Source organism: Phycodurus eques, chromosome 19, assembly GCF_024500275.1.
Source record: "Phycodurus eques isolate BA_2022a chromosome 19, UOR_Pequ_1.1, whole genome shotgun sequence".
In the NCBI taxonomy this organism is placed as follows: Eukaryota; Metazoa; Chordata; class Actinopteri; order Syngnathiformes; family Syngnathidae; genus Phycodurus; species Phycodurus eques.
This window is the reverse complement of record NC_084543.1, coordinates 12,619,856-12,691,436: the sequence shown is the minus strand read 5'-3', so window position 1 is coordinate 12,691,436 and position 71,581 is coordinate 12,619,856. Positions and strand designations below refer to the sequence as shown.

At 40.6% G+C, this 71,581-nt stretch overlaps 4 protein-coding genes across 6 annotated transcripts; 2 read left to right on the top strand and 2 right to left on the bottom strand.

Annotated features, from left to right (window-relative positions):
- Positions 1-15,228: 15,228 nt before the first annotated feature.
- On the bottom strand, positions 15,229-21,125 carry LOC133417837 (5'(3')-deoxyribonucleotidase, mitochondrial-like). Its single transcript, XM_061705983.1, has 5 exons — positions 20,120-21,125; positions 19,413-19,513; positions 17,644-17,704; positions 17,436-17,550; positions 15,229-16,637 (listed from the first exon to the last, which is right to left on the bottom strand). Exons 1-5 carry the CDS (start codon positions 20,387-20,389, stop codon positions 16,498-16,500), a joined length of 687 nt encoding a protein of 228 aa, XP_061561967.1. The 5' UTR covers positions 20,390-21,125; the 3' UTR covers positions 15,229-16,497.
- A 503-nt stretch (positions 21,126-21,628) lies between these two features.
- Positions 21,629-40,074, top strand: cops3 (COP9 signalosome subunit 3). Of its 2 annotated transcripts, none has more exons than XM_061705470.1 (12): positions 21,629-21,790; positions 23,694-23,823; positions 28,042-28,154; positions 28,360-28,409; positions 29,857-29,949; positions 33,401-33,580; positions 35,698-35,820; positions 36,472-36,645; positions 37,942-38,028; positions 38,162-38,275; positions 38,353-38,433; positions 39,221-40,074. In XM_061705470.1, the coding sequence occupies exons 1-12, from the start codon at positions 21,736-21,738 to the stop codon at positions 39,272-39,274; spliced, it is 1,254 nt and encodes a 417-aa protein (XP_061561454.1). In that variant the 5' UTR covers positions 21,629-21,735; the 3' UTR covers positions 39,275-40,074. The 2 variants fall into 2 exon arrangements, with proteins under 2 accessions (XP_061561454.1, XP_061561453.1); XM_061705469.1 differs by having other exon boundaries at positions 35,698-35,838.
- Positions 40,075-40,322: 248 nt separating this feature from the next.
- On the top strand, positions 40,323-63,385 carry usp22 (ubiquitin specific peptidase 22). Its single transcript, XM_061705468.1, has 13 exons — positions 40,323-40,805; positions 43,552-43,684; positions 48,116-48,229; positions 49,049-49,150; positions 51,790-51,956; positions 52,069-52,216; positions 53,716-53,818; positions 55,271-55,429; positions 57,419-57,545; positions 57,619-57,710; positions 57,862-57,924; positions 60,151-60,300; positions 61,422-63,385. Exons 1-13 carry the CDS (start codon positions 40,686-40,688, stop codon positions 61,462-61,464), a joined length of 1,521 nt encoding a protein of 506 aa, XP_061561452.1. The 5' UTR covers positions 40,323-40,685; the 3' UTR covers positions 61,465-63,385.
- Positions 62,923-70,203, bottom strand: LOC133417615 (tumor necrosis factor receptor superfamily member 13B). Of its 2 annotated transcripts, XM_061705472.1 has the most exons (6): positions 70,146-70,203; positions 66,807-66,934; positions 66,354-66,470; positions 65,039-65,284; positions 64,724-64,970; positions 62,923-64,210 (listed from the first exon to the last, which is right to left on the bottom strand). In XM_061705472.1, exons 2-5 carry the CDS (start codon positions 66,919-66,921, stop codon positions 64,735-64,737), a joined length of 714 nt encoding a protein of 237 aa, XP_061561456.1. In that variant the 5' UTR covers positions 66,922-66,934; positions 70,146-70,203; the 3' UTR covers positions 62,923-64,210; positions 64,724-64,734. The 2 variants fall into 2 exon arrangements, with proteins under 2 accessions (XP_061561456.1, XP_061561455.1); XM_061705471.1 differs by having other exon boundaries at positions 62,923-64,970.
- Between the last annotated feature and the right edge of the window lie 1,378 nt (positions 70,204-71,581).

Genomic DNA, 71,581 nt, shown 5'->3' with positions numbered 1-71,581 from the left:
TTGAATTTATTTTATTTTAAATTGTTGTTAAAAACGTTTCCCACCTTTAATGCGAACTATAATGTGAACAATTCAATTGAAAAACAAACTGGCATCCCCCAAAACATGTAATGTGTCATGATCCATGCCCTGCGCCTTGTCTCTCCCTCTCCCCATCTTTCTCCTCAACAATCACCTGTCTGCAGCACTGAGCACCGCCTGCATTTAAGCCTGTCAAGTCCAGCAAGCCTTCGCCCGAGTATTGGCACTTGTCTGTGACCCACTGGCCCAACGCTCGTACTTCCAGTGTGGCTTCCCCGCCTCGCTGTCTGCCCCCAGCCACGCCGCCGAGCCACACCACCTGCTCATGTTCCCGCTCCACGCTCCACCATCACGCCTTGGATATCCTTACCCCCTATTTGTCAACCCGCAATAAACCACTCTAAATCTACTCCCTCTGCCTCAGTCTGCTCTTGGGTCCAATCCAACTCACATCTGACTTTGCGTCGTGACATAATGCACGTAGTGCATAAGAATAAACATCGTTTATTTTTTACATGCATTTAATATGACCCTTTGAAAACTTCATAAAAAGTCAAATGAGTTGATAGCGAAAAGGGTCACCACCCTTGGCCATGATAAGTTGCATTGGAATTGATTACTTCCAGCCCACTTAAAGCATTTCATGCATCTTTTCTGTCACTTCTGAATGCATAGCGCACATATACGACACAAAATGTTCTCTGATGTTCTCAGGCCTTGTGTACGAGATTCGAAGCCGTCTTGAGTCTTTATTTCCTTTTCCATTGTCGATGTCATGGTCTGTGGTTTGGTTTGGGTTGTGTTCAGTTTTGTTCCATGTTTGTCGTGTGCTCATTAGGTTGTCGCGTCCACCTGTTCTCGTCTACTTTGTGTCGACCAATCAGCTCTCTCCAGCCACTCGTGTCTTGTCCAGGTGTTCCTCGTTGTCTCGTCAATTTGTTTGTATTTAGTTCCCTGGTTTCTTTCACTTCATGTCAGTTGTCTTTATCATTGTGGTATGTCATTGTCAGATGTCATTTTCCCTATCTATTCCACGTCTTACTCACAGGTCATAGTTTGTTTCCAGTTTTAGATATTCAAGTGTTTCTTTGTTACTTTGGTTTGATTATCTGTTGTGGGACTTTGTTCAGTTTTGCTTTAGCCAATATCCTTGTTTTCCCTTTTTGAAGATTAAATATCATCATTTTGAGACTCCCGCACTCCTGCCTTGCCTCCCTGCTTCCCTGCAATTGGGTCCACCATGTTCTTGCCTTGCGTTACTCGCCTTCGCCCTAACCACGTACGTGACAGTCTATATGACTTCCATGTCGACACAGGCCAGCAGCTCCTTTTTTACCTCCTCAAAGTTCAAAACGTCCGTCACTGAAAGAACACGAGTCGGAACAGTTTTACGATTTAGGGCTCGCCACTTGGAAATATAACCAAAACATTGTTGTACCTAAACAGTTCAATTTGGATAAATTGCTGGCGTGTGAAGGAATATAACAGACAGACTATTGAGCCCGGTTATTTGTGGTTATGTTTCAGCTCAAATACAATTAGCGTGTTCTTTTCATAAATTATTGGATGGGCAGCGCAGACGTACACGTACGTGTGCAAGACGTCACCGACACTAATGGGAAAATGTTCCAGCTTAGTTTCACCGCACACGTCGACAGCGGTCCCTGCACATTTAGTCAAGATAGATGGCAGAGAGATAGGGTGGCCTTTGGAAATTTACCAACTTTGGCCAAATACACACACACACACACACACGCACACCTAGTAGGTGAATGAAGCGCAGACAAACAAACAGCTTGTGCTCTTCTTTCCTTTTACTGAATAGATTGTAAATGAATCATGATAAAGCAATACAAACAGCTTGCACTGGCTTACAGTGTGTTTCCTCTTTGTTCTTTTTCCATTGCGTCTGAAAATAAAAAATTCCAATAACTATGAAATCATCTTCTCAAGTTCTCCCTCGCATCCCTCATCTATCTGCCTTTCCTTAAAAAAAGATCAAGCCGTAACGGGAGTTGAATGACGTTTCCTGGGATCCTCAACGGAACGCTTCCTGATCATCAAATTTAGTGTTTTAAATTCAGTGTTTCTTGTGGTCTGGCATAAATTTCCAGTTTCACTGTCTTTTGCAAGCTAAATGTGTGAGTCATAGTTATCACATTTAACCATTGTGCAATTTGTTTAATATGCAAGTACAGTAAATTTGAAGGTAGAAAAATGCAAGCGGAAAGACAAAAATCTGGTTAAATGTCACCTAAACAATAACAATACAATAACAAAATAATAAACAATACAAAAACAATAATTTTGTACGTACTTGGCGTTTTAGGTCACAAAAAAAACCTACAAAACAATAATTTTGTACTGTACGGTAATATGGGTGCACATGGCCTCAAAAAAAAAAAAGTGCTGCAATATAATGGACCACCCCCCCGCCTCCCACCCCAGAAAAATGATATTTTTATTAATTATTTATTAATTCAGCTTTTGTCTCCATGTTCAATGTGGCAGCAATCTGCCACAATCTTTTCTCATGAAAAGTACAAAAAAAGGTTAACAAACCCAGGTTGACCCAAAAAGCCCAGATCAGATTGCCTCAGGCTTGAAAAAAAAAAAGGAAATAAAACTGATAAACTGATATACTGATAAAAGAAAACAATTCCCATAAATCCGATGCGGCGGACAGCGCAAATATGTGCCAGGGGCGGGTTGATAATTTTGTGGAAAAGTGGAGACCGGTGGATCTGCAGGTGTGCAGGCTTCGCCACCGTGGGAGTGTCTACAGCCTTCAGTTGCCGCCAATTAAAGCGGCTACTCTCATTCCCTTTAAATGCGGCGCACTCACAGTCTCACATGGAGACGGACTGAAGAGAACGATGCGAAATTGCAGCGATCTGATTGTGAGTGGAGCATTGTCGCTGTTCTAGCCATGGTGCAGCAACAGACAATTGTCTGCATGTGTCCTAATCAAATTCACCAAAATTGCGGTCGACCAGCCAGCCAGTATTTACACGTGGTGTGAGCAGGTGTAAATTTAGCTCGACTTTTTGTCCCGGAATTGTTACTAAGTCAGGCGCATCTCCAAGGACACACCCCGCTGCACAAATGGAATAAATTGCCAACAGAAGTGTTTTTTTTCTCATGCTTTTTAGAGCATTTCCACTTTTAAATAACATTTCTTGCACTGTACGCTGTTTTAATCATAATTATAATTTTATTTTATTTGATTTCTCTTTGTTTTAAATGTTTCTAAGCTGTTTTTCCTTTGTTTTTAATTGCTTTTAATCGTGTAAAGCACATTGAGTTACCTTGTGTATGAAATGCGCTATATAAATAAAATGTGCTTTGCTTTGCTTTGCTTTTCTTAACCAATTGTAATAATAATAGAGAGCTTGCCAGCTTTAAAGGGGCAGTAGCTACTCCTTGTGGAAAAATGACTGCGTAAGGTTAAACTGAAAATAACAACCATCATCATCATCATCGATTTCTACGCATCTTTGGAGGCCCCTCAAGGACACTGTACAGTCTCAATTGTAAGGGAATGTTGCAGTTCACTTTTGCTTAGGGAGCTGTATGTGCATGCTAGCATCGTAGGCTTGTTTGTTTTGTGTTATTTTCTTGTATCATTGTGGTATCCATCCATCCATCCATTATCTGAGCCGCTTATCCTCACAAGGGTCGCGGGAGCGCTGGAGCCTATCCCAGCTATCATCGGGCAGGAGGCGTGGTAGACCCTGAACTGCCAATCGCAGGGCACATACAAACAAACACGAGCACTCACATTCACACCTACGGGCAATTTAGAGTCTTCAATTAATGCATGTTTTTGGGATGTGGGGAAACCGGAGTACCTGGAGAAAACCTACGCAGGCACGGGGAGAACATGCAAACTCCACACAGGCAGGGGCGGGGATTGAACCCTGGCCCTCAGAACTGTGAGGCAGATGCTTTAACCAGACGTCCACCGAGCCACCCTCATTGTGGTATTGTGGATTCAAAAGTTGAATGCAAACACCACCATCCATGCCCAAGTTGCATCATCCCCATGTTCCAGCATCCCTCTACAGCAGTTGTTAGCAAACAGACCAACAGTAATGTTATGTGCTTGAATTATACAAACACCAAAAACATGATCTAATTCATAACATATAAATGGAAACAGAAACATGCAGGTGGATGACTTGTAGGTGATTGTGTTCTGTAATCACTCGGAGCTGATCGGTGTATTATATACTGTCGACGAGCTTCGGCGTGTTTGTTCAGTAATTACTTACTTTGTTTGACTAACACCCACAGCGCTAGAGCTCAGCAAAAACACAGAGTCCTGTTCCTGCATGCACACACATTTATGGGGAGAGATGACAGATGCGCAGACAAACAGACAGTAGTGGCGGCATAAAGCCAGGCCAGCAGACTGTCAGAAATGTGCTAATGTATGACTCATCTGCTGCAACAATGGAACACAAACAAGCTGCAAAACTGGCTCAGATCTAACAAGTCAGCATGCACGTGCACTCATAAAAGAAGTATAACTCTAATCAACTAGCTAGTATAGTAATTAGAGGCTTGGTAATTAATTCCATAATATGCATATTTTTGGATAAATAATATTTTTGTATATTATATTTTTGAATTTATGAAAAAAGCAGCTGTGAAGAATAAAGTTTTCAAGACAGATTGAAATCTTGACTTTGTGCAGAACTCAGGTGTTCAGGAATTTTTAATGGGGTGGGGTGGGGGGGGGGGGTTGGAGGGGGCAGTCGTTCATTACAGCCGATTGTCCATTATATTGAAGGCTTTTTTGTCGCAGTACAATACAGTACAATATTATTGTCTTGTACTTTTTTTCGTGTTATTTCAGGACATAATACAGTACAAAGTTATTGTAAATAAATATAAAAAAGCTTGAAACTATTTGAAGTTTGAAATTTTATCCGAATTTACCATGCTGGTGTGGTTGTTGTCATAGTGACTTGTGGCAAGTAGAGGTGGGGACTAGGAGGAGGTGGGAATTAGTGTGCTTCCTATTTCCAAAATCAGTTACGATTAGATGCCATAGATGAACGGCTTGACAAAAAAAAAAGTTACTGTACCAAAAATAGCATGTTCCAGACTCCAGAGACTTGTGTGTCGTATTCCTCTTAAACACTGTGGCCATGCATGCTCTCTCTACGCAGAGCTCGATACGCCAATGGATAGCACTCCTGCCATCATGGCCGCACCGTCAATGCCTTGTTGAATCTCGCCACATTCAACATGGCCACCATATGTCAATGCGTTGCCTTTGATGGAATGTTGCCACATTCAACGTGGCCGCAACAAATGGAAACTATTTTTATATATATTTATATCAAGGTTCCACTGTATAAGCTATTTCTTGTCATGCTGTAATTAGCTTGTTCTCGGGGAAGTTCTGTCTCATACAAGTGATCCAGGCCTCACCCTGCCCCATATACTGCTGGGTGTGTCTGGCTATCATTACCATGACAACCGGGGGCAGAACCTGAGGTTCGCAAGCTGCCTCTTGTCATCTTACCGAGAAGTGTATGCTTTACAGTGGGCTGGATCTCACCTGTCTACCAACTGGCGTTTGGAGAGCCCGTAAAGACAATTAAAGCATTTTAACTCATGGAGGCAGCAGTTCATACACTCTGGCTCTTGCCTGAAAGTGGCTCTAGATCTTCACCCAGCCTAGCTGGTGATGTCGTGGGCGGCTAAACTCGGTGTGGAGGCCATTATTATTATTATTATTACTATTATTATTGTTATTATTATGTACATTAGCCTACGTAACACTAGAGTGGAAATGTCGAAATGATAGGCAGATAAAAGATTTACGTGGTTGTTTAATCAATAAATTAAGAATATTATTCAATGAAAATATTTGACAAGCTCTGTTTTTCAATATAAATACATTTTTGTTGATCAATAGACATGTACAATTTTTGAACTTTTAACAGTAATTACTGTGCCATGTACAATAAGTCCTGTAGGTGTCTGTAGCATCCATCCATCCATCCATTTTCTGAGCCGCTTCTCCTCACTAGGGTCGCGGGCGTGCTGGAGCCTATCCCAGCTATCATCGGGGAGGAGGCGGGGTACACCCTGAACTGGTTGCCAGCCAATCGCAGGGCACATACAAACAAACAACCATTCGCACTCACAGTCATGCCTACGGGCAATTTAGTGTCTCCAATTAATGCATGTTTTTGGAATGTGGGAGGAAACCGGAGTGCCCGGAGAAAACCCACGCAGGCACGGGGAGAACATGCAAACTCCACACAGGCGGGGCCGGGGATTGAACCCCTATCCTCACAACTGTGACGCTGACGCTCTAACCAGTCGTTTTCTGATACGTCGCAGCTCGAGTGAAGTGGAAAATACGAGAGTCACTTTCATCGACGTACTTTCAGCTGTTCATTGAAAGGCCCCAACAGTCAGACACACAAATACAAAATGAGAACACTGCTAAGCAACGGAGACTTAGCGGCCATGTTCCTGACGTCACCCACTATGCCATGCCCCTTAAAGGCACACAGCTCAGGCACACTATTGTTGTGATTTCCGGCATACAATAAAGTGCTATTTTTCTTTGTTTAAAACAAACAAAAACAAAAACAAATTGGTGGTTTTTGAGGGCTGGAACAGATTTATGAAATTTCACTTCATCTCAATGGGGAATATTGATTTGTCGTACAAGTACATTGAGTTACGAGCCTGGTCACACAACAAATTGAAGTCAAAGGTACCAGTGTAGTGTTTCAACACCAAAGCGATGTGCCTCTCTCAACTGTGTGCCTTCATCTGAGCCGTAAACTCAAAGAAAGAGACACACGACTCCCTTTGTAACATGTGCAGTGAGTGTAAAATGGCTTGTACAGTATCACGGACGACTATGTTTCTCGTCTTTCAGCTAGTTGCTGAGACAAACCAACATTGTTCATACTAGAGCAGTTATTTTTGGCTACGGTGTCCGTGCTCATTGCGACATGCTCTGCATTAAAGTTCTCCACGTTTCCATCTGGCTGTTCTTCAGTTTATAAAAATGATATGTCACTCACTACACTGCATGTGTTATCTGTTTGCCAAGAAATAGGGCAACGAGAAAAGTTCAGTAACAAGATGCTGAAGTGTGATTAAATGCATTATTTTTTATGTATTATTTTAATATAATTGGGTTGCACGATGAACAACTGGTTAGCACATCTGCCAGTTTTGAGTACCCGGGTTCAAATCCGGCCTCACCTGTGTGGCGTTTGCATGTTCTCTCCGTTTTCCTCCCACATCCCAAAAACATGCATGGATGATTGAAGAATCTAAATTGCCTATAGGTGTGAATGTGAGTGTGAATGTTTGTTTTTATATGCCCTGTGATTGGCTGGCGACCAGTTCAGGGTGTACCCCGCCTCTCATCCAAAGCCAGCTGGGATAGGCGCCAGCACACCCGCGACCCTAGTGAGGATAAGCGGTTAAGAGAATGGATGAATGGGTTTTAATATACTGTAATTAATACATTAATCTAAAAGAACTCATTGGCAAAGAATAAGCTTAGCATGGGTCCAAAACACTATTTTTCTTCGGGGCAGGGAGAAGATGCATGAAACTTCAGTCAGTTTACAACCTTCCCACTACCTTTATTCTACTTTACTATTGTACTTACTGTGTTTTCATTCATTCCTTGTTTTGTTTCTTTCATTGTTTGTTTGTTTGCTTGTCTTTTTTAATTCTTTCTCTTGGTTTCTTACTTTTTTGCTTTCTTCCTTTCTTTCTTTTATTTTTAAGGGCCAGTTGAGAACTTGAGCGCAAGCTCTCTTTTCCAATGATGCCCTGATTCCAAACAATTCATTGCAAGGTGTGGGCATAAATCATACATACAAAAACAAAAATGTCAATAGGTACATTTACAATACATGCTGTCCACGATAAAATACTTATAGGAGATCAAGTGTCCACCTGGAGCTTTGATAAAAGATTGTTCAAATTGAATGGTGCAAAATACTCACAATTTTCCAACCTCAGTCCTAATGTTAATAATAATAAAGTTGGATATTAAGAACCGAGGGATTCTGAGCAGGCATGGAGTAACTGAATAAGTTAAAGCTAATGATACTTGCTAAACAGGCTTTTAGATTGTGAAGAAAGGCCTTATAAATAAACAATAAACAGTGTTGCTCTCTTCTCAGAGCAAGTAGGTCCAGCTGACCTTCTGGCACAGTTGACAGTGGTAGGTCATAAACACATCACCAGTAATAAATCTAATTGCAGAATGATAAACTGTATCAAGAAGTTTTATGTAGAGGAGGAACCATGCATATACAGCTATTTGCTTTCTACAATACTGTGGAAGACAGGATTTATTAAAAGACAGCTAATCAATGTTTCAAGTTGTTTAAAAGTTCTGCTAGATGTGTTTCACAGTAAAATACAACAACAACAACAACAATTTGTTATCAATCCAGATGCCCAAATACTTATAACAGGAAGCCCTTTCCAAAGTATAGTCCCGCCAACAATAGTAGTCGTAGTAGATTTTTGTGAAGATGGTATATTTCAATTTGCTTGGCTTTAACACCAATTTGAAATTAGCAAAAGTGCTTTTGATTACACCTAAATACGACTGCATGTTTTGCTAAGCTAAGTAAGATCTAGAAATTGAGTGTATAACTGAGTCATCCTTATACAGATGAGTTAAACTGTTTTTGATGCCAATTTTGAAGTCATTCATACATAGAGAAAATTACAGGGGTCCTAAAACAGGCCCTTGCGGCATTTACTATCCAATTGCGTCTTGATATGCATGAGAAAGTCCAAAAGATGCTAACTGAGACTCTGAGAACTGAGAGGTCTCCTGCAGCCATGTACAAGTATATCTAGTTTTATGTTCATTTGAAAGTGTTTATAATCTGTTAGTCCCGCTGCTTGGTCAAAAGCATAATATACACCCGTAACAGGACTTCCTGGCAAGCTGGAAAAACAGAAAAATACCACCTCTGTTATGATGTGGTAATGACCATATGTGAAAATGATATTACAACATGCTCTGTGTGTGTCTTTCCATTGCTGCCGTAAAACAATTGGACGGAGAAGAGTGTGAGAGATGAGGGGGAGTGCGGACAAAGGAAAGGAACACAACAAATGTCAATGGGAAAGAGTATCAGTAGCATGTGGTTAACCATAATGTTTGGTCTTCTCTTATATGCTGAGTGTAACCACCAGTGCTGACATCTGCTTTGTGTTTTGGTCTGGTTTTGGCTTTGTTTTGTGTTCCTGCATTTCCTGTTTTTGCCCGTCTGCCTCTCTGTCATGTCTTTGTCTCCACCTGGTTTTGTCAGTTCTGCTCCTTGTGTATCAGCCAATCAGCTTTCTCCATCCCCTCATGACTTGTCCAGTCTGTCTGTCTGTGGTCATTGTTCTTTGTCACGTCATGTCGCCTGTCGTTTGTGGAGATGAGACGGTTCCTGTACTTCTTCGTTCATGTAGTTACTCAGGTTTTGGATTTTGCCTTGACATCTTTTTTGCGCTTCTATCAACGGGCCTTTCGACTGCTCTCAGTTCATGTTTCTCTATGATATTTTTTTCTCTTCGCCCTCTGTTTTACCTTGTGACGCTGGTGCAGGGCATTGGGATGGCGACTCGGGTTCTGTGCCCTGGTCCTGGTTCTCTGCTTTTCTGCCCTGCCTGTCCTCCAGTTTAAATGCACTGCATACATACATCATACGGGGGTTGCGCCCTTATTGTGTAAACTTTATGTCCTCTGGTTTGCACTCACTTTAAAAGTGTTTTGGCACAGCAGAGCCAGTTCCATCACACACCGAAAGTAATGCCCAGCTCACTACCCCTGTCCTTTCCTACCCTTCCCTGGTACTAGCTGGGGGGGCGGGCGTAAATCGTGGCACCAGTCACATGTCCATGTTCTGACGGGGCGAATGGAGCCGCCGCGCCAGTCACCTACTTTGGTGGAACACATCCTGCAGACGCCCTGCTTCGCCATTTTGTTTTAATCGTGGTTTGCTTTTGTTTTGTGTTCCTGTATCACATGTCACTTGTCACGTCTTTGTCTCTCCACCCGTTCGTAACTTATCCAGTCCGTTTGTCTCTGGTCATTGTCTTTAGTCGCTTCATGGCGCCCATCGTCTGTGATGGTGAGACTGACAGAATGTGTTTAATTAGATTTTTCTATCCTGCTACTCACGATTTTTGTTTACTTTTTTTTTTGGGGTGAATAAATACCTTTTTTAGATGTCCCTGCACACCTGTAATGATGATTATGCAATGATTATTGTTCATTGTAGTAGTGGTATGTAAACTCTTATTATTATGATGATTTTACTATTTTTATGAATGTATTATTATTATTATAATGAATGTGGGAGGAAACCCACACACGCACGGAGAGAACATGCAAACTCCACACAGGAAGGCCAGAGCCCAGATTTGAACCCCCAACCTCAGAATTCTGAAGTGGATGTGCTAACCGGTCAGCCACTGTGATGCCAAAACACAATGTGATTTTAAAAATCAATGTTTCATTTGTCTGGAGAAATTTTAGGATGTTTATAATAAGTGCAAGGCATCACACCAACAACTGCTTCTGTGACATTTTTGTTTGTTTGTTTCTTCAATCTGTCTTTACAATGACGGCTTTAGTCAGAAGTTGAAAGTCCACGAAAAGTTTGAAATGTGCTCAATCTGAAGAAAAGCAGTTAAGATGAATACCTCATTTAAACCATGATTTCTTCGTGATTACAGTATTTCCAAACATTGCCATAAATGAATCCAATTAGTGTGTAATCGCCATCTGACAACAACGAGATTGGTTGTCTGTAATCTTCTTCAAATCTCCTCAGGTTTCCCCTTATGTGATGTAAAGGTCGATTACATGATGTTTATTCTGGGCCAAATTTACTCTCATGTGATCCATGACCACGGAGGCTATCCAAAAACAAGCGGAACACAAAATCCAGCGAAAACCCCTTTTTCAGTGTTTACTTCCAGAGTGTAGAGCCGCCATGCATTTATTTTGTTCAAAGCACTTCCCAACCACAGCGCTGGCTTTGCTTATAATTGGGAGGACGTGATACAAGTAAAGCATCTGTGGCTAGCCTTGGTTTTAGTTTAAGCTAACCTTTTAAATCAGCCTAGCGCAGATGTACAGTGGTGATTTATCTCCTGGACCATGCTGGACAAAAACACAGAGCACACCTACGTCAAGCACTGTACATGCCATCACATCCTCCGGACATCTTCTGAGATATGAAAGCAGAAAATAGATTACCACCGGTCACATGACCACAAAATACGGCAGCTGTCACGTGTGGGGAGTAGCTGGACCCAAGAGCAGGCGGAGGCAGATGAAAAATTATGCTTATTAAATGACAGTTTATTGAGGAACGGTTATGGAGGTGGTCCTGGATGTGCTGGCGGGCGGCGGCGTGGACAGAACAGGCGGCCGGCTTGGTGCCAGGAATGACGTGGGTCAGGAACACAGGGGAGCACTGGGAACGAGGAGACACAAGAGTTCACAAGGGAACAAGGAGTTAAGTGGTTTACTTGAGTACGGTGGGCCGTGGTACCGCTAGGAGAGGCTGCAATACTTAGGCGAGGATTTCTGGGAACAGGCAGGCCTATATATATGTGATGAGGCTGATTGAAGACAGGTGTGCCACAAAATACAAACCTGGCAGGAATTTGGGTCATTGTAATTATGAAGATGTACATGAATTGATTAGCGTTGTAAAAGGGAAGATGCATCAGGGAACTGTGGTCAGGCCTGGTCAGATGTGTGACGTGTGTACACAAGGCAGGTTCACACAGAGCAGAAATAGCGAGCTACAAAGTTCAGACAACAAACAGAGATTTCCAAGAATCGCTGACGAAGAACAGGATAAGACATGAAACGTCAGCACCATGCTCACCTTACCAAAATAGCAACCCTTCCCGCTGCTTCTTTGTATCTTCTTGAGTTCGTCCTTTTGTTTGGCAATTTCTGTGAAATCTCTCTAAACTCACACGGGTTCGCGCTAGATGTAAAATCTGTCTTTTCAAATCTTTCCATATTGTATTTGGCCACATGTACTACACTAGATATAAGTCAGTAAACAATCCCATCACTTTGAAGATACAGCACTGGAACCCTGAGAAACGTGTTCCGGTACCTTAAAAGCACAGCAGAACCGCGTTTAGGCTTCAGAAGAAATGATACAAGTCAACTTGGTTTGTGAGGATATAGTGATCCAGACTGGGCATCAGAGAAAAAGGACAGGCCACATACGTGTGTGTCAATCAAGGACGTTTCTCAGAGAAGATGAGAAAACAACCATCAGCTGCGTTCTCTACCCGTGAAGCAGAAAACATTGCCCTCGTCACAGCTGCACATGAATGTTCTGGATGCATTTTCAACGGCTCCTCAAAAGGATGGACATGTAGCAGTATGCACAAACGAAAGTGTACAAAGACATTCAAGGTACTGTAACGCTTGCCGATGCAAGCACGTTGATATCAAGTACCGCTAGATATGGGAGACTGTAAACGTTGGAAAAATGCTCTTGTCCTGCTGAGCAAATGCTTGCCCATATAATGACAAAACCATCGACTAAGGTCAAACTGAGGAGGCTCGCTGATATGTTTGGGACATAAAAAAACTGTTTAGACCTATGCATATTGAGGTCAAATGTGTTTGTAATTGTTGCAATGTTCTCAGGAAACCCAACAAGCTAAAAGCGCGTGGGGGTGTTAAATGTCGCGTTATAGGAACACCTTTCCCCATTGAGTTATGGACAGTCATTTTTAATTTTGTTAAGTACTGTGGGAAGCGCATCGGAAAACGAGGCAATTGGTCGCCCTGTGTGAAGAGAAGCCATGTTATGCGGATAAATAAATGCTTTATAAATAAATATGTCTTATGGCTAAAGAGACCCAGTGTGTTTACCCCTAGATGCAAGACAGAGTTTATACACGACTCTTTGACAATGCCCCACGTCTTATGTACTGTCCCCGCACGTTTCGTCGTCGGGTTGGGGTGAGTACAAGTGTAGCACACAAATATTATGATTCATAACTTTCTCATGTAACTAATTGCGGTAACCTACGTTATAACGCTCAAATGTAAGGCATTAGTGTTCGACACCCCTGTAACCACAATAATAAACTAAATATTGTTCTCTGACAGTGCCACAAAAACTGAGCATTATTAACTTTGCAGAATTTTGGACATCATATTACATGTATGTATCTATGTATGTATATATCACATACAGTGTATGTGAAATGTGCTTGCTTTTCTAGTTCATGTCTGCACGTCTCATAAACACTTTTAATGCTAAAAAAAGAAAAAGAAAAAAAAAACAATTATAAGTCAATAGCTGCCCTTACTAAACTTTGTTGGGCTTCTGTTCTCCACTCGCACATACACTAGCCCCTAAAAATATTACAAATGTAGTGTATATGCATGGCCTGTTGCTGTATCTGCTATCTTCTCGTCCTCAGATGACCACAGACAATTGGGCTGATTGAAACATCATCCATTGCCAGATGCTGTTCTTAAGTGGTTACCAGCAAAAATGATGCTGTAATGCAATGATTCTCAAAGTGTGGTCCGTTGGACCACTGCTACTACGCAGGCTCTCTCTAGTGGTATGTGAAAGAATCACTGCTTATGTAAGTTCAGTTATACTGTATTGAACTTCTTCAATTCACTACATTGAAATCTTTGACCAAAAACGGTGACACGCGTGGGCTGTTTGTCCAAGAGTTAACTCAGCTTCCTCGTGTCCACAACCCGGCCATTGGGAAAGCGCTCAGTTGGAACGATGCACTTCCGACGACTTCCTTCCGCAGTTTGCCGACTTGGCCGGCTTTTTGACCACACCACAAAATACAGTGCCTACGCATGCCAGTAGTTCTTTTGTTTTGTTTGTAATTTAGCAGAATAAATTATGTCAGCTGCAATGTCTAGCAACTGAAATGATGGAGAGAAAATAAAGAGTGAAAAATTGCTATATAATTGTGGTATGTGGTATAATAATTGATAAAGCCAAGTAGAATAACAATTGATAGAGCTACGCTGGTTGGCAATATAGTAACAAATCAAATGGATTATAAAATAGCAAAGCGGCGCCCGTGTGAACTTTTCATGTTCTCGAGCTTCACCTCTCACATCTCAATAACATGCATGTTAGGTTCTCTTTAAATTCACTTGGGATAGACTCCAGCTCACCTCTGACCCCAATGGAGACAAGCCGGACAGAAAATGGATGAGTAGTCATTTTCACTACTTAAGTGAGAAATGCACCGTGCTTTAAATAGGACAAGCGTTCAGAGTGCAGCTTTCCTTTGGGAGTTTGCTACCATGAATGTTATGGGTGGCCTTGCCATGACAAATACAATAAGTGCATGTTAGGCTATTGCGAGTGATAAGTCCGCAACCCATTTAATTTCTTCCAAGAATCGGTTCCCTTGCTCATAAAAAAACAAAACAAACGTGCCTTATATATATTAATAAGTAAGACTCAATGTCCAAATCCGATGATTTATAATGACTTTTTTTGTGCGAATAAGTGCAACAGCTATTCATAGTTCATATTCATACACTTTCCCTTCGATGCGTATTGTGCCAGCTGTATTCCTGTGATGCCAGGCTATTTTATTAATGCATCAATAAAATAAGATCAAATAAAATATCAGTGGCATATTGTGGATAGTATAACAAAATAAACCAATCCAAGAGAACTACCCCCAAAAATGTTGTTTTAATCACTCAAAATGTATAAGCTTTGCTGATTATGTTCTAAATAAGTTTGTGTGCAAGCGTGTGAGACTGGTATTAAGCAATATTATACTGCATAGAACAAAAACAAACAAACAAGGCACCAAAAAAAACTAAACAAATGATTTATAAGACACTATACATGCTTTCAAAGGAAATTGTAATTTCACTCTGCTGTCATTCCGAACCACCCGCACAATAGGTGAAATCCACGAAGGAGTGACCACATATTTTTGATTATACATATTTTAAAGCTGTATGTACCTCCCCGGACCTTTATTAATCTTCCCAGCACTCCTATTAACCTATGTCATATTCTTATAAACACTTTCTGTCCTCTTTAACACCGACTCTTAAACATACAGTAATGCACAAGAGTCCTGTACACCATATACATTTTATTTCTTGTAACGTGTGATAATGAATGTTTCTTTTTTTTACAGTTTTAGGCTAGAAAGAATTTATTTGACCACACAAAAATTACAGCATACACTCCAAATTCCAGCGATACAGCAAATTATGTGCATTATGAATATGAAAACAAATCTGCACTGCAGTTAGGAAAATAATGCAAATAGCAGTAGCAAAAATAAAGCACTGCATACATTATAGGACAAGATCCAGACAATCTAAAGACGCAACACAGACAGAAAACTGCAAAAGGGCTAAAATGTGGACTTATTGTAGACAATTTTCAGTAAAGACATTTTTGACATAAACACAATAACAAAGGTCTTTGTGAAGGTATTTTACCAGTCAATGGTAAATCATATTAGAAATAACCTAATATGGTTCTTGTAATGGATGACATGTTACAGTACTTTGATGTTTGAAGTAAAACTCAAAAACACAATAAGAACAGTACATTTCAGCATGTAAATGTAAAGCACAGGAGGAAAACATCCTCGTTTCGAAACAAACAAAACAAATTAGTTCTTCAATATTAGTTGATTTGAAGCTGATTTGGTATCATTAGTGCATTAAATATCAAACACTTAAAAATAATCAGTCCTTATTTGAACTGCCTCTTATTCTAAACTAACATGCGTTCCTGTATGCAACTCTTTATCTCAACAAAATAAAATGATGCCGCTTATTCTGTTCAGTGTCCCAAAACTAGACCGGAGAACTGCTTGGATGTGAGGCCAAATAACAATCAACAAAATATATCTTTTCAGCTAAATGCATAGATGTGCCAGCTAAAAACCAGACAAAGTAGCACCAAAAAGAAAAGAAAATCATCTCTCGCATCTATTTACACACTAAATAAAATAGAAAAACAGGTATAAATGGTTATGTTTGTGTATTGTATACACTTATTGGCGCCTTTAAAATCATAAGCCGAATACTGGTAGGTAGCGAGTGCTTCTTGCACGTCCAGTGGCTCATTCATGCACCTCTGCAAAAATCTGTTAACTTATAAACCATTTTTCAAACCATACGAGCACATGCATTTGACATTTAGCGGCTAAAAGTGACTTCATTCTGGTCTATCTCTTACAGTACAGCGTTTGTTTTTGGCTTGGTCAAAACATGCTTCGGTCTTAAGAGTGCCCATTTGTGGTCTACTAAGGTGAGACGTGTTAACGCGTGTGGTTCGTGCGGACTCTGTTCTCGGCTCAGTGTACACTTGCCTAATTGAACCTCGGCACCTGAAAATATAAGGCGACGCTGCTGGTGATTTCGTGCCCTGGAGCTTGTAGTTAAGGGCGTCACTGCCTTTTGCTGTCCAGGATGGCCCTCCAGTCATCAGACCAGGACAGCAAGCGTCTGCGCGAGGGGCTGACAGGAAGGTGCTTGTTGTGGCAGGCGGTGAACAAAATGTGCTCCCAGGTCGGTGTGGGCTCCACACCTGCACATTGAATGCGGTCACTTATTAAATACTCTATTACGTTAGAACGCACAAGCTGTGGTCTGCATTATGCTGGCTGCCTAAGAAGACACCAAGATGATGGAGCAGCTGTCTTTAAAAGGTGCTGGTGAATCACTTGAAACACCCACACGGCATTACACAAGCAGCATTATGAAATAATCCTCGTTTGTTTCTTTTTCATCCGCTTAGAACGCATTGCTGAATCCCTTTCATGTTTGAGACAAACATTTACATTTGTGACTTACAGTAGATAAAAAAAAGGATATACACCCCTGTTCAAACGCCAAATTTTTGTCATATAAAAACCCATTGACAGATAAATGTGAACAAAGACCTTTCTTTCTGACGCACATGATAATTTGCCAATGTGTCAGACCGCCGCAGTATAGCGCCAACTACTGGTGAGAAGGACTTACTCTGTCAGATTTCTTTGCTCAAAGTATCGGAGGCTGGTATTGGCAGCCTTCACGTGTACCCGATACCTTGATGTAAGGCCGGTATCGGTCTGATACATATACCTGGTATTCATTAATTTTACAACATGAAGACTAATTAATTTTGCCTGCCTAGGTCATGTAGTTACTCACACCCTGTATTGCAAATACTATTATTACAAGAAGACGTAGTCTTGGTTTGGTTCAAGGTTTCTTTCTATGACAGGAGTTTTTCCATGCATCTGTGGCCAAAGTGTTTGTGAATATGGGGAATTGGTAATTATGTTAAAATGAGGTTTGTTCCACTTTGGTTCTATATCAGGGAAATGAATGAAAATTTCACCTAAAATGTCGGGCTTGTCGTCGATAAGGATGTCTCCGCTGACCACCGTCTTGTCTCTGGTTAGGATAACCTGCTCCAGAAAGTCATGACCCAAATGCTTTTCCACCCACGCATACTGAAAGAGGACAAGCACACAAGAGAGGAAATGCCATGCCGTAATAATTGCTCAAGGGAAGAAAATGAGACATCGGTGAGCAGGCGAGCGTACCTTTTCGTACGGGCAGTGCTTGAAATGCTTGATCGGGCTGGTGCAAATAAAAACATCTGTGCTGTAGAATGACAGAATGGGACGGGGGGGAATGACATAAAACGCCAGTATTTGTACTTACGCTATTTTGTAGTTTTCGTTAAGCTGCTGACCCACAGAAAGTGGAGTGAACATTGATAATGCTGCGGTTACCCTATCAAGAAATGCAGAAGGCTCATTCTCAGAATAATATCGACCAAATCATTCACTGTATACAATTATATGTAATCTAAAAATTATGCTTCATAACTTCATTGATGGTGGAACGGTGGGCGACTGCTTAGCACATCTGCCTCACAGTTCTGAGGACCCGGATTCAAATCCGGCCCCGCCTGTGTGGAGTTTGCATGTTCTCCCCGTGCCTGCGTGGATTTTCTCTGGGTACTCCGGTTTCCTTCCACATGAACGGTAGGTTAATTGAGGGCTCGAAATCCCCCGTAGGTGTGAATGTGAGTGCGAATGGTTCTTTGTTTCTATGTGCCCTGGGATTGGCTGGCGAGCAGTTGAGGGTGTACCCCGCCTCTCGCCCGAAGACAGGCGAGAGGCGCCTGGGACAGGCTCCAGCACGCCCGCGAGCCGAGTGAGGATAAGCAGTACGGAAAATGAATTAACTTTATTGATTGATTTATTTATTTTTAATTATGTTCGTCACAATCGTGGTCTGTTTTTTTTTTTTTTTTTTTTCAATTAACTGATCCTGCCCAAAAATTTCGTTTTCTGGGGGGGAAAAAAGTCACCTGCACAGGGAAGAAGTAGAAATTCCCTTGGAAATAGTTTTGGATGTTGAGAGAGTAAGCACATTTTCGATGTGTGGACAGTACAGCGCAATTTGATTGGACATTTAAGCTGTGTGTTCTTTGACTGAGTCAGAGTCAAGTTATGCAAATATAGTTCAATATTTGAAGCTACACCCTGGAATTCCACAGGATGGCAGCAGATAAGCATGAACATTCATGAAGATGCAAGCTCCTTTTACACAGCCTCGTCAAGCAGATCTTCCCACCCCTCCACTTTTTGTTTTTCAGGTTGCTTCTCTGCACAGAAGGCACAGATATGCAAGTACCTTGAATATGAAATGGAAAACTTACTTTTTAATGACTTGTCAACAAGTAGTCCCTTCATTAATTGTGAAATTAAACCACACACACACAAAAAAAAATCCTCTCTACATAACAGTGGGGCTAATGTACATAATAACTGCCCCCACACCGAGTTTCTCTGCCCATGACAGGATCAGCTAAGAGACAGACTATTTTTTTGCAATAAGTATGGTGTGTAAAATGTACTAAAATAGTTGTATACAGTGGTCCTAACTTTTGCATTGTCTTGCAAGCCAAAATTGGAGTAACAGGCAAACAAAATAAGCCGTCGTTCGAGTGAAATGGGTAAAAAAGATGGTGCTGTAATGCCCTCGCATGTGGGCAAGGACGGCCGCGGTTGAGGATTCCCTTTCAGTCGTTTATTGACAGACATTTGTCGGGACAAACTGTCAAACGCACAAATACAAAATGAGCACACACGCATTGGGCTGGTGTAGACACTATTGGCCGACTCCTGATATCACGCGCCAGGGCACACATCCAACACACAAATACTACAGTATGTACAGTAATTACACCTTAAAACATCCATTTATTTATATTATGTTTTTTTTATACAATACAGCGGTACTTTTCCTTATTAAAAAAAAACAACCAAAAAAACCTGAGCAGACCAAGCGTGAAACCTACTCTTCCATTTTGGCCATCTGCTTGACTGCCTCTACCCCACCAGGGAGGGGCTCCAGCTCTCCGAAGAAGTCCTTGGACTCCCAGATGCTTATGGCTTTCTCCTAAAGATAAAGGACACGTGCATGCTGTTTATTATCAGGAGATAACATTAACTTTGTACACTTAGACCAGATTTCTCTCGTGCTCGTTATGCACAATTCCTATGGTGCAAAACACATGGCTGAGCACTTCTTACAATGTGGTCAAATCCGATTTGATTCTATTTATATTGTATTCTATTCCACATTTTACTTGGTTTATTATGGTGGTTGTTGGTGTACAACTGCAGCAACCAATGCAAATGTACAGCACTATAATAATAAACATTTGCTATACTGTAGATATGATACAGTATGCGCACGAGTGTGCTTTATGACTCATGCGTTATGGATTACATTACATAGCTATTCCTATATCTACTCTTGACAGCGTCATATCACGTGTCAATGTAGAACCTGGATGGATTACTGGATTTTGTGAAAGTTGAAATTGTGGATAAATGTTCAATAAACAACACTTGCTTTGCAGACCGAGATGTTTCAGGTGATGGGGAGGATGTTCTTCATCGTCTCCATCAATCTGTCAACATTATTGGATGGAAGCCAAGTGTTTCAATGACAACTGTTAAGCGATGAACAGTAACTAACGCAGCATGTCGCTTCACTTACAGAGAGGTCACTCCGAAGTCGTCCGTACTGCGTGGACACCCAGAAGCCTCTCCTGTCCTCCAGGTTGATGTACGGCTCGTCTGGGTACCTGGCCCGGTACTTCTTCAAGAAGCCCCCCTCAAAGTCGGCCAGGACGCCGTCCATGTCGACCAGAACTCGCAGTCTCTGCTGAGCTCCGGTTACGGAGCTCAGCGTCATGTCCTGCGTCAATTGCTTCGGGAGTAACGATTTTCCTCTGCCCAGGAGACGGCTTGTGGTCGTCCGTAACATTATAGCGGACTGAGGGGCACCGCTGAACTCTCGTCAAGTAGCGAGTGGGGAAAAGTCCGCATGGAAGACAAGGTTTTTGTTGTTGTTGTTTTATGCACGTTGCATGGTTTGCATTCGTCTTCTATTGAGGTTTTGTATCCGCACAATGTTTAAACGTCTCTGCGTGTCATATGCACAGCTCGGATGCTATGTTGACGTTAGCTTTGAAGCAGCGGACAAGTCAAACGCGGCAGGCCTGTGCTGCTGCTGCTGCTGTTTGCCATTGTCCGACAGCTCCCCATAACCTAGCAAGTCGTCAGCCTTGGAGAAACTTGCTGGTTTGGGGCTGCCCGAAGAAAGGAACACAGTAGACTACTGCATTGTACACACTACGGTCACAGTACATGAAGAAACACCACGGTTATGCTGAACGAGGGACAAACTGCATTGTATTGGAATGCTGAGAACAAAGATGTTCTGTATAACGACGATGACTCACTATGCGTTGCCTCTGCTCTCCCAAACCAAACAAACGTGACAAAGTGGCAAAACCTATTATTGATGAGTCTATATAAAAAAAATAAAAAAAATTGTGAATTTCCATCACTTTATTAAAAATAGGACTATTTACATTCTATGTATGTATGCATATGTGTGTGTGTGTGTGTGTGTGTGTGTGTGTGTTGGATTACTTCAAATGTATAATGCAGAAAATTCTGAAATGCAGTAACAAAAGCAACTGTGCATTGATATTTATGTCTCATTCAAAACACTGTTTCCCAGGAGCATGAAACACCAGAAAACTGCATTTATCTTGAGGCTTTTAATTTTCTTTTGGAATTTAACGATCAAATCTATCAACAGGGAGTTTTGTGTTTGTTGTTTATTGTTTTGCATCCTGTAAAACTCAGCACAGTAGTGAATTTGAAATTCGTTGCACAGGAATCTTTCAATTTCTTTATACGATCTTTGTCCTAACCCTAGTAGACATGACGTCAATTCCTGTTTTTCTAATGCCTGAAAAAATTAAGGCGATAGCGAAGATTAAAAGCCAAAATAGTCCTTACACTATAGGTACATATTGGCTGTGTTAATATTTCACACGGTAAAAGATGTTCCGAGAGCGACAGAAACTATTGTTTTGTGTGAATAGTATAATGGTCTCGAAGTGCAAGTGATGGCCCTTTAAAAAAAAAAAAAAATCGCTTGCTTGACAAATCTCCCTGCGGTTCGTTAAGTCCACAGGATCTCGCGAGAATTGCACCCCAGTGGCGGCTGTGTGGCCCCTGTCTCAGTACGGACGGAATAGTTTCTGACGTTTGAATGAAAAACAGTGAAACTTACCTCCACATTGGATCCATGATATAATGGCTTCAGCCTTGGAGCAATTTGTGAACAATGTGCGGCAGCTTTCCGCTCAAGGTAGGCTTTCTTAACTAATTCGTATGGGAAATACAAGCTAGGTTAGCCTGCATGCTACCCTATGCTTTGCCGATAGCCCAGTCACACACACTTCTTTTTGCCTTATCATGTAAACACATCACTAAAGACTCTTTCGCTGGCAATAAGAGTATGTGAAGTATAACCACTGTGTGTGTTAGGGACATATGATGAGCGTGGGGACTTAGTAGCTATTTAAACAAAATGTCAAACTGATACTTTTCGTTTGGATCTGGAAAATATTTTCTGGGCACTGTCTACCGGAAGTCTCACCCTGCCTTTGCCTGATTGGCTGTCGGACGAAATCGACCCTTTTGTTTGGGTGTAGGGCCCTGTCAATCTCTCTTCACTTACCGTTTTGCTCAGGCCTTGACAAGACAGTTGACCGATGGACTGGTTTATAATTTTATCGACCTACTTAATCACAACACACAGGTTCTAAACAGCATTGTAAGTCAAATAAGGGGCTCCCGGTCTGTTGTTTAATGAGAACTTAAATTGTGTTTATGATTCAACGACATTAACACAATGTATGCATTCCCCCCTCCTGCCTTGAAGTCATAAATTAATTTAATTCTGGGTGTCACACTTTTTCATCTCAAGAGATCCTTGTAAAAACTTTAAAAAGAACATACAGTATTGCCATAAACATTGACAGATACTAAAAGGATAAAGAACACATGATTTTACCCAAATTAAAAATGAATTAAATGTAAATACACACTTCCTATTATAATTCAATAGTTAAATGCATTTTGAGATGACTAGGGATGCACTGGTATTGGTATCTACTGATACTTTGTCTTTACTCGTACTCTTAAAAAATATTGAGATACTACGACACTGTTACCATTTAGCCGGCCTGACATATGTTGTGGTCAGGTGGAGTAGGAGCCATGTCAGCTATGTAGAGATACTTTAAAGTAAGAACAGATGACAACACTATGTTAGTCAACTGCTAATTAGGCTCTACAAAACTGATGATTAACTCTGTCTGCTTGGGCAGCGACGGAGGGGGCCGCTCTGTTAGTTGCGACGTCTGGCCATTCGGGAAGCACCAATGTTCTCAACCCCCATTGCCTTCTAAGCTATTCACTGCTTGTCTCTGGCTGAGTCAGTCGTAATATCACGAAGCCGTGGTGGACGCCGCGCTGCACCTTGATATTTTTAGGAAGCAATGGTGGGGTAAAGAATCACTGAAGTTCTCCTGTCACAGTTTTATTTTATAACTTGTGGTATTCTCAATAAGCAGTCTTCTAATTCGTTTTACATACTTTATTCTGTGGGTAACAGACTGTGGTAACATGGCATTCCTACTTGAATATCCACCTGACTATGTTCTTTGTCTCTTATGTATGTACGCCTTTTACATCGTGCCACTAGTGTTAGACTGAGACACCACATAACTGAAATACCTTGTGCTACAGGTTACATTTAAACTCATTCACTGCAATTGACAGCTATGGTTAAAAAAAGTTAAGTATACATTTTAACTCGGAGGGCTGGCAGTTAATTTTTATGTGAATTATAGGGCAAGAGAGTTGGATGTTAAAATGACAGGGTGTTACTCTAAAAAGTGTGGTATTTGAGTGAAACTGCAAGAAGCCGTTTTCAAGAGATTTTTCTTTCTTGGTGTTTTTGAACAATATTTGATTAACACAAAGTACATTTTCATCACAACTGCCAGCATTATCAAGTATTGGTACTTGGTATTGGCGATTACTCAAATGTAAGTACTTGTACTCGGTCTAAAAAAAAAAAGTGGTATCAATGCATCCCTACAGATAACTGTTATTTTCTAAGAGCTCATTATTACATGTAAAGATTCAACATAGGTTAAGTTTCTCTGTTATTGTACTTGTCACAGTCATTTCTTCCTCTTTAGGCCAGATGACTCAGCTGTGCGAGTTGATTAACAAGAGCGGGGAGCTGTTGGCCAAGAACCTGTCGCACCTGGACACAGTGCTGGGGGCCTTGGACATTCAGGAGCACTCCCTCGGCGTGCTGGCCGTGCTGTAAGTGCTCGCTGTGCAAGTCGTGACTCATTCATTGTCCCCAGGGAGGTCTGCTGTTGGTTTAATGCAATAAATAGTACAGTATTATGCTCTCCTGTCATGCCTTCACATTCCATCCTGTTCTTGCTCTTCTTACTTTTTACACTCTAGTGATGATTTTTTTTTCTTCTAGTAGTATAAAGATGGTAGGGCTATATTTGTTCTCATATAGGCTTGGAATTAGTGTCACTTGCACACTCAAAAGTATTTCTTTTAAAATTACCCTTTAAGCAATGAGACATAAGTGCCTCATTTTCCTAAATACTGGCCTCCCCAACTAATGGATGCTGTGCCCCAATTAATCTCTGTGTGCATCATCCCCGCAAGACAAATAATCCCCACCCTCAAATAGACAACTCCCTTTCCCCAATCAAACTGTACGGTGGTAACTGTACACACCACAACATCACAGATGCTATTGTTTACACACGGACACCAAAGTTAACCGCAGAGCCCATTGGAACTTTGTTGCTAACCAAAACAGGTGTATCTACTGAGGGACGTAAACAGTCGCACATGAGATAAAGTGTGGTGTCCCAGTACCACGTTATAATGAGTTCCATCTTCAGTATTAAAGGACTTGCGCACATCTTTAATGACGACTCATTTTCCAGTAGGCTCTGACGTGATCCATGTTAATGTTCTGCAGAGCCACACGGCTTCTTATTTTCATTTTTATAATTTTAAACTCTAGTTTCACTTGATATAAACTGGAATATACTGGTAATGTTGTTCCAAAATTGCAGTTATACAAATAAAGGCCTCCCTCCATCTGAAGTTACGGCGGTGTGAAAAAGTGTTTGCCCCCTCCCTGATTACTTTAAAACAAAAAATATTTTTTTATATTTGTCACACTTAAATGTTTCCCATCATCAAACAAATTTAAATATGAGTAAAAGACCACACAAGTAAACACAAAATGCCGTTTTTTAAATGAAGGGAGAAAAAAAATCATCATACCTGAGTTCAATTTCTCTAGCCACACCCAGGCCTGATGATGCCACACCTGTTCTCAATCAAAAATCACTTAAATAGGACCTGCCTGACAAAGTGAAGTAGACCAAAAGATCCTCAAAAGCTAGAAGACATCATGCTGAGAGCTAAAGAAATTCAGGAACAAATGAAAAAGAAAGTAATTGAGATCCATCAGTTTGGAAAAGGTGATAAAGCTATTTCTAAAGCTTTGGAACTCCAGCTAACCACAGTGAGAGCCATTATCCACAAATGGTGAAACCATAGAACTGTTGTGAACCTTCCCAGGAGTGCCTGGCCGACCAAAGATACCCCAAGAGCGCAGCGACGACTCATCGAATAGGTCACAAAAGACCCCACAACAACATCCATAAGACTACAGGCCTCGCTTGCCTCAGTCAAGGTCAGTGTTCATGACTCCACCAGAAGAAAGAGACTGGGTAAAAATGGCCACCATGGCAGAATTCCAAGACAAAAACCATTGCTGAGCAAAAGGAACATCAAGGATCATCTAAATTTTTCCAGAAGACATTTTGATGATCCCCCAGACTTTTGGGAAAATACTCTGTGGTCTGATGAGACAAAAGTTGAACTTTTTGCAAGGTGTGTGTCCCATTACATCTGGTGCAAAAGTAACACCTCATTTCAGAAAAAGAACATCAATACCAACAGTAAAATATGGTGGGGGTAGTGTGATGGTCTGGGGCTGTTTTGCTGCTTCAGGACCTGGAAGACTTGCTGTGATAAATGGAGCAATGAATTCTGCTGTTTACCAAAAAATCCTGAAGGAGAATATCCGGCCATCTGTTTGTGACCTCAAGCTGAAGCGATCTTGGGTTCTGCAGCAACACAATGATTCAAAGCACACCAGCAAGTCCACCTCTGAATGGCTGAAGAAAAACAAAATGAAGACTTTAGAGTGGCCTAGTCAAAGCCCTGACCTGAATCCTATTGACATGCTGTAGCGTGACCTTAAAAAGGCGGTTCATGCATGAAAACCCTTCAATGTGGCTGAATTACAACAATTCTGCAAAGAGGAGTGGGTCAGAATTCCTCCAAAGCGCTGTAAGAGATTGCAAATGCTTGATTGCAGGGTGGCCCAACCAGTTATTATATATTTAGGTTGCATTTTCACACAGGGCGATGTCGGTTAGGGATTTCTTTATCCTTTAATAATAATAACCTCCATTTAAAAAAAACTGCATTTTGTGTTTACATGTTTTGTCTTTGACTAATATGTATGTCTGTTTAGTGATGGGAAACATTTAAGTTTGATAAACATTCCCAGCCATATTTGTGAAAATACAGAACCATGTACAACCCCAATTCCAATGAAGATGGGACGTTGTGTTAAACATAAATAAAAACAGAATACAATGATTTGCAAATCATGTTCGACCTATATTTAATTGAATACACTACTGACACAAGCTATTTAATTTTCAAACTGATAAACTTGATTTTTTTTAGCAAATAATCATTAACTTAGAATTTTATAGCTGCAACACTCTTCCAAAAAAGCTGGGACAGGGTCATATTTACCACTGTGTTACAGCATCCTTTCTTTTAATAACATTCAATAAATGTTTTGGAACTGAGGACACTAATTGTTGACGCTTTGTAGGTGGAATTCTTTCCCATTCTTGCTCAATGTACAGCTTCAGCTGTTCAACAATCCGGGGTCTCCGTTGTCGTATTTTACGCTTCATACTGCGCCACACATTTTCAAAGGGAGACGGGTCTGGACTGCAGGCAGGCCAGTCTAGTACCCGCAGTCTTTTACTACGAAGCCACGTTGTTGTAACAAGTGTAGAATGTGGTTTGTCATTGTCTTGCTGAAATAAGCAGGGGCATCCATGAAAAAGACGTTTCTTGGATGGAAGCATATGTTTCTCCAAAACCTGTATGTACCTTTCAGCATTAATGGTGCCTTCGCAGACGTGTAAGTTACCCATGCCATTGGCACTAACACAGCCCCGTACCATCACAGATTCTGGCTTTTGAACTTCTCGGGCCCAGAGAAGCCGGCGGGTTTTCTGGGTCTTGTTGATAAATGGCTTTTGCTTTGCATAGTAGAGTTTCAAGTTGCCCTGAAGTGTGTGAAGTTCTGAAGTGTTCCTGAGCCCACTTAGGGATATCCTTTACACATTGATGTCGGTTTTTGATGCAGTGCCGCCTGAGGGATCGAAGTTCACCGGCATTCAATGTTGGTTTTCGGCCTTGTCGCTTACATGCAGTGATTTTTCCAGATTCTCTGAACCTTTTGATGATGATATGGACCGTAGATGATGAAATCCCTAAATTCCTTGCAATTGTACGTTGAGGAACATTGTCCTTAAACTGTTTGACTATTTTCTCACGCACTTGTTCACAAAGAGGTGAACCTCGCCCCATCTTTGCTTGTGAATGACTGAGCAGTTCAGGGAAGCTCCTTTTATACCCAATCATGGCACCCACCTGTTCCCAATTAGCCTGTTCACCTGTGGGTGTTTGATGAGCATTCCTCAACTTTTCTCAGTCTTTTTTGCCATCTGTCCCAGCTTTTTTGAAACGTGTTGCAGCCATAAAATTCGAAGTGAATGATTATTTGTTAAGAACAATAAAGTTTATCAGTTTGAACATTAAATATCTTGTCTTTGTAGTGTGTTCAATTAAATATAGGTCGAACGTGATTTGCAAATCATTGTATTCTGTTTTTATGGTTTAACACAACGTCCCAACTTCATTGGAATTGGAGTTGTATTTATTTAATGTTCTCGGCTAGCTAATATATTTTACTGGGTTTTATTTTACCTTTACATTTATATATTGTATTTCAATTTTTGTTTTGTATTACATGAATTTAATTTATCTGCAATTGTATTAAAATCTCTGCTATATTTTGGTTCTTTATGACTAGAAAGGCACTCTGTCATCTGAATTATACTATACATCTGAATAAAAAGTTAATGCAATAACGTAAGTACCTCAAACAAATTTAAACAAAGATCTTGTTTGTAATTAACTTTGCTTATGCTGCTCATTATGACACTATGAAGAATGTGGTATTTCACCATGAGCGTATAATACTGTACTAGCTGATTGATTAGGAATGCAAATTTTGTAATTGGTACTTAGCATAAAGTTATTAAACATAATCATAAATGCGCCTTGTTCTCCTTTGTCTGTTTTTGTTTGTGCTCATCTTTCACTCCAACTGTGTTGCAGATTTGTAAAGTTCTCAATGCCAAACATCCCTGACTTTGAGACGCTCTTTTCCCAAGTCCAGCTCTTCATCAGTACTTGCAATGGCGAGCACATTAGATATGCAACAGACACTTGTAAGTTCTGTCGACCAAACATTCACACTCATCAGTTTAAGTACTAACTATGTTAGCAGTTTTGGATTATATAGTACCTCCCAAATTTATACCCATGTTTATTTGCTGTTATCATGATGTTCGAGACCTAGGTTTGAACTTTTAATAAAAGACCTACTAGATTATATAAACTAAAAATATCACTCCTTTTTGGGTCCTCCCACAGTTGCTGGTCTCTGCCACCAGTTGACAAATGCCCTTGTAGAGCGTAAACAGGTAAGCCTGCAGATTTACACTGTAATACAGAAAATAGTACTTATTGAATTATAACATTGACTATAAATCTAGCTTTCAAAAAATAAGTGTCTTAAAGGCTGCACAATTCAACAAATATTTTTATTTTAAACTAAAGGACTTAAGCCAATAGTGTTGATAGGTACATTTATTATATCTGAGTGAAATATTTTTGCAACACTGTTTTCTTTCCTATTTTATAAAGAATTATCTAAATGTAATAATGCACTGTTTTACCATGGCTATTAACTCATTCACTGCCAGTGGTTTTCAAAGCAGTTCCCCATATTGCCAGCCATCTTAGAGCATTTTTACTGATTTTTCAAGACTCACAAAATATTTTGGTTTTGTGACAGTATAAGCACCGAGTCTATCAAAGGGAAAAGGTAGACCCTTTCTTTCAACAGACAAAAATAAATGTTTCTCGCTTTTTCCATTCTTCAGTAATTAGCAGTAGAACATGGGTTGGTCTCACCAAAACACCGGTTTCTGACTAAAAAGCAGAGAAAATTAGCTTTATGTGAAAAGAAACATGTCAAGCAGAACAGTGACTGTGACGCTATTTTTTGCTTTTGTGACACCTCAAACTACAAAACAAAAAAATACATATACGACTATGAAACATGTCCTGAGCGACACTGACATGGCTCAAGTTGAACGTGAGTGGCTCTTTAAACATGGCGTTCATCATTCACTCCATGAATTGTCATCTTTTCTTACGATTGCGACACAGACTTTGTACTAATCGCGATACATACTCTGTTATACTTTACGTATTTGTGGTCTGTTCAAGTGTCAGGTGCTTAAACTTGTCTGACTTCCAACGTTTTGGCATTTCTCGCTCATATAAGCAACGTGACAAGCAGAGATTCACCCCCTCATCTTTTTATACTCAAACGCTGTGGTGATTTCAAATCAAAGCGATGCAATACTACCATCTACTGCCGTCTGTTTGTCATCAGTTATGTGGAACTTTGAATTTCACAAACAAGCTGGGTGAGACTCTCTTCTGCGCTCACTGTTAAAATACATATATATAATATTCGTCACTGGCAGTAAACAATTGGATTCCAATTGACTAATGTAAACGTCCACACCAGTGAATGAGTTAATATGCGCAAAAGCGGATGTATGTATATATGTATGTTGTTAAATGCACTATAAGTCTTAGCATGTCTGTCATTGTATTTTGGAATAACCTTAGCAATGATGTCTCTGTTGTTTGTTTTGTATGCATTTTATATATTGTCGCTCACAATAACTTTACTGATGCTCTAGTTTCTGTCTTTGAGTCATTACATAACGAGAATCATATTTTTCTCCCCTCACTGCTAAATATTTTAATACATTTAACATACAAGTGTGGCCCTCATTTGGTCAGAGTTTTAATATTTAAGTAGCATTTCTTTGCTTCTCCCCCTTGTGACAGCCATTGAGGGGTGTCGTCATACTAAAACAGGCAGTAGACAAAATGCAGATGAACACAAACCAACTTACCTCAGTTCATGCAGACCTGTGTCAGGTGAGTCACTGGCCCTCATATATCTCAAACCACTGTAACCACAATCACATCCTGTGACTTAAATTAGTGATGCACCGAAATGTTACAGAAATGTAATTGCATTTTCGGTTTTGGACCGAAAGGTTTTTGTCAGCGAGATAAAACAGCCGAAACATGATGCTGTTATGACACAAGGAATAACTGCCTCCAGTGCGCAGTCATGTACACTATATTGTGTTAAAAAAACAAACAAACAAAAAACGGCACGTCCACATGGAACAGCTGCCCAACCTTATTGCTTTCCGCTGTTTAGGTACTAAGGGTGAATCCTTCTGGCACGCTATTTTGCACCACCTTGTCTACCTACGAGCTACAGCTAACACAGCTAAAAACGATGCCGAACCATTGAAGACCAACGTTCGCTTCACGTCTGTTGTCAACGCAGCATAAGTCACCAATCGTCCCCTCCATGGCAGCAAATAAGCCACACTCCAAGTTCTGACAATTCACGACGGGAGGACAGAAGTAATTTAACAGGGGAAAGAGGGGGACACCATGCTAATTGCCAAGCCGGAAAACACCCAACAAGTGATTGGGTAATACAGTACACTTGTCACATAGGTCTGGCTGGAACCATGTTATAGCAGACAGTAATCCACTTTGAAGAGCGAAATATGAGGCAAATTAATTAGTCTCTAGAGAGAAAATACTATAATGCACAATAACTCTAAACAGCCACGCAAGGACCGAAACCAGAAATGAATTTGTACGTCACCGCTAGTTCGCTATGGCACTTGAGAAAATGGGCATATAAAGTAAATGAATATCATAAATATTTATAAGATAAAATTTATTAGTCCCACAATGTGGAAATTTACATCATTTCAGCAGCAACAGTGGATACACGCAATACAAAAATAGCATGCAAGAGAAGACTTTTGGCTGCAAATACATCCATTATTACAAGGTTGATGCAATAAATACATTAAAATAACATACTGAAGCCATAATTTATTAACAATTATGATTATAGAGTTATGTTTGTTGTGCAGTTGAACAGTATGCAGGATTATTTTGATCCTATTACATAATATACTGCAATAACTGCCCCGCATGAATGTTCTTGACACAAGTTTAAAATATGTAAATTCAGACAAATTGTTCTGGAAGTTAATTTCTATAAGTTGGCAGCTCTGCAGTCATAACCATAAATGCAATTTAACTAATAATTGGCATAGTAATTTCTGTGTGTTGGCTTTCTGCCTTGGGTTCCTCATTTCCTGTTTTTGGTTTCGGTCAAGGGAGGCACGGTTAGCACATCTGCCTCACAGTTCTAAGGACCGGGGTTCAAATGCCAGCCTCTCCTGTGTGGAGTTTGCATGTTCTCCCCGTGCCTGCGTGGGTTTTCTCCGGGTACTGCGGTTTCCTCCCACATCCCAAAAACATGTGTGGTAGGTTGATTGAAGACTCTAAATTGCCCGTAGGTGTGACTGTGAGTGAGAATGGTTGTTTCTTTGCCCTGCGAGCAGCTAGCAACCAGTTCAGGATGTACCCCGTCTTTCGCCCGAAGATAGCTGGGATAGGCTCCAGCACGTCTGTGACCCCAGTGAGGATAAGCGGTACAGAAAATGGATGGATGGACGGATGGGTTCGGTCAATAATTTTCATTTCGTTGAATCACTAGTTAAAATCCATCCATCCATCCATTTCTGTACCGCTTTTCCTCACTAGGGTCGCAGGCGTGCTGGAGCCCATCCCAGCTATCTTCGGGCAAGTGGCGGGGTACACCCTGAACTGGTCGCACTCACATTCACACCTACCGGCAATTTAGAGTCGTCAATTAACCTACCATGCATGTTTTTGGGATGTGGGAGCAAACCGGAGTGCCTGGAAAAAACCCACGCAGGCACAGGGAGAACATGCAAACTCCACGTAGGCGGGGCCAGGATTCGAATTCCGGTCCTCAGAATGTGAGGCGGATGTCCTAACGAATCGCCACTGTGGACTTGTTTAAATCACACTTTCTAAATAGAATGTGAGAATTTGTTTACTGTATTCATCTGTGACTAGTGGTACTTTTTTTCTTGCTCAGCATTCCAATCTACCTAGCTATCTAATATCCTATCTGAATTTACATGTACGTTTCAAGTGATATACTATACGTTATATATCCAATATGGCTCTTTATACTGTTCACACTGGCAGAACACATAAAAACAACCTGCAGATGCCAAATGGCACATAAATAACTCAACACTGTGTAGTGACAGCAGAAGTATATATCAGTATGAAAATAATTCATATATTAACCATGCATCCATCTTCTACTGCTTACCTGAGGTTGGGTCGCGGGGCAGCAACTTAAGCAGGGAAGCCCAGACGTGCCTCTCCCCAGCTACTTCGTCCAACTCTTATGGGGGGATCCTGAGCCGTCCCCAAGCCAACCCGGAAACATAGTCTCTCCAGCATGTCCTGGGTCTTCCCTGGGGCCACCTCCCAAAGGGACGTGCTTGGAACACCTCAGGAGGAAGGTGTCCAGGGGGCATCCTCACGAGATGCCCGAGCCACCTCATCTGGCTCGTCTCCATGTGGAGGAGTTGTGGCTCGACTCTGAGCCCCTTCCGGATGATCAAGCTTCTCACCCTATCTCTAAGAAAGAGCCCCTGACACCCTGTGGAGAAAACTCATTTCGGACGCTTGGAGCCGCGATCTTCTTCTTTCAGTCACGACCCACAGCTTGTGACCATATGTGAGGGTAGGAGCGTAGATCGACCGATAAATGGAGAGCTTCGCCTTTCGGCTCAGGTATTTCTTCACCACAACACACCTATACAGACCATCTGTCGATTTCCCGCTCCATTATTCTTCCACTTGGGGTAGGATCTCACTCCTGACCTGGACTGAGCACTCCACCCTTTTTCAACCGAGTGCCATTGTCTCAGATTTGGAGGGGTTTATTCTCTTCCCAACCGCTTCGTACTCACTGCAAACCGCTCAAGTGAGAGTTGAAGATTGTGGCTTGATGAAGGAAACGGAACCACATCATCTGCAAAAAGCAGAGACATAATACAGAGGCTACCAAACCAGACTTCCTCAACGCCCAGGCTGCACCTAGAAATTCTCTCCATGAAGATTATAAAGAAAATCCGTGACAAAGGGCAGCCTTGGTGGAGTCCAACCCTCACTGGAAACAAACCCAACTTACTGTTGACAGTGAGGCAATGCATACATTACAAGCATGTAACATACCATTTAGTTAGCCTGGGGTGACTCTTTACCCCATCGATTTAAATGCGGGTTACCTCCAAATTACTTCGCTGGCGGCCGTCAGCAATTATTTTGTTTAATTAATAAATGACACACTTTTGTCTGTATTTGAGATATTTTAGCAATTAATTGTATCCTCATATTACTATTATTTTTAATAACAATAACGTTTCTTCAATCTTTCCCTGTTCCATGTCCTGTCTAGCTGTGCTTGTTAGCAAAGTGCTTCAAGCCGGCCCTGCCCTTCCTGGAGCTTGACATGATGGACATCTGCAAGGAGAACGGAGCTTACGACGCAAAGCACTTTTTATGTTACTACTACTATGGTGGCATGATCTACATGGGCCTCAAAAATTTCGATAGAGCACTGTATTTTTATGAACAGGTGTGTCTTCTACCTTATTTAATCCAAAGCACTGTATGTTTGATAACCAGTGATGATAAATACAACCACAATTGAGTCTTACTGCTTTGAATGTGAGTTAACTTTCCCATAGAAAACAATGAAATGAGAAGTGGTCTGTTCCAGGGTAAAACTATCCCTCCAGCTATCATACAATCTTGTTTAAAGTAGTATTTGAACAATCAAAGTTAATGTAAAAACAATCAAACACTCAGTCTTGACTTGACGAAGGTTTTCCTCGGGTGGGTTTGACATTAAATTTTCAATTGTCACGCAAGTGTAAAAAGTATTCTACAGTCACAAAATGCACAAACATCAAAACAATCAACTTTAATTTTGATTAAAAAAGAAGGAGCCATATGGTAACGAACATCTTCTCTTAACATCCTTTGTTCAAACTGGTCCCTTTTTTTGGAGTAAGTGTTGTGATAAGCCAAAGAAAAAGCAAAACATAATGCCCAGAGGTTATCATTTGATGCTCACTGACTTGATCTTTTGTGAGTCTTTAAAAGTGTATTTTTTATATTTTATTTTGTTTGTTTAAATTTAGAATTGTACAACTTCAAGGGCCATTGACTTTGAAAATCCGCCATTTTGAGTAACGAGCAAAGTAACACATTACTTTTCCCGGGAAAGTAATTAAACTACCATTACTTATTCAAATCAACAATATTTACTTTGACAGGACCAATATTTCTCACATAACATTAATTTGTAGCTAGTGATTCAAACAAAACGCAATCCAGCTGTGTAGAAGAACTCTCTTTTTCAACAAATAGAGGATAGCGATTAGGAAGTGATTGTTTATTACACAATGCACAGTGATGGTGCAGTACCATAAAAGTGCAAAGAAATGCACGATTTCACTGTCGCTACACTATTTTAGTCATTTTCCTTAGTAAAAGGTGTATTTGATTGTTGTTACTTTTTTTATTTACACATTAAGAATACAATTTTACTGGAGTGTTAAACGCACAATGTATTGTGGGTTCATTATTCATACCGAAGTGCGCAGTCATAAAGCGGTCACGGAGGTTAAGGACTGACTTACGATACTTATTGTGAATAATATTTACATTGAAAAGTGAGACCTCTCAACTTCGTCTATGCGCTGGTTGAACACGCTGCACAGCGTAAGAAAAAAAAAAAAGTTTTCTCGCTCTTCGTATCAAAATTACTGTGGTGGGCGCAATGGTGCGTGTGTGTGTGTGTGTGTGTGTGTGTGATTACGCATGCACACATCAGCAGTGTACTGAGAATGGTGTGCTTGTTCACGTTGAAGTAACTTACTGTATCGTGTTTTCATGTCAAGTCTGCACTAAGTTCCTTATTTAATGTGGCTTCATCTACACCAATATTTAAGTTAGTGGTTCATTTTGATGACATCATTCTGTAACTTGTGTGGCGTACATTACTAAGTAATGGGTACGGTTAAGCTAATGCTTTTTTGTACTGTGGATAAGTGATTTTAATGGCACTTGGCAACTGCTGAAAGTAACTAAAAAGTTACTTTTTTTCTAATTTAGTTACTTTTTTGACTGGCTGACTGGTTAAAGCGTCTGCCTCACAGTTCTGAGGACCAGGGTTCAATCCCCGGACCCGCCTGTGTTAGCTGCACTCCTCTTGTGAGGATAAGCGGCTCAGAAAATAGATGGATGGTTAGTTTTTAAATCATCCATCACTAGGGTTCGCGGGCGTGCTGGAGCCTATCCCAGCTATCATCGGGCAGGAGGCGGGGTACACCCTGAACTGTTTTACAGCCAATCGCAGGGCACATACAAACAAACAAGCATTCACACTCACATTCACACCTACGGGCAATTTGGAGTTGTCAATCAAACCATGTATGATTTTTGGGATGTGGGAGGAAACCGGAGTGCCCGGAGAAAACCCACACAGGCTAGGGCCGGGATTGAACCCCGGTCCGCAGAACTCTGAGGCAGACGCTCTAACCAGTCGTACACCGTGCCGCCCTTTTTAAATCAAGTAATCAATCAAGTAACTAAGGTACTTTTAAGCTCAAGTAATCAGAAAAGCAACTAAGGCAACACTGATCACCATTTGTATTTTATTTTATTTTATTTTTTTAACCACTTCAGGCAATAACCACTCCAGCCATGGCAGTGAGCCACATCATGTTGGAAGCCTACAAGAAATACATACTGGTCTCACTCATTCTCCATGGCAAAGTGCAACAGCTGCCCAAATACACCTCACAAATCGTAGGAAGGTTTATCAAGGTAAGTACCGTAATTTCTCGTGTATAATGCGCACCCATGTATAATACGCACCCCCAAAGTTGACCTCAAAATTCTGGAAAGCCCTTTTAAGCACTTTAGAAAAGCATTACCATAAAGAAATTAATGATGGTTATTGTTCAGTCATCAGTCATATCTATATATAAAAAAAAAAAAACATTTCAAAAATTCTACCAGAGTATGTAAACTTATGAGCACAACTGTACATATATGTAGTCGTACCGCTGTCGTATTGGAATGAAAGTGTAGGCTACACCTTTTTTATAACCACTAGGTGGCGATGGCATATTAGAATGAAAGTGTACATCTTTCTTATAACCTCTAGGTGGCAGTTGCATTTTGGAGTGAAAGTGTACAGCTTTTTCATAACCACTAGATGGCGGCATACATTTATCAAATCCGAAATATTTGTTCCATTTGCCCCTATACCTATGTATAATGCGCACTATTGACTTTTTTTGGGGGGAAAAAATGCTCATTATACAAGAGAAATTACGGTATTATCTTTCCAGGCCGACTTAACAAAATCTTGTAACTGGAATTTAAAAAAAGCTAGCATTAACTTGGAGATCATACACTTTGGTTGTTTATTTCCTTCAAATTGCTTTTCCTCAGCCCTTGAGCAATGCCTACCACGAGCTGGCTCAGATTTACACCACCAACAACCCGACCGAATTGCGCAGTGTAGTCAACAAACACAGCGAGACGTTCACGCGAGACAACAACACGGGCCTGGTCAAACAGTGCCTCTCCTCGCTCTACAAAAAGAACATCCAAAGGCTAACAAAGGTGTGTGGGTGTGGGTGTGTGGCATAGAGATGTGTATAATATGTGTATATTTGGTTCAATTGGTAAAATGTCAGATTACCATTAACAAATCAATGTTATGGAATAGCTATGGATATTGGTAATATACCACTCCATTTCCAAAATGTGGCTTCCCCCAAATAAAGCTATATGCTGATTATCATGAACTCAGGACACTCATTGAAATGTCTTAATAGTGATATGAGATTGTGACAGTGCCCGATTTTATTTGGTCACACTGAGATTACAAATGGTTCTCCTCTCACAAAAAAAAAAACATCTATCTAATGAGGTGGTTTCTTGTTTCATCCATTCATTGGGCCATAAAATAACTGTTTTATTGAAGGTAAACAACCTACAAGGTTTACATTTTAATATTTTAAAAGTAAAAAAAAAAAGGAAATAATAAAAAAGTTCCAACCAGAATGGCTCTACATCGACTGAATACCTCCGCAAAGGCTGAACAATCTGAAACGTATCCTGTCTGATTAGAAAAATCATGCCAGGTGATACTGTACAAATGCCCGGAATGCGCATTAGAAAGTGGGTTCCAACTGCTCCAAACAACAAGCTTTTTCACTGCAGCTCCATTTGTTGGTTCACTGCCAGGCTCAGCCCCGAAGCAAGCAGACTAATAGTGAAAAGTGAGCAGTTATTCTTTGATCAGCACCTTTATCCAGATCTACACCAAAATGAAATGGGTTCTTCATTGGCTGATGTCCCTAGTCTTCTACAAAGTATTTGCATAATCCTTCTAACAAACCAACAAATTGACCAACAAATGGTAATGAAATCAAGTAAAAAAAAAAAATGAACAGTGATTAATGTTATCGATAACACCTCAAGAGCCTTGAAACCTGATTGGAATATTCATGTTGAATTACGCTTAAACAATAGAATGAGTGTGGGAGCAGACAGATTGCAATATTGGCAGTAGTATGCATGACCAAGGCTGGAATTAGATCCCACAGAGAGAAAGGCCCTAAAAAAACACCAAGTTACAGGTCCTCAATTTTCTTAGCAGCATGGCTCAAGCAGCAACCCTTGGTTCCATGTTGAAGTGGTAGAAAGTCTCAAAGCTGTCAGTGTGACCAGGTGATAGTGGGGCAAATGCTGTTAAAATGACAAAATAAAAAGGTGGATTATCTGGACTTGAGACCTATGAGTTTTATTTGTGCAAGAAAATCAACCCAGTATTCTGTTATTCAGATAAAAATGTTATGAAATTAGTTTTCTGCTGTGGTGTTTTTGTTTATATCCATTGGCATCTCCCTGCAGACTTTCCTGACACTGTCTTTGCAAGACATGGCAAGTCGGGTGCAGCTTTCAGGGCCTCAGGAGGCAGAGAAATACGTCTTACACATGGTGAGGTGGTCCACAATAACAACAGCAATGCGCAGATGTATTACTACGTTTTTCAACATTTAGTTTTGTGCAACCTTTATTAATTGACCTCTGTTTTAATCCTGTTGCGGATTTCTTGCGTGTTTCTGAGCAGATCGAAGATGGTGAGATTTATGCTAGCATTAACCAAAAGGATGGCATGGTGTGCTTCCACGACAACCCGGAAAAATACAACAATCCAGCAATGCTACACAAAATTGACCAAGAGGTGAGTGTTTCTAAAGTGTAGCCGTCAAAAATAGTTGAAATCCTTCATAAAACCTATCGCCATGCTTTATCTTTCAGATGTTGAAATGTATAGAACTGGATGAGAAACTAAAGTCAATGGATCAAGAAATTACAGTAAACCCGCAATTTGTGCAGAAGGTGAGACTAAATTCACAATATTTTTGTCTGTGGCATAGATTTACAGTATGGCACAAATGTCATGTGCCACCACTAGTTTACTTGGTCTAATGTTTTTGCAGTCATTTTATACATGCTAAAATGGTAATTAGTACGTCAATGAGGAAATAATTTTTACATTGTTCTTTTTTCCCCTTCAATTCAGTTTGTTTTGAGATAATAGTTAACTTTGCCATGTACAATTTTAGAGATGGTTCTGAGGTACATTTTATTGCATGCTAAACAAATATGTACAGAGGGGTCTTGGTTTACGAAAGCCATGCAATGAACTAGTTTGTGCTGTGGTGTATTAATACGACATCACTCTGCACTGGGAAAAAACGCTCAGTTACCACCTTACTTAATATTTTTCATTTGATTTTTATATTTATGGCCTAGAAGTGTTTTTCATAGATTGATTTACTCTCATGACTAATTAGGACTGTACTCGTGCATTAGTGTACGTTATTAATAGACTACAAGGAACAGTACGCTATTGAACGCTACTGAGCACCTTCTGTATTATGACAAAAGTTTAGTGTAAAAGGAGGTGACACTAAATATCTTGCGACTTTAGCCTCCAATCAATAGGGTTGCCTAAATTAATGTATAAACTGCTTTTTAACCCATTAAAATGCAACAAGTACTATACCAGTTCTGTTATTCTATGAAGCATTTATAAAATTTGAAGAATCAATACAGTCTGTATATGGAGTTGTGAAAAGAATTTGGCCAGACATTTCTAACGTGACTTGTATTTTCATTTAAGAGTATGGGAACGCAGGAGGATGATGTTGGCAGCAAAACATCAAGTTATTCCTGAGGGGCCTCAGACTGCTGGAAAATGCTGCAAGCCCCCCCCCCCAATACATTCTTCCATGGATGCGTTGGATGTTTTTTAAAAAGAGGAAAAAAAAAACAAATAACAAATATTCTATTGCATAAGGACTTTGGTAAAGGAAAATCTAATTGTGTGGAATGATGTTGAATTTGCTTACTCTTTCTTCACACTTTCTGAAGGATAACAAAACGATCTTTAGAGAAATGGAAAAAGATTCCGATTTTGTCAGTGTTTTATTTATCAATGTTCAGGTTGGAGTGACACTGCTACGTTATCACAAAACACAATAATAAAAACTGGACTTGTTTGTTCCATGCATTTGTGAATAATCTCACCGTTCTGCTGCATGATGGCTGTAACCAGAAGGTATTACGAGGTAATACATTTATGACTCGCAAGGAATACATTTGACTATAATCTACATTTGTAAACGACTACAATGTTAGTTTCCCTCTGGCTTTTGGTTAGAATGAAGATGATCACGAGCGAATCTGGCTTTTGGTTAGAATGAAGATGATCACGAGCGAATCTGTACACACAAGCATGTCCTTCACCAAACCGGGTGCGAAGAGTCACAATCTGGTGCACTGTATTGGTTTCCTTTTTAAAAAAAAAAAAAAAAAAAAAAAAAATAGGTCCGATCCACTAGAGGTCACTAGAGCACTGTACAGAAAATCTTTTGACAGCTTGTTATTACAAGAGGCGAACTCAACGGATATAACCAAACCGTCATGTCATTTGGTAATGCAGTTGTGGATCTGAAATAAATTGTTTAAGAATTGGTTTCATGCTTTTATTAAGTATGTATTGTTAAACGAATGTCCGATTGTACGTGGTAATATTGTTTATCCATACAACGAAGGTGATTTACAATCTAAACCAATGAGTTCCTTCACACAGGCGGATGTAGCCTTTGGGAAGATTGACCAATCGTGGCGCTGTATCCGCTTCGAAGAGGCGGGACTTAACCGCTGGAACAGTTGGCATACACCAATCCTGAGTAGTAATCGCCTCTGATTGGTCCGCCGTTATGAACGGGGTAGCTCCACACTCACCGTGTAAGCTACTGTTGAAATTTCTAGGCTAACCAACTTTAGCCAGCTTGCTAACATGTAATTAAGCGGAATGTGGGTTAACTGCATTCATGGTACTATAATGGGTTCGAATTGACAGGTAATATGCTGGTTCCGAAAACGGAATACCGAAATAATTGGCGGTGTTCTGTACGTGTCGCCGCAACTACACGCAGAACATGTCCAGTTAGCTATAACGCGGCGATTGGTGGATAACGAATCTGGCAAGCTAGCCAGTCGGTCCGGTGTTTGGACTGGGTGGAGGGTTTTGTACAGGTTTCCTCGCCCAGTGGACAGCCGAGCCGGATGCAGCGATTATCATGAGTCCGGCGGGCTGCCCCCATGTCAACTGCTTCAAAGTGGACAACTGGAAGCAGAACCTGAGGGCTATTTATCAGTGTTTCGTATGGAGCGGTTCGGCCGAGACCAGGAAACGCAAGGTAACAAGAGACTGAGAAACGTAGTGGGCTCACCTAACGGAAGAGATGTGTGTGTGTGTGTGTGTAAGAATGTGAAAGGTCTCTAGCGTGTGCGTGCTTGTGGGCAGTTACCTCTTCCACGCAAAACACGCTCGACAGTGCCAAAATGTCAAACAGGACCTCCCTAAAACACTACAATAAAAAGAGTACTGCGTGTCCGACAACATGTCTTTGCCCTCAGCACTGCGCCTTCTTCAAGCCATCTGTTCCCCGCAACAGCATATACTGATGAGTCTTCCCTCGTTCTTCTGCCCATTCATAAGCTTTTAAATCAACCATGCAACGAATCACCCACTTCCTACAACCTAAGTCTTGATCACATCTCTTGATTGCAGTCATCAATCATCATCCTCCCGTTGACCCATTTTTGTGTCTGTGACTCACTCGTGTAGATCACTCACAATCACTTTTTGTATCCAATCCTTGTGTGTGTGGTTTTTTTTTTGCATGCACCCCCGCATCCATGGTGCTGGAGAGAAAACCCCCATTCCTGGCCGCTTATCTGGTTGGAATCAGAAGGGAAGTAGGAAACAGGCATGCATACTAAAATAAGCAGAATAATTATTTTTGGATGTGGCCCTCATCCCATAATTGCCCATTTCTTTACTTGTGCCGTCACCCCACCCAAGGATCAGACGAGCTCGGTACTCTATGTGCTGCTTGTGTTACAACCCTTGCAGACAGGAAGGCCAACAGACATAATTGTGTGCGTGTGTGGCGGGGGCACTTTATGTTTTTTATTACATTTGAAGACATGGGTGATGCATTATTTAGTAAGCATTGGCAACTTCGTGCACTTTTATGTCTGTATTATACCAGGACCTAAGGTGCATGTTTCATTTGCATATTCAAATTAGAAGAATTTTCAATGTCAAAACAAGTGGGTTAACCGAACATCATTTGCTACATTTGGACCAGAACAAACACAGATTTTATTTGATCATTGTAATTAGTAAAATTTTCAATTTGACATTACACACAACAGTGTGGTGAGTTGGTGGTGGTTACCACGTCCGCCTCACAGTTCTGGGATTCCGGTTTCTTATCTCAGCTCCGGCCTTCCAGTGTGGAGTTTGCATTTTTCCCTGTGCTTGTGTGAGTTTTCTGGGGGTACTGTGGCTTCCACATTCCCAAAACATGCATGTTAGGTTAATTGAAGAGGAGACTCAGACTAAATTGGCCGTTGTGTGAGTGTGAATGGTAGTCTGTCTTTATATGCCTTGTGATTGGCTGACGACCAGTTCAGGATGTACATCACCTCTTGCCCGCGACCCTAAAGAAGACAAATGGACAAGCGCTGTAGAAATGGTTGGATGGATATTTGTACTTATTGTATTACAACCTCCATCACTCATGAAATGGTAGCTGTCCCCTTTTGTTTGTCTCACATGGATTCATGCATTGCCTTAGTAAGATTAAAAGACCATCAGTATTTGTTGATGCTGTCAAACCTTTGATTTGACCTGAAAATAACCTTGAGCTATGACTGTTCTGTTTTTTTTCCTTCTTTTTTTTTTTCCCTCCTTGTCTTTCTCACTCTCATCCATCTCATCTGTATGCTTCAAACACTCTCCATCCACTGTCATGCCCATCACATGTTGTATCTTCAACACAACTGCAGCACATCATTATTGGTCATATAACAAAGTGCTAGATGACTAAATGATTACAGAAATCGTACAAGACTGCAGGTCCTCCACTTCCCTCCATTCTGCTCATTCATTCTTTGACTCATTTGCCTCACATGCAGCTATAAAACACAGGAAAAAGTTACTGTACAAGAATGTGCTTCATTCTCCAATTAGTATTCAGCACAGGATAGGAAAGGGAAAAGATCACTGTATGCATCAGTAGTGCTACTAAAATGAGATAAAAGTGTGTGGATATTGTCTTAGCTATGCCATTCCTTTAGCAAACAAACGTGCAATATGTAGACATTGGACCAGCAAATCCGGATATACCTACATTTCATAATTGGTGACACTATGGAACGTTAGTCAAAAGAAGACTGATGATGAAACTCTAATACTAAAATTATACATGCATCTATCCAGTTATAATGGGTGGGTGGTGGGGGGGTGGGGTGGCAAGGGTTAAAACAAATTCTAAGGGTTTCTGTTCTGACTATTAGGCACAAAAAGTGCAGTGCCAGAGTCATGAATAACATAAATATTTAAATCAATGAATTATTGCATTCATATTTCAAATTGTCTACATTTTTGTAATGGTCAACATTTTATACATTATATTGTATTAGAAATTAAAGACATTAAATCAATGCATTGATACAATTTAATAAAATGTCTGATCATGTTTCACATTTTAACTAATTGGCAGACTGTAATGCATTAATAGTCTAAATAATAAATGTATATTTCAAATATTAATTCATGAAATTTAGATTTATTCAATTATAAAAACGGTTAAAGTTTTGAAGCGTTTGAATGGAAGCATAATTGTGGTCCTCATTCTATTGAGATTGTCCATAAAATCGAATGTCAACTGAACATAAGGAGAGTTGCACTTTAGCCATTAATAAGTCAGAATTAGTGTTTTCTATTTAATTACAGAAATTGGACAAGCCACTGCACTAGTGTTAATCCAGCCGCCTCTCCAAGAGCACATTCGGAACTAGCATTTAACTGATCATATTGTGTATGTTGTTTTTACCCCACCCTCTTTTCCCCTGACTCCACGCCCTTTTCAGGCCAAGTCATGCATCTGCCACATGTGCGGTGCTCACCTCAGCAGACTCCACTCCTGCCTTTACTGCGTCTTCTTCGCCTGCTTTGCCAAAAAACACATCCATGAGCATGCCAAGAGCAAACGACATAACCTAGGTATGGTGAACACACTCCGGCACACGAAATTCATACATCCGATGTAGCAGCTGTGTTGGCTCGGTGTACATCTCAGCCTCCTAACATGCAAATAAAGTCCCCTTCATTCCAATTAGATAAACGTGTGTCCTTGCATCCCTGTCAATAGTGCTACTCTGTCAATCTAGACATGTTGAATGACTAATTATACAGCTCAGAGACATGCAGTTTTCTTTCACTATTTAAAACCATTCTCAGATGTCTTAACATGAACGTAAGATAAAACATGTTTGATAAGGAATCTATGGACTATTTTTATCAATATATTTGAATTGGTTTGAATGTCATAACATTATGAAATGAACCCCCTGTATTTTCACTATTGGAGGCAGCACTTCATCACCAGGGTGACAAATTACACTTGTCAATTTGTGAGCGCATCCATGTAAGTGGTACACGTGGTAGTCGCATCGCCCAACAAATATCACCCCCACCACCAATCCCTCCCCACCACCACTATGTGGACAATTTAACATAACATGTATGTTCCACTTATCAGAAGCTCATGCTGATAATGCTGTTAACTGACGCTAATATGTGCTTCCAACACTGTCACTGAAGCCAATTTTGACTTCAAATGATACCTCAGAGGTATCATTTGAAGTCAAAATTGTAAAGGCAGCGCCTCATCACCAATCCGACGGATTGGTGATGAGGCGCTGCCTTTACAATTTCAGTGAAATTGCAACCATTACTGTTTTTATGGGAGCTTGCACGCGCATCACAGTTTACACTCCCTTATTTAGTTTTAGACACTGAGATCAACAAGTAGCCACCCACTAAATCATTTGCATGAGATGGGACTGCCCCCTTAAAACAGGCTAATTTCAGCGAGGTCTCAAAAGAGAGGGTGTTAAATGTACTGTAGTTCTTGATACTTGGGCTATTTTGACGAAAGCATGTCGCCTTTAAAATGTTTTGAAAAAGACATTTGAGATGCAGCTCCAACATGAATTACCTTCTCTTTACGCCTTAATTTTTCATTGAAGTTCATATTGAGTGTCGTATTTAGGGGTGTCAATATTGGCTTTTTGTACAATCAATCAATCAATTGATTTTTCCCATCGATTAATTGTCCAATTGGATGCAAAAATATTTTGCATTACTTTATTGGAAAAACATTATATTCCGATTCATGTTTATTACTGATTATTGTTCTTCATTTGGTATTGTTTAATGATTAAACAAAACCAAAACAAAGATTGTTTTCGTAATAGATTCAACTATTACTACTTTTTTTTTTTTTTATTTATTATTATTTTATTTTTTTTAAACATAAATTGATTATGATTCACTCACTAGCTTGGTTGTTAACATGTCAGAAAATAGGAAAAAAAATTTTGAATATTGTTTTCCAAAGTAAAAATAAATAATAAATATATACAGGTGAGAGGCTGAAATCATAGGATTTGGACAATTTCAAGTTAATGTTTTTTAATTAATTAATTAATTAATTAATTAATTAATTGTCAAAATAGTTGTCAATTAATTTGATGAGCGATTGGCAATTAATCGATTAATTGCGACACCTGTTTTACTTACGTTGCAGTTAAAAACTGTAAAATGTTGCAAACTTATAGTTTACACTGTCTAAATGTCAATAATTGCCAGGTACATTATGCCCTCCTTTTCCGGGATGCAATATTATTCCCAATGTGTGCGAGACAGGGCAATGCTGTAGATAAACATGCAGAGAAATTTAGGAGACTAAATGGTGCTCAGGACATTGTTTTTGGGGGTAAAACTGTAAAAGAAAAAAAAAAGATCATGTACAATAGCACAGAAAATGTCACCGTTCATCTGAATGTTGTATCCCCGGCTGTACCCCTGGTGGCTCTCTCTCCACATAACGGAAATAGGCTTTTTCAGCTGTAAGTTAAGACCATCATACTGCGGTGTTGGGGGAGTGGGTGTTGTTCGGGTGCCGCAGCAGCGACACCTCGGGTGTGCATGATAAAGCACCACTTTGGATGTTCAGAAGCATTTGGAAGCTTCCTTTTCTCTTCCTTATCCTTTTGGCTCAGAACCCTCACCACCCCACCCCTGCTGTGTTTCCCCACGTGTGTAATTGGGGAGGTGTTATAGTGGGCTAATTAGGTTAGCTGCTGCTGCTGACAAAAAAAAAAAAAGTACAACAGAGAAGAGAAAATGGGAGGAGGGCAGATCCCTGCAGACGGTTGAGGAGGTAATTAAGTCATCTTTAACAAACCCAGTGGAATTAGCCTCCATTAAAAAAAGCCCATCCTCCCCTTCCTTACTGCTAGCTTCCGCTTTTCCTTTTTCCACAGTATGAACACAATCCATTGATGCTATATGTGATACTTTGCTCTAGTTGTCTTTCAAAACCACATTTTCCTGTTGTTATACTTTGAAAAATCTGTTCCAGGCAGCATGGTGCCTAGTGGTTAGCGCCTCCATCACACAGTTCTGAGTTTTAGGGTCTAAATCCCAGCTTTGAGTTTACATGTTCTTCCCATGTTTGTGTGTTTTTCTGTTTTGTTTTGATATTTTCCCAGATACTCCAGCTTCCTCCCACATCCCCAATACAGGAATTAAACTTGAATTGTTAGGTTAATTGAAGAATCTAAATTGTCGTTTGACCTGAATGTGAGTGTCAATGTTTGTTTGTCTTGATTGGCTTGTGACTTTCCCAAGGTGTTCCTAGGCCTCTCGCCCAAAGTCAGCAGAGGCGAGCTCACCCACCATGAACCTAACGAGGACAAGCGCTATAGAAAATGGAAGAATAATTTGTTCCACGGCGCAAGCCGTCATCATCATAAACCTTTATTTACTCTATAGCCAATGTTTTAATTAAAATGTTAACATTATTAACTGACATTCTTTGTGTTGTGTTGCCGTTCCATGTAAGCACTGAAAACGGGAATGCGACTACAACGTGCGAAGTAGATTTACTAGGGCATTACTTTACCAAGTTAACGTCTTCATTCACATATCACAGAGGTGTCAGTCGTGTGCGACACATCATATTATTGCGTGATTTGTCCATGCATTTTATTATTTCTTTACCAACAAATCCGATTTCAGATCTCCATCCATCTATTTTTTTCTTCCGCTTATCCTTATTAGGTTTACAGACGAGGGTGAGGTTCAACTTGGACTGGTCGCCAGCCTATCTCAACAAATCAGATGTCAAGGAGACATTTGGCGCTAATTTGTTTCATATTTGCATGCGTCGACAAAGGTTAACCAAAATGTTGTGGCCATACATATTACAGCTATACAGCATTTTCGGAGGTCTGTGAGAACCGAGGTCGTTTTGACAACGTTGTCATTTGTGCCTTAACACTGAGACAAATATTAGCCAGTTTTTACTAGGCCTTCCATCTATTCCCTCAACTCCCTGCATCAGAGCAGTGTTTCACATCAGGTGACTTATTTGGAGAGGTAGGGGATTGGGGGGGGGGGGGTCTGTCTTACTTTGCGCAAGGGGGGGAAACACATTTTGCCAGATCTCTTTGATAGTTAGACGGATGAAAGGCTTTCATTTGTCTTCCCGTTTATACCATAAGCATCAATATCACTTTTCACTTTCACTTAAGAGGTTTTCCTGAACAATGTGTGTACTATTGCGGTTGCAGCTCGCAGTGGTGTAAAACTGCACTGTTTCTGTACTATATTTAGTTGTGAGAGGGGCAAAATATTAGAAACACTCTGTATGATTCAGTGGAGTTGTATATTACTGTAAATTTTAACCACAACAATAAACTATAGTTAAAATATTACCTCTTTGGCAGTGTCAATCAAGCATTATTATGATTGTAAAGACAATCTTTGAGACTGCTCTTGTGTTTGAGCTATTTGATATGACTATTTATAGTGGCTGTACTTCATCCTCTCCCTCCTGGCCTCAGCCATTCATCCTCTGTTCCCTCCACACCTGCAAAGGATTACAACATCAGCCAAAGGAAGCTGAAGGCCAGGTTGTCATGGTGACAGCAAACCGGTAGTTTAAGGGCTGTGTTTGGAAGCACAGGTTCGGTTCGACACTTGTGAAACCCTGACAGTGAGCGAGAGAGAAAAAAGACACCTCCTCTTTTACCGCTCTCTTCACCTTTGACTCCTCTTTGCTCTCGCCACCTCTGCCATTACTGGGTGGTGTTAACAGATATTAGTGTTAGGAGATATGTCGGCTGATAAGCCCATGCGCCTTGGCATTGCAACACCATAGCAACGTTGCCTTAATAGGAAAAGACAGAGATGAATCATCTAGCGGCTCATACAGCTTGTAGTGACTCACAGCCCTCCATTACCCTCTGACACACAAAATAGATAAACTGTGAGAGGAACCCTGAAGTTCAATAAAAAACTCTCCCATGTGCATTTTCCTCTTTTGGCTTCTTTTCTCACCCTATCCTTGTCTTGACTTTGCAGCTATTGACTTGCTGTATGGGGGGATTTACTGCTTCATGTGCCAAGACTACATTTACGACAAAGACATGGAACAGATTGCCAAAGAGGAACAAAGGAAAGCCTGGAAAATGCAAGGTCTGGAAGCATTTTAACCCCAATTTTTACCCAGCTCTTGGTGAAAGGATCACAGACAAAAAATGTCCGTTAGCTTCTTCATTGTGTTTATACATGTATGATTTTGGTTGTCAAATTTCAATAAACATGTGAATTTTAGATTTTCTGGGAATTTTTTTCACGTGCTGTCTCGTCTATTTAGATCACTGATGTAAAGGGGTTGCATTCACAGATTAGTCTAATTAAAGGGGCAACATCTTAAGGAGGTTGTTCAGCATTATTATCAAGTCCAAAAAAAAAAAAACAAGTGTAACTTGTAAGTGTAACTGTGTAACTTGTTTTTTTTTTTTTTTTAAGTGTGACAAGTGTAACCTGTAGCTGCTATCTGTATAAAGTTATAAAAACCTACGATATGACCACCATCCTGTGTTGTCAAACCCGTTGAGAACATATGGAGCATCCTGAAAAGGAAGATCTATCTATCTAGCTACCTCCAGACGCCAACTCTGGACAAATCTTGTATCCTCAAATTTGATCCAGGCAGAAACTATCCATAGGCTTACAAGATCTAGAGATATGTGCATGGTTAAGGTTATATTGAAGAGGGCCTCGCACCGTATATTAACTTGGAACTTGATCAGTTAAGATGTTTTTTTTTTGTTTTTGTTTTTCCGACTTCTATTTGTTTTTAGATTTAAAAAATGGCATTGTGGTTTGGGTAATTAAACTAGAAGCTAATAAAATGGTTGATGATCAAGAAATGTTATTTAGTGGATAGCATACTGGCAGTTTAGAAAAGGACTGCGAAAGTGACTGTGTATGCCTATGTGGTGATTGCAGGCATAGGTGAGAAGTACTCAACATGGGAGCCAACCAAGAGGGAGCTGGAGCTTCTCCGCCACAATCCCAAGAGGAGGAGAATCACCTCCAACTGTACTATTGGTAAGCGATCCTCTCAATATGTACAGACAAAGTGTGTACGGAGTCACCCACTTTCACACTCTTTTTTTGTTTTTACCTCAGACAAAATGCTATTTATGCAGCATTAGGTAAATCAGAACTTGCACTAATGTTATCTTGTATTTAAAAAAAAAAAAAGAAAAAAAATTTTTCTAGTGTTTTATTGCATTGAAATTTCTTAAACTATCCAAGCTCAATTAGAGAAGTCGGTCCTGATAAAATTGAACTTTATATTTGCAAAAAGGCCATGGGCAGATGTAATCACTGTGAAATCATAGAAACTCCAGTCCAATAAAATTGTTCGGTCACCTCCATACTACTCACAACCACTAAGAACTATATTTTACTATACCTGGGGATTACTACGGGATATCATGATAATCAGTTTATAATTAATCAACGCTTTGACTAGCAATGTGACAAGACTTCCCCAAAATAACAGCCTGTCAAAGTGTGAAGTCTGGTTGGAATGGCCCCTTCAACCTGAGTAGAACGCACTGAGAATATTTGTGTCGGGAAAATAAATTGTCTTTTAGGGGAGCGTTTTTGTGTGACATCACCTATAGAAAATCTCGTAAACAAATTAGAGTGAAACAGTATAACTCAACATACTGTATGTCCTCGACCCTTTGGTTTTATCTGATGCAAGGAGAATCCCTTCTCTGATTGGCTGACCATTTTCAGTTAAAAATGTATACCAATAAGCTTGTACGGGTCGAAATTTGAGGTTGGCACGTCACAATTACCATGATGTTTCAAACAGCATCACTTGCCCGAAAAAATTTACTTAAATAGGACAAATGGAACATAATTCGTGAGAAGAGCAATTTAGGCAGTTGAATTGATTTTATTTAAAAAAAAAAAAAATGTATTGATTTCTGGGACTGATCACCAATCAGCAAGTTAAACAAAACAAAAAAAAACGATAACCGATCACAAGATGGAGATGAATTAATCTTCTAAATGACATCGCAAAGGTTGTTTTTCTTTTTTTGGGGGGCTGAAAATGAAAAAAATAGATGACCTGTACTGATTACACTAAAAACAGATGTATAGATGCTGTCAATATTCTTTATTTTTTTTTAAATATCAATAATTGTTGGCGCGTTGTCTCGACAATAACAGCAGGAAGAAATAATTATGGAAATCCTCCTGGTTTGAATTGCACTGAAACAAACAGCCGGCAGCAGCCAGAAATAGCAGCCTGAGGCAAACAAGCAGTGAATCCACTGTGCCTCTGGCCAATTAGCAAATCCAACAAGCCCTGGAACCCCCCCTCGAGCAACGGGTTGTCTTTGGGTGGGGTGAGTTTGAGAGGTTCAGTCGAGAATCGAGAAGACTGGACCGTTGATGAGTCAGATTGTCAAGATAGTGTGCTGTTTAAGCCGACTTTCCAGTAATAGGGCTGCTGTTTAGTTTGGAGTGATGAGAGGGTAAGTGGGAGTCAGCTGAGTATGTGCCATTAGAAACCAAATATATTGATTTAAAAGGAAAACCAACCAGCAAGCTAAAATACCACTTAAGATAGGTATACAAAAATGCATTCTTAACATCTTAACTGAGTTTTAAATGGGACTCTCCACATGACGAGGAAAAAATTGGCATTTGTCTTTTTACTGTTCTTATAGTGTGTGGTGTACTTGAGATGACCAACACCATATTCCACTTGCGTAATCATATCTCATGGAGTCCATGGATTAGCCAAACTGTTGACTAGGCGATGAATGACTATCGATTTTTGGGGAATCGATCATAATGTGATGAAAGTTGAGTCAAAGTCGATTAATTGATGATGTTATTAATTTTTTTTTCAACAAAGTACAGTGGCACCTAACATTTTCTGCGCCACCGACCGGATTCACATAGACATATTATGACAAACTGGCATTGAAACAAATAAAAAACAAATGACAACTTACCAGTTACACTGAATGTAATTGTCGTAATGAGTGGGAGCCCTGCACATGTTTCTCTTCAACAAGCCGACTGGTCTCGTCTTGTGTCCCATAGCATAGCATGTTGTAAGAAATTGGAGCCAAGCTCCAAAAAATGAAGATGGCTCTGTCCGGAAATGGAAACTGTGAAACTGCTGAAGGACCGCCAACAAGTCGGACAGCTTTGTGGGCCTCGGCGGTTCGTCAGAATATGATTTTACGTTCCACCGGTCTGTGGTGCAAATAATATTGGGGACCACTGCCCCAGACAACTGCAACCAAATCAGCTGATCAGAAGGTCCCATACTGTTGAGTCTTTAAGTTCATCCAGTAAGGTGGGCGAGTCGGGGAAAAAAATGAGGACCAAGCAACAACCTCTGGTGCTCCTTTTAGAATCAGACCAAATTTGGTATGTGCACCCATGATTGTACAGTGGTTAATTAATTCCTCTCTCGCTCTCTCTGTTGGTGGCTTTTCTTTAACACATTACTGTAAACAATGCATACTATGTTCATTTCACTTACTGATTTTTTTTTTGCGAGTCGTGCATCACAGAACACACGACTGTATATGGTGATTGCAAATGACAATGGATAATTTGTGTATCTTTCTGTGATATGGCCATCATTTAGAGCACTGCAGCCCGTTGATGCAGTCTCTCATTCTGTCTCTCTCCTCTGTTTCCAGGTCTACGCGGTCTAATCAACCTTGGCAACACGTGCTTTATGAACTGCATCGTCCAGGCACTAACGCATACGCCGCTGCTGCGGGACTTCTTCCTGTCTGACAGACACAAATGTGAAATGCAGAGCAACTCCTGCTTAGTGTGTGAGATGTCGCAACTCTTCCAAGAGGTGCCTTTAAAAAAAATAAATAAAACATTTAAATCTACCTCAGCATAGAAATGATTTGGAGATGTTGAGGAGCATGTCACTATTGCTAACATTGCTCATGGTGTATCACTAGTTCTACTCAGGCCATCGTTCACCTCACATCCCGTTCCGTCTGCTCCACCTGGTGTGGACTCACGCTCGTCACCTGGCTGGCTACGAGCAGCAGGACGCACACGAGTTCCTCATCGCTGCACTGGACGTTTTACACAGACACTGCAAAGGTCAGACTAATTCTTGTTAAAAGGTATTTTAGGAACCTTGTTATAAATATAAAATAAAAAAAATAAATATAAAGGACAATCAGTGACCTGATTGCGTGCAGTTGTAAAGTCAGTTAAAGTGCCCAATTCATATTTGATGACTATATCCACATTTTTGGACTATATGTTTCCATGGCTGTGTTCGGAAACATTCTCTTACTCCATACTCCCTAACCACAATATAAAGATTTTTATATTGTGGACAATGTACTGTATACTGAGATTTGTTGTTCAATTAAAACACAACTTCACTCAATCAAGCACTCAATCAAACTTTATTTGTAAGTGCTTTTCAGACAAAAAAATAATGTAACTCAAATTTCTTTACATGAATCCAAAAAAAAAAATAATCTAATCAATCAACCCTGCCCGCCAAATGTCCACAGGACACAGACACACATACAGGTTAAGAATAATACTGTTATGACCTAATAACCCGAGGCTAAGTACAGAGCAACCAGGTGAGGAAACGCCATCTCAGAGAGCCATCTGCACCAGGACTAGACCAAAGGCCGCGGCCCCCGGTGAAGCAGCGGAGCGAGAGCCTCCACGCACGGCGACTGGAGGACCCCATGAGGCGGGATCACGGTCACGGCTTCCAGCTTCCAGTGCTAGTGTCCTTTGAGGAAACAGTAAAATGTTACTAAAAGATATTTTTCAAACCTAAAAATGTATAGACTAGAATGATAAACACATAAAATAACAGACCTAAAAAGCTAAAAGCAGCATAAGGACGAATACAATAAATATTAATGAAAGAATGGAAGAAAAAGTAAACTAAAAGCTTGTATGTGTAAAAGAAAGTAGTTACAATAAATATATATTAGTTAAAAGCAAAATGGTGAGCCTGTTCTCAAAAACAAGAACATTCTGTGGACCCCTGAGGTTCTCCGGCAAAGCTGTTCCACAAACGGGGGGCGTAAAACTCAAACGCTCCCTTGCCGCGAGTGCGTGCCCCGACTTTAGGCATAACTAAAAGACCATAGCCATAGGACCTCAGTGCTCGCGAGGGTTTGTATGCGAAAAGGAGTTCTAAGCGATGGAAAGGCCCAAGATGCACTTCACAAATGAATAAAAAAGTTCTAAATGTTAGCATAAGAAGATTACCATCATCTGTCATTATTTTCTCTTTTAGTATAAATCATCAAAGAATTCTGTGGCAAATGTGAGACGGTTTAAACTGTGATTCGCTCCTGCTGTCTGCGGCACTTAGAATCAAATCAAAGGTTTCTACAAGCATAAAGGATATGATAAAACACACAATAAATCATCCTGACAATTGTGAAAAAGAAACAGATACAGAGCACATGAGAGAGAAGATGGAGGATAAGGTGTGCACATGAAAGAGGTAGGGAATCTGTGTGACAGTTTATAAGACTCATATTACTTACTGTGTGTGTTTGTTTGTGTCCAGTTTATAAAATGCATTTGACTGTCTGTGTTTGTGTGTGTTCGCACAGATGACAACGGGAAAAAAGCCAACAACCCAAACCATTGTAATTGCATCATTGACCAAATCTTCACAGGGGGCCTGCAGTCTGATGTCACCTGTCAAGTCTGCCAGTAAGTGTGTGCACATGTAGTTCTCCCTCAGTCGCATGTTCCTCATCGACAAATAAATCCACTGCAGCAGCAAGAGTAAACGAAAATCTGTTCAATGGATCTGTAGCCCCACCTGGTGGTCAGCAATGATGCGGGATATTTTCTTTATTCAGACGGCATTTACTATGATATACTGTATATACATGTATTTTACTTCTGCTGTGGATTTTATATGGTAGAGCATTTGGATGTTATTGCTCTGTTTAAATCCAAATACAAATTCTAAGGATTAATCATGTTAAACTGCAACTCTGGTCTGAACCAATCTGGACTCAAATATGTAGTTTGTGTTTAATCTGTCATCTAGTTTCTCTATTACAGCAGAGTACTCTATTTATTGGACATCAAATACAATATGACAAGCCTGTGCTTTAAATGTGATTGTAGGTTTATCATTAAAAAGCACAGGGTAAAAATAAATTATCAAAATAATTTTTAAGTATGCTCTGTAATAATTTATTGTTAAGAGACATGACATATTGAGCCATTAGGAAAATATTCTGATTCTCTGATGGCATCAACAAGTCCTCGCTCAGATTCAGAACAAACTCTTTGAAGTGACACAGTTTTCAATAATGGCATATCATACAGTATGTTAATTCTACAGTTTGCCATCTAGTTGCCTGCAAAATCATATGGAAGCAAAGTATACACCTGTATGCTGGGAATCAGAATGTTGGCATATGGGGAATTTTGTTTTCATCTTTGCTCCTGTTCTTTAGCCGGATTTTTTTTTTGGGTGTCAATAAAATGGTCTGTCTTTTGGTGTTGAACATTTTAAAGTCCAGAAGAGAACGCTGGAATTTGGAAAAGTTGAGTCCAACAAGCTTTTTGACCTTGTGGAGTTCAGAAGACTGTGTTAGTCTTTTTCTCTGTTAGAAAAACTGAATTTTCTCGGTCAGTACTTTGCCTTAAATACTCTTTCAGATGGGCATAAAGATGCCCAGTCAGTCAGGATGTCTTATTTCTCTTTGGCTATTATAATTTTTATAAAGGTGTCATGTTGTATCCTACCCCTACTCATGTTTGGTGTGCTTTTAAAATAGTGTCAGGTGTGTCCATACATCACCCTCGAGTTTCCCCAAGGGTTGTCTGTGAGGATGTATTGAAGTTCAGCGCAAGGCCACATACCGCGTTATGTGCTGCGCACACACAAAACAAAACCTCTGCAGTACCAGAGTGCTTCCCTATGGCTCCCTCAACTTGAATGCAGGCAAATATCTGTTCATACTGGCGTTCCAAGCTAGTGGTCATTGAAAAAAATGCCCAGTTACCCACTGCAAACAGAGCACTGAGGAAAGGCCTGTCAAATACTTTATTAAATCCCTTTTTAAAAAAAAAATGAAGATGAACAAGAGGTTAGAGGGATCTGTGATATAGGTACCAATCTATGTGTCTCCACCCACCTCCCAGCGGTGTCTCAACTACCATTGACCCATTCTGGGACATCAGTCTGGACCTGCCGGGCTCCTCCACTCCCTTCTGGCCGCTAAGTCCTGGTGGAGATGGTTCAACACTAAACGGAGAGAGTCACACCACTGGAGCCACAACACTGACAGACTGCCTACGAAGGTAGCATGACTGGTTTGTTTGTTTTGGTGATGTTTAACACATAAACTAGTACAAAACTTTGCACAGATCAGTGATAGTGTCACGGTTCACTCAGATGACATCAGTGCAAGCAACATGGGTTAAGTTCTCAATTGCAGTGTGAATAGTTATGTCTCTGTAATGTACCCTGCCATTGGCTGACAACCAGTCACCCCACCTCTCGCACACAGTCAATTGGGATAAGCTTCAGCTCCCCGTAACCCTGAACAGCATAAGCGGTATAGACAATGAATGGATCCAGTATGGGTCTCTTGATTGCAATCAGGCTCACGAGCAGATTACAGATCTAAGATGGGGCAAAAGCTCTTACAATCAAATACTGAAATGGCACTGACCTCCACTAAGGCCAAACTATCCTAATTTGGATTTGCAGTTAATTGTACACCGTACACAAATGTCAAGCTCATTTCCAACGTGGGTCACATTGTAGTTATGGGTTCCCTCAGAAGAGCTGTTTTGACTGTGAAAAACATAAATATCGTGTACAGTATACACAATTACCCATGCATTTAGTTGTTATACATATTTTGAACAATTGAATTGAATTTGAAATCAGAAGTCTAAAAAATTGTGAAAACCAAACATTTAAGTATACAATTATTTGTCACTTTCAGTTTATGTAAATCACCTAATAGATAGTAGGGGTGGAACAAAATGTTAATTAATCGTATTTCATATTGCATTTGATGTACGTCCCACATCTGAGATACACAAAAATTAGCAGGGACGCATAAAGTACGATCAATCTGCGTCTTCTGACCCAGAGCTATGGTTTAGTACTCTGGCGTGGTGCTAGAAATCTGGCGTATGATTATTATTATTATTTTTTCTATCATAGTGGAAAGCACAGACCCTCTGTGGGTTTCGTCATGTGCATGGCCCTGTGCATGTCTGTGTGCGTGTGCACTCGCGCTCGACTGTGTGCGTGTGTTTGAAATGCGGGCGCTCCCGTACACGAAGCTAAGTTTGCTGACAGAGCACTGGTAGCTGCAGTTACTGCAAATTGAGTGCTCGCGTACACAAAGCTAAGTTTTCTGGACGGCGAGCCGGTAGCTTCAGTTACATAAAATTGAGCGGCATAAATGGAATTAGTTCCAAAGCCTAACGCCACCGCGATGATGTAGGAACACTTTGGATTCAAGCCAATTGAACGCAGCCATCCCGCTAACACCAACAAGCGGGTATGTCAAATTTGTGTGAATTCGCAACAAAGACAACACAAAACCACAAGGTGACTAAATAAATTTTTAAAACCATCCCACCCAATTTCTTCAGCTGGGAACAAGAAACACGGTGGGACATTTCTCGTTTCAGGCCTGCTTGCAATTATGGAACCCTTTGCCCAAAAATGCAAATACAAATGTGAATATGGCGCACGTATGCTCACGTTATATACAGGATAGCGTTACTATTGTAAAAGATGCTTCCATTGAACATGCTGACAAAGCAGTAAAGAAAGGCTGCAGACTTTGAAACAGTCGTACCCATCTTGAATCAAAACAGGTTGCTTTGATCTACTTGAATGAAAGTGTACAACTTTTTCATAACCTCTAGGAGACGGTGGCATATTGCAATGAAAGTGTACAGCTTTTACATAACCTCTAGATGGCGGCATACATTTATAAAATGGGAAAGTCTTTTTCATTTTCCCCAATACCTATGTATAATGTGCACTATTTACTTTTGACAATTTTTTTTTTGGGGGGGGGGGGGGGGGGAATGGGCATTATACACGAGGAATTACAGTAATCTCAAGTGTAAAATGATCTATGTTGTTATCTTACTGTACTGTGTCGATGTCAATATGCCTGAAAGTCTTTTATGGCATTATATACAGTAGATACACAAACAGTTTCATCCATTAAATTCAGATACTTCCAGAGAGTACAATCATCATCTAGCCAGCACGTCTGTACCAACAGGCTTTAAGTTTCCCTTTTGTCCGTTTAGGTTCACCAGACCAGAGCACCTCGGCAGCAGCGCTAAGATCAAGTGCAGCGGTTGCCATAGTTACCAGGAGTCTACCAAGCAGCTGACCATGAAGAAGTTGCCCATTGTGGCCTGCTTTCACCTCAAAGTAGGAGTTGTGCTTTTTCAACATGGTCTTCAACTGTTTGCCATCCTGTTTGTAACATTGTGTGTGTTTGTAGCGATTCGAGCATTCTGCCAAACTTCGGAGGAAGATCACGACGTACGTCTCTTTCCCTTTGGAGTTGGACATGACGCCCTTTATGGCGTCCAGGTAAGAACAGTCAAATTCAAATGACTTGAAATGGCTAGCGTGGCACATTATGAAGCACCAAATTGTACGCCTTCACAGGTACCTCCCATCTCTTAATGCATTAAGATTCACAAAGAAACCCTGAATAAATATGTTGTGTTGTGTGTTTCAGTAAAGAGAGCAGGATGAACGGCCAGTACCAGCAGACTTTGGAGCCCTTCAACAACGACAACAAGTAGGCTATTGGCTGGCTCATTCACGGCAATCTGCAAATATCCCAAATATTACCACCTTCATTAGGATCTATTGCCATGACAGCATGGCTCATTAAGATCATATCTGTCACTAATCGGACTGGGAGGCTTTATTTACATTCCCGCTCATTTAATTCTCATCATGTTTGTGAATGGTTAAATGGACGTTAACAATAACTCCTGTGGGAAATGGAGAGTGAGTATGTTAGGAGCGCCATGTTAGCAGAGGAATGGCTAGCGTTGGCCACCAGCTGATAGCTGGCCAGCTTGACAGCGAACAGCAGCGTGATGGAAGAATCAAGTAGAGGTCAGACAGGCAGGCGAGACTCCTTGTTGGATTGACGCTGACGAAAAAGGAGGATGGTAAAAACTTGTCAAAATGTCCGGAAATCGGATAAAGCGGACAGTCCGGACTGAATAATTTGTCCAGAAATAGTTTCCATTTGTCACTTAAACTGCCGTTGATAAAGGCCGCTGTTGTTTACTGGCACTGTGGTGCAAAGCAGGCAGAGAATGGGCCTGATGTAGATATACCCCCACCCAAAAAGAGATCCAATTGCAAAAGATGTGCCTGAATGTGGGGCATTGACGTTGCGGCCATCTCATGATGAAAAAGGCTATTGTCTATTGTACATAGACTCGCAGAGAGAAAGCGAGAGACACAGAGCTGGCATGGCGGCAGTGTTAATGTCCCGATGTTAACATCGGGACATCTGGGACAGTGCCTCTGCATTGGCAGACTGGGGTGGTGGTTCCCCTTTTTAAGAAGGGGACCGGAGCGTGTGTTCCAACTACAGGGGGATCACACTCCTCGGTCTTCCTGGTAAGGTCTATTCAGGGGTGCTGGAGAGGCAGGTCCGTCGGGAAGTCGACTCTCAGATTCAGGAGGAGCAGTGTGGTTTTCGTCCTGGCCGTGGAACAGTGGACCAGCTCTACACCCTCGGCAGGGTCGTCGAGGGTGCATGGGAGTTCGCCCAACCAGTCTGCATGTGTTTTGTGGACTTGGAGAAGGTGTTCGACTGTGTCCCTCGGGGGGTCCTGTGGGGGATGCTTTGGGAGTATGGGGTACCGAAACCCCTGATACGGGCTGTTCGGTCCCTGTACGACCGCCGTCAGAGTTTGGTCCGTATATCCTGCAGTAAGTCGGACTCGTTTCCGGTGAGGGTTGGACTCCGCCAAGGCTGCTCTTTGTCACAGATTCTGTTCATAAATCTTATGGACAGAACTTCAAGGCGCGTAGACGGGTTCCGGTTTAGTGGCCTCAGTATTTCATCTCTGCTTTTTGCAGATGATGTGGTTCTATTGGCTTCATCAAGCTATGATCTCCAACTCTCACTGGAGCAGTTCGCAGCTGAGTGTGAAGGGGCTGGGATGAGAATCAGCACCTCCAAATCTGAGACCGTGGTCCTAACTCGGAAAAGGGTGGCGTGCCCTCTCCAGGTTGGGGATGAGATCCTGCCCCAAGTGGAGGAGTTCAAGTATCTTGGGGTCTTGTTCACGAGTGAGGGAAGAATGGAACGGGAGATCGACAGGCGGATCAGTGCAGCGTCTGGAGTGATGCGGACTTTGTATCGGTCCATTGTGGTAAAGAAGGAGCTAAGTCGAAAGGCGAAGCTCTCAATTTACATGTCAATCTACGTTCCTACCCTCACCAATGGTCACGAGCTGTGGGTCGTGACCGAATGAAAAAGATCCCGGCTACAAGCGGCCGAGATGGGTTTCCTCCGCAGGGTGTCCGGGCTCTCCCTTAGAGATAGGGTAGGAAGCTCGGTCATCCGGGAGGATCTCAGAGTAGAGCCGCTGCTCCTCCACATCGAGAGGAGCCAGATGAGGTGGCTGGGGCATCTGATTCGGATGCCTCCCGGGCTGGTGAGGTGTTCCGGGCAGGTCCCACCGGGAGGAGACCCCGGGGACGTCCCAAGACACGCTGGACAGACTATGTCTTTCGGCTGGCCTGGGAACGCCTCGGGATCCCCCCGGAAGAGCTGGATGAAGTGGCTGGGGAGAGGAAAGTCTGGGCGTCACTGCTAAAGCTACTGCCCCCGTGACCTGACCTCGGATAACCGGTAGAAAATGAATGGATGGATGGATATTTTTCCCCACTTTCTAAAATATTATTTTTTTTGCCACAGATCCCTCTGTTGCTTACCGACTATAGATTTTGGTGCTGCAGATCTGACGATTCTCCCTCTTCGTGTCTCAATCAGATACAGCCTGTTTGCTGTTGTTAACCACCAGGGAACACTAGAGAGCGGCCACTACACCACCTTCATCAGGCAGCACAAGGACCAGTGGTTCAAATGTGATGACGCCATCATCACCAAGGCCAGCATCGAGGCCGTGCTGGACAGTGAAGGGTGAGCCATCCACTGATTGACCACAGCAGCTTTCTATTAACACGTCTGTCATATTTTATTTGAATACAGTGAATCCCCTCATATTTGTGGTTCGGGATTCTCAAACTGGTCTATTAGAAGTTTTTAGGGGGAATCCCAGCCCCCGTCATTCTCCGAAAACTCACCAATTAGCTGTTTTTGTGGTCAGGCCAAAGCCTTGTCTAATAGAAAAATGTGCTTTGCAACCATCTTGTGGCACCAATAGGCAATTACAAGCCTCTTTGGGGGAGTATCAGTTACTGATGGATTTCCGCTCTATACAATCTAATACATTCAATAGTTCCAACACATTCACAAATGCATGCACATCTTGGAAATAACATCATTTATTTTGCTGTCTTCAATTGTGTGAATGCAAAATGGCTACCTCATCTTGACACTTCATCTCACAGATCCCTCTGGTGTATAATGAGCCTTTTTTCCAGTGGCATTAATGGTAAATACAGACCATTTGTAAAATAAACAAATAGAGGAACTCTGAAGACACCATGATGTATTTGTGTTAGTTTTCATGGAAAAGTCATATTAAGCAATGGAAGAAAAATCCTATATATCCAAAAATGCAATTAGTATCTTCAGACAACATGTTGCAAAGCATTTGGGACACATAACGGTAAAGACATTTGGGTATTAAAAGTTTGAAAAATATTGTTTTAGAATGTTTTTGAATTGGAAACATTATTGCTGTTAAGCTGCCAGTCATTCAAATGATTAATTGATTTTTCAAAAAAGAAATGAAAATGCTTTACCGTTATTGATCAAATTATATGAAAATGACCCACGTATTTGTGTTGCTCACCACAGAGACCTTGACAACACATGCTTATTCTCTTCCTCCACTTAAAAGTGTCTTATTAGTGTTTATTATGTGATGAAACCCAGTTTAGAGAGCCCTTTGATTGTGACCAGTTTAAGGTACTCATGCAATCATATGCTTTCTTCTTCACTAAATTGAAAGAAGTGAGCCTTGTTTCAATATCAGAAATCTTTTACTTCACCTGATGGATAATGAGAGCAAAAACAAGTGTTTTGCGTAATCTCAATTGAATGCATGGCATTCATTGTGTTGTTTTGCTCCCTAGGTACCTTTTGTTTTACCATAAACAGTTCCTGGAGTACGAATAGTGCAGCCCTCAAACGCATACGAGCCCTGACGCACTACTGCAACTTGGAAAACATAACATTTCCACTGGAATTCAGGACGCACACAACAACAATCTACTGGTTGTAAATCTGCTAAACCAGTCTGCGCGTGGAGGTCGAAACTGACTCGTGGCCCGTCATCATGCTAACTTTGACTTCTGGCTTTCTCATTTTCAGACAGACAGAAGCGAAGGTTTTCTGTTTAAATCCAAATTAAGGCGGGGGATTGGTTGACTTGATCATGAATGCTGTTCTTTATCAATATCCTTCTTGAGCCGGCCGGGTTGGGGAAACCTATTGTCTGTCGGCTCTACTGGGCTCTGGACTGCTATGCAATTGTAAAAACACATGAAACCTCTGAGAAACTCATAAAAACACCAAGCCGTCGAAATACGCTTGTCAATTAGTGTAGCGGCGAGGCCCATTACAACTTTTCCTTGGTGGTGTAATTTCACACCTGATGGGTGGGCAGGCACTCCAGAGACCCAACTGTTTGTGTCAATTTTCCATAACACAAATATGTCCCTTTTAAAAGTTGAAAAAGATTCCCCACCCCTGTGCTAAATTCTTGTAAAGCTGAGCACCGCTGCAAGCTGCTTCTATCTGAAGACAAAGTTAATTTGTTTTCATTTTTACTTTCGCAACAAAGGAAGTAATTAGAATTCACAAGCACACCATGTGTCACATAGTAGCCTATACACACACTCTCAAAATGACCAAATATTGTAAATATTGTGATGCATTTTTCACTGCACTGCAGAAGAAGGAGTAAATCAAGAAGCAAACATCTCCTCACAAGTTGTATGATAAACATTATACATATTTACTCACTACTTGTGAGTATGTTGTCGGTCAACGACATCGGAAGCTTCGGCTCAAGTCACCCCCGAGTGTGCCGGATGTTTCCGCCTCTATTGCTGCTTCCAACTGTTGCAGGGGCGGGACTTTACTCAGTAAATATTATATTTTTATAAATACTGTAATTCTAAAATGATTTGTTTACAGTCTTTTGCATACACTCTCACATCGTCTGTCCATGTTACATTGTGCTGTGTTGTTTTATCGACGCAAAAAGCTGACCACACCCACCTGAAAATGCTGCTATTGCAGCTTAATGTTTGGTTATATTAGCTGTGTTTATATATATATATATATATATATATATATATATATATATATATAATAAATAATTTTGGGGTTTTGTGTGAAGTTTTATTTTTAAGTACATAACTCTCTGGCAGTTTAGAAACATACTGTATATTCATGTTCAAGGTAGGTGTTTGTGGTTAAATGCAAAAATAAGAGCCAATCTGGGATGTATCCTCAGAATAGTGCAGTATGTGCGAAGGATCACAAGCTTGATTCTGCTGTGTATTATTGTTGGCTGCATGTTTGTGTGTGTGTGTAAGCAGAAAAAGACAGTGGGGAAAATAACTGGTTGTTAAAAAAAAAAAAAAAGTGTTCGTGTGTGTAAAAAACAAAACAAAAGTATGTATGTGATAAGGTTCGTATGCACGTGTGATCCGCGTGCATATGCTGTGTGTGTTTGTGTACTGAATCAGTACTTGAGTTCAGCATGCCGCCCAAGCTGAATATTACAGTTTTTCTTTTCTGTTGTTTTTTAAATTTTTTTATTTGTTTTTCCCACATGTTGAAGATGTATGTAAAGTATATAATTGTACAGTTTGTACGTAAGAGACAAATGGTGAAACCTCCATATTGATTTTTGTTCTATATAACGCTGGATTTGGCCACAGGATTCGTCATGGTGTCTTGACCTCTTAAGTCATTCCTCCAGTGCAAAATGAATGCACAGACTGGGACACACAGTGATGGCGAGACACTCAAATAAAGAACAAAAAATAAATACATCTTGATCTGTAACTGACTTTGTCTTACTGATTTTGTATCCTGTCAGCAGTGTTGAAAGATTACTTTGGAAATGTAGTTGGTTGCAATGAGTTATTCTGATAAAAGTGTAAATAGTGTAACTAGTTCAGTTACTTTGGCAAAGTAATAATAATTACATTATAATACGTATTGATTACTTTTAATTTCGAAAGAATGCGTCAACAGGACCCTTAGATGTTTCCCCCTAAAAAAAAAAGTGGATTATTAACCATATATTTTTTTGTTCTTAACACAAATGATAAACATAAAACTTAATAAAATCTAAATACAAAAGTGTTTGTCGCGTTTCATGTGTACAGCATGTGGGAAACCACCATGTTGACATAATGACAAATCTGCACAATTTAGACATTCTTCATATCGCAAACCAGGTAAGTGAATGTGTTATTACAAAAAAAAAGTCAAAAATTATCAAGATGAAACTCTTCAAACGTCAGTGAAAGAAACCGAGCCCTATATGACGCCCACCCAAAAATGTTTGGAATCGGCTCTAGATTCCACAAGATGGCGCTAGAACAATATTTTTATATTAGACAGGGCTTTGGCCTGAGCACAAAATTTGCAAATAGATGAGTTTTCAGCAAATAACAAAGGCTAGGCTCCCCCAAAAATCAGCGAATTGATGAATCAGTGATTATGCGGGGGTTCCACAGCCAAAGTCCAATTTTCTGTCACAGTCAGATAGTGTTGTGGTTAATTTAAAATTCAATTTTTTCCATCCGTGTGACTGGTTGATTGTCAGTATGTGCCTTCAGATTGACTGGCAACCATTATCCCGCCTTTTGCTCAGTCAGCTGGAATAGGCTCCAGCTCAACCCTAAAGAGGACAAAAAAGAAAATGGGTGGTACATTACTGTATTATACTTTGAGGAACACAATTCTACGTTTGTTTTTTTCAGTATGCATTCCTCACAAAAATCACAGTCCTATTGTAATTGCATATTTTCTGGCAGAAGTGTAATGGGTGCCGTTTGTAAAGCGGCTCACACTGAAAATAACAGCGTGAATGGTGTGAATTGAACATTTATATTTAGGTGCATATGTATTTTTAAGTTTCATATATTTCACATTTAAATTTGACATTAAGGTGTAAGATTTAATATTTGGCATAATCTATAAAGTTGACAAATATTGTTCTAAATGTGCAGAAAAGTGACTCGGAAATGCACTCCGGTTTTTTTGGGGCACGTTTTGATGCTAAATGTGACAAAATGCTGCTGTTATTTTTTGGCGTGAGCAGCTTTACAAACGGCACCCCTTAGAAGTGGTCCCGTTGTTGCTGGTTGTTAATGTTAATACTAAACTATGACGTGAACAAGCTTCATCCCACCGGTTGACTCATCATACACCTCCAGTCTGGAGATGTGAGACATCTGTGTCCACAAGGAGACTTTGATTTCGCATCCGGGCATGGTGAAGCACAACTTTGTGATCATAATTCATTGGTGCTCTGGAAGGCCCCTCGGTGTTGCCACCCATTGTTGTGAGATCAGGATAGCAGCGGACACACACGCAGGTCTCGGTGGGGCTGGACTCGTCTGATGGCTCAGTAGCACGGCTCGCGTGTAACATAAAAGCTGTTGATATGAGTTGATCAATAAATCACACCCAAAAGAAACCTCGTTAGTCTCAGCACCACACTAACCTGTGGAACTCGGACCCGGCTGGCCTCCTCGATGACAACCTCCCCGACGCTGCTCGACGACCATTTGGTTAGGGTTCGTTTCGGCTCCGCATCTCCTCCTGAGGAATACGACCAAGGCGAGGGACAGGCTGGACAGCAGCAGCCCAATGCACAGCGCCAGGAGGACGTAGAGGAGGACGGTAGAATCTTCCAAGGCCGTGTGGACAGAGGTCACTTTTACAAGGAGCTTTTTAGAGCTCACTGGAGCTGATAGAGATAAAGGGCAAGAAAGTCAAAACTTGTGTATTAAAGGGAACGTATGGAAAAATAAACTTCTTAAAAGCTTGTACAGTGGTAGCATGACTCACGAGTTTCATTTGTTCCATGACCAAGCTCCATTTTCCCCATCAAAATTAATTGAAATGCCATTAATGTGTTCCAGCCCACCTCAAAACCACAATTTTTTTTGGGTAACGTATTTTAAATAAAGAAACACAGCACTGCGTTGTATGCAACATAAGAAAACAGAATGTAAAGAAATAAACCTCCAACTTATTTAGCATCGTGTTCTTGCTTGATAACTTGCCTCATAACCAGTTTTAATTTCTGTAGCATTGTGGCATGGAAGTGTCTTAACATATATATCATTCTTATATTTGAAATTATAGTAATGAAATTATTTTAAATGCCGTTTTAGTTTTAGATTCAGTCCACGTCGTGATCAGCTTGCCGTTACGCATACGTGTGCCGGCAAGATGACGAGAGGCAGCCCGCGATGCCTCTGTCGTCGCAAAGTTCGGGCTCATCGTGGTAGCACTTGACACTTAAGCCACTTTTCCCACGAATGAATGCGGTTGGATGTTTGATGGTGGTCGGAGGGGCCGTAGGCGCAGAATGGCAGCCACGCTTCCGTCAGACTGCTCCAGGGCAGCTGTGGCTACAAAAGTAGATTACCTCCAGCAGGGTGTGACTGAGGAGTGAATGAATAATGTGCGAAATTGTAAAGCGTCTTTGAGTGTGTAGAAAAGCATTGTAGAAGTGCAATGCATTATTATGATTATTATGATATCAAAAGCAAGACTTGAAGACTCAGCAGTATATGAGGCGGGATGAGGGCTGGCTCACTCGCATGAGACAGAGCAGCCTTCTCAAAGCGAGACAAGAAACGATGTATGCAAAGCGCGCTATATTTCTCGGTCCTTGGGGTGTTTTGGCGAAAGCATGTTACAGACTTGTTTTTAAGACACCAGGGAAACGTCTCATTTAAATGAGCAACACACAGGATAGTCCTCGCAAAATGAGTGTTTTTCAAGAACAAGATCAACTCAGTACTCACGGCTGCAGTGTTGGGTGCACTCTGCTGGATGTCTACCGCATACATCAGCACACCTCACACATTCCCTTAGAAGCGCATCATAGTAGTGGCCGGGCAGTGTTTTACAATCCGCTAAGACTAACACAGGTAGAGGCACAAAGCAAATAAGAAGTTAGCGACCTCATAAGGACCTTAAAAAGAACAGCTTGAAAGTCATTTGGATGGTGCACTTGTTTATATCAAGGAAACTTGTGGAGCTTACATTGTTACGGCAGGTTTTATTGTTCTATTTCGCTAATGGACCCGCCAGAACATCTGTTGTGCTGTGTTAGCTTTAACAATGGCATTTCTTATTTCAAGACATGACCCTGCAGTGATTGTAAGTAAACCGCCCTTCAGAACCCTACTGTAGGATAAATAACAAACCCGCCAAATTTCTTCCTGTTCACTTGAATGCACATTTGATTTACTTACCACAATATTTGGTGCATTTGGTGATGATCAGTGATTGTTGACACGTTAGTTTGCATTGCATACATTTTCTAATCAAACTGTCCCAGTGCTGACCTGCAGGGCAGCTGGCACCCATTGGGGCTCATTACCTAACAGTGACAGACACAGACACAGGCACAAATACACGGCATACGGATGGTTAAAATATATATTTATAGAGAACTGGTCGATGAAAGCTGTTGAGATTTTTCATTTATTATTTTTTATTTTCCCTCGTGGAATCGTTTGAATTTAGTGTTCGATTGATGGTTGTTTGTGTTATTTTAGATTTGAGACCCCACACATGTTAAAATTAGAATGCGTGTGCTTACTTCCCTAACAATGTGTCATGGTCTACTCAAGATGACCAGCACAGCACACCACACACAAACCAATTTCTCCACAGACAATCGGGAGTCTTCTCCCAGATAGTCGTAGTACCAAGACTGACCTGTGAGAGGCAGCATGGTGCCACAGAGCATCCAGACTGCTGGAAAATGCTGAGAAGAAGAAAGTTAAAAAAAAAAAAAAGAGAAGCAAGTGCTAAAAGAAGAAATGGAAGAAGCTAAGTGCTAACTGTTAGCTTGTCTGGTGAGTGCTTGTCGTTTTTACTGTGGTGAATAACGTGGGTGACACATTATACAGTGAACCTCAGCTATTTGTGGGGGATAGGGATTTGAGTACTGATGTGAATAGATGCGAACCGATGGCGAATAGGTGAGTTTTTCAGCGACTAGTGGATGATAGGTTACCAAAAACTCAAAACAAAAGCGCAAACCACAACAGCGCAGGCTTCAGTTTGCTTCCTAATTGGTTTGTCTTCACATCGCAATCACTGTTTTGAAAGCAGATAACAGGGAGAAAAAAAATTGCTCAGGTTTATCGCTCAGAGACATCCAATAATCAGGCTTTTGGTGACATTAATTGGAAATTGGGTTGGGGGCCGTGGTGACATTGACTGGAAAGGGTCGGGGGCAGGGACGAACTGGGCCCAAAATTCAGCCCAGGAATTTAAGGGAGTCTTCTAAAATGCTGAATGTGAAAAATCTTCATATCGCTGAATGTCCGAAAACTGCGTTAATTCGTCACCAAAACGTATGTGGACATTTCTACCTGTGCCCATTTCAACCTCTAAAAATATTAAAACAATCAGCCATTTTTTTGGGATTCTCTGGCCATTATGTGTTTTCCTCTCCATTGTTGCTCACTATACAGAAACAAGCTTACCGTCGCTTAATGTGTCAAAACTACCATCAATCAATCATCGCTCCTCATGCCCACTTCTACCTCTGAAAAGATGAGAATGATCAGCCCAATATTTTGGATGTTTGTTTGCATTTTCCTCTCCATAGGCACTGTAGAGAAAAACCTTGGTGTTGCTTAATCTCAGAAAACTAGCTTCAATCATTACCAAAATATAGGTGGACATCTGTCCTTGTGCCCACCTCAATCTCTGAAAATATTGAAACAATTGGCCCAATATTTTGGACTTTATGGACGTTAAGCTCCATAGACGCTCACTATAAAGAAAAAGCTTAACGTTGCTTAATGAGGAATAAACTGAATGTCCATAAAATCCATAATAATTGGGGCTGTTGTTCTGATATTGTCAGAGGTGCAAGGGGGCATAAGTAGAAATGGCCACATACGTTTCGGTGACGATTGATGACAATTTTCTGACATTAAGCTACGTTACGCGTTTTAGACTGTCCCTGAAACAAAGGCCCAATTTTATTTTATTTTTACCTCCTGCCGCACGTATTCCCGACTACTAACCAATAAGCGGTGACTGTGATTTTAGGTCACATCATTTTTTTGGTATACTATGCAGTTGGCTACTCGGTGCCCTAGCCTGAAACACTGCATCTCTACCGGTCTGGTTATTACTGATTCCTGCTCCATTCTCTTCCTTCTCCTAGTTCTCCCCCAAGAAGACCACCACATCTTCTCCCTCCTCTTCCAAAAATCAGCAGCACCTCCTCACTGCCACTGCCATGACTGGGATCACCCATTCTATCAATAACCCCTCTGCTAGTGACCTTCACCGCTGATGTTGCCGTGCTGGTAAGAACAATAATAATCATAAGTACACGGTGTATTGTTGGACTGGACCATCCTAAAGGTGTAGAATTAATTTTATTTAAAAAATACAAAATAAAATATATATATATATTTTGTTTGTTTTATTCCTTCAGAAATATGTCATAATGTTCTCAAGCACAGTTCTCTTCGCTCTAGTAAACACGGAGTCAGCCAGCTGTGAAAGACCCATCTCCAACACCCCCACCCCCCCCCTTCACTTCTGTCACTGTCTCCTAAGCCCAGTTTGTTCTTGTGCATATGAGTCGCAACGTGAGAAACAAAAAACACAACTGCTTTTCTGAAGTTTTGTAGAGTACTTGATAATGTCAGCCTTCCATGATGACTCAACAGCCTGATAGGATGGTCAAAAAATGTGCAACTGGTATACAAGACGGAATTAATTTTAAATGCTCGAGCCTTGTGCTGATATTCAGATTGAATTTAGCTGTTCGACATGATAAATATGTGATATGTGTGTGATTCTGTCATAGGGTAGAGGCTTTTTGTGTTCTTTAACTGGATATAGAGCAATCATTGTTATCATTGATCTATTTACAGTTGGGCTCTTCTAATGTTCTCTTTCGGGATGTTTTTTTTTTTTCATTTTTTCTCTCTCCCACTATTGTACACGTGTAGTACAAAACAACTCAACACACGATAGGTTATAAGATAAATGAAAAACAAAAGGAAGGCAGCTGTCGATTTGGTCCTTTGATACAAATGTACATTTTCAAGGAATATGTTCAATAAAGAAAAAAATAAAAATGCTGAAAATTCATGTAAAAAAAAAAAAAAAAAGAACTAAACTATAGTGTAAACAGATCATGTTTGATGAAAATTAAAAAAGGACAGTTACTCATGTAACTTTACAAGGTTTTCATAATTAGTATACATGGTCCTTTGGATAGATATAGATACTATAGTAATCCCATAAGGGAAATTAAGCTGTCACAGCAGCAACATTTACACGTCTATAGGCCTATTAATAATATATGCACAAGAAACAAAGAACAAACAAAAAATCATTTCAATTCAAATAAATGTGAAATGCGATCTTATAAACACCCAGAAGAAGGAATATGTTGCAAATTGGTACAAGGCAAGTAATACATGTAGTTTAATTATGCTACAGTAATATTGGTACACTGAGTGCAAAGTGGAAAGTATAATATTAACAGTGTTATACTGTTACTTTACTTTAGTTGTTGAGCATAAAATGATCACAATGTTTGGTCTTACCTAAGGAGATGAAGGTGATGGCAAATCTTTGTTTGAACATGTGGTTGGGACTAGTCTATCTTATCCTGGAAGCTGATTTGGGTATGGTCTCTCGGTGTAGGCTGGGACATCCCCTGTGTGTGAATACGTGTGAAGTCAGCAGCGCGGTGGGGGCCTAGTGGTTAGCACTTCCGCCTCAGAGTCGAGAGACTTCGGGTTCCAGGCTCGGCTCTGGGCTTTCTTATGCGGAATTTGAGTTTTCTCCGAGTACTCCGGCTTCTTCACGCATTCCAAAAAATGTTAGGTTATTTTTGACAGATAAAGTGTCACAAAGAATAACGTGACTGTAGAGAAGTCACCTCTGCCATAGTCGCTAACCCCTGCTGATCATTGCACAAATGATATAAAGGAGTTGGTGTTCATTTATGAATATGAAGGATGCCCTTATGTTTATCATTGGTTGAACACTGTTTCACTTCTGTTATTATGGATTTTTTTTCCTTTTTTCTAAACCTAAAGAGACCACGTCCTCAAACACATTTGGTCGTCGGTCATGATTCAGTCTAATATATTTTGACGATCAAAAAAAAAAAAAAAATTCAGGATGGACACTGGTGTATGTGGTTCCATAGTGGTCAAAAATAATATTTAAATCTCACATACACCAAAACAACAACACAACAAAATTCTCACACTCACCCCCCCCCCCCCCAAAAAAAAACCCTCAACATTCACATTAAAAAAAATAAAAAAATAAAAATTATATATATATATATATATATATATATATATATATATATATATTCACACAAAATGTCTTTTACCATCACTTCAACAAAAAAAAAAAGGTCTCACGCAGACAAATTACATTATGGTCTGCGTATGTTCTTTTTCCCATTTTAGTAAGTTTTTATTTTATTTTTTATGTGTTCGTGTTTTTTTGGGGTGTGTGTGAGTTTAGGTTTTTAGTTTAATGTAAGAGATTTTTTGTGTGTGAGTTATTTGTGCATGTGAGAGATATTTGGTGTACAGAATGTAAGAGTTTTTTGCTCTGCGTGACAGAGTTTTTTGGAGGGCGTGATGAGAGAGTTTTGTAGTGTGAGGTTTTTTTTTTTTTTTTTTTTTGGTGTAACTGATTTTTTTGGGTGTACCTGCAAGTTTTTGGGGAGAGTAAAAGTTTTTGGCAGTAAGAGTTTTTTTTTGCAGAATGTAGAAAAAGTTTTGGGTGAGTGTGAAGTTTTTGGGTGTGAGTGAGTTTTTTCTCTGTGTGTGTGTGCGTGTGTGTGTGTGTGTGTGTGTGTGTGTAAGTGCGAGAGTGAGAGTTTTGTGGTGTGAATGAATATTTTGTGAGTTTATTGGTGAGTGTAAGAATTGTTTTGTAATTCCGTTTCTGGGTGCCTGTGAGACGTTTTTGGTGTGCGTGAGAGTTTTTTTGTGTTAGTGAGAGTTTTATTAGT

Coding starts and splice junctions, on each gene's coding strand:
- LOC133417837 (XM_061705983.1), bottom strand. CDS start 20,389: ATGTTACGGACGACCACAAGCCGTCTCCTGGGCAGAGGAAAATCGTTA. Junction 17,705..19,412: donor CAGATGGCCAAAATGGAAGA/GTAGGTTTCACG, acceptor GTCATTCTACAG/CACAGATGTTTTTATTTGCA. Junction 16,638..17,435: donor CGACAAGCCCGACATTTTAG/GTGAAATTTTCA, acceptor TTCAATGTGCAG/GTGTGGAGCCCACACCGACC.
- usp22 (XM_061705468.1), top strand. CDS start 40,686: ATGAGTCCGGCGGGCTGCCCCCATGTCAACTGCTTCAAAGTGGACAAC. Junction 40,806..43,551: donor CCGAGACCAGGAAACGCAAG/GTAACAAGAGAC, acceptor CGCCCTTTTCAG/GCCAAGTCATGCATCTGCCA. Junction 49,151..51,789: donor CACCTCCAACTGTACTATTG/GTAAGCGATCCT, acceptor CTCTGTTTCCAG/GTCTACGCGGTCTAATCAAC.
- cops3 (XM_061705469.1), top strand. CDS start 21,736: ATGGCTTCAGCCTTGGAGCAATTTGTGAACAATGTGCGGCAGCTTTCC. Junction 29,950..33,400: donor TTCATGCAGACCTGTGTCAG/GTGAGTCACTGG, acceptor TGTCCTGTCTAG/CTGTGCTTGTTAGCAAAGTG. Junction 38,276..38,352: donor TACACAAAATTGACCAAGAG/GTGAGTGTTTCT, acceptor TTTATCTTTCAG/ATGTTGAAATGTATAGAACT.
- LOC133417615 (XM_061705471.1), bottom strand. CDS start 66,921: ATGGGTGCCAGCTGCCCTGCAGGTCAGCACTGGGACAGTTTGATTAGA. Junction 65,285..66,353: donor GTGCACCCAACACTGCAGCC/GTGAGTACTGAG, acceptor TATCTCTATCAG/CTCCAGTGAGCTCTAAAAAG. Junction 64,971..65,038: donor GCCGGGTCCGAGTTCCACAG/GTTAGTGTGGTG, acceptor TCATATCAACAG/CTTTTATGTTACACGCGAGC.